Here is a 72,089-nt window from a genome sequence, read left to right on the forward strand (position 1 = left end):
TCTTCTGTTAGAGGTGTGATGAAGAGAAACAAGAAGAAACACCCTTTTAATGGTGGCAAATGCTACCATGGCATGGATGTTGTGCTGTTAAAATCACGAACGGTGGAAAACTTAGATAAATGGTTCTTACTGTGCATGTATTATAAAGTGTGTGTATACTAACCGTTGTGCCTCCACTGTTAATAGAAATCTTGGTTGATGCTCATTCGTTCTTCCCTCCTCTAATCTTGTGTGCAGTAGAAATAAAAAATGAGATGTGACTATTTTATTTAGGTTGATGAACTTAATGATGAATGTAAGGAGAAGGTCATTCTTTATGGGAACTTATTATACCGGCCACAACCATGGAAAGACAATGCAAATATCAATAAAGAGAGGGATAGAGATAACTCCAATGCAAAAGTGATATTGAAATTGATTGCTAGGATGAATTTAAAAATTATTAACCTAAGGAGATTGATAATTGGTTTGTACATTGGTGTGAGAATATTAGTATTGATGAGCTTGTATAACTTGTTAAAGTGATGCATTATGATTCAAGTTATATGTGCTGTTTCTGAATTTGTCGTAATGCAAAAATTGTACTTCTGAACCTGTTATATGCAAAAATTGTGTTTTATTTGTGATTCTTAAGGAACTTGTGTATAAGATTCAGTAGCATTCGGTAACATGTAAATTAAACCAACCAAATACTGATCATTAAAATAGTCAATAAAATAATCAATACCTACTATGAGGTACTTTACTTGTCCTGGAGCTTATGCAAATAGACCGAGAAGGTCAAGTCCTCATTTTGCAAATGGCCAAGGTGAGGTGACACTGATAAGTATCTCTGGAGGTGCTACATGAAAGTTAGCATACTTTTGACAAGGTGGACACTTTTTAACAAATTCGGCTGCTTCCCTTTGCAAGGTCGGCCAAAAGAAGCCAGTTCGGATCTCTTTCTTGGCTAGTGATTGTGCTCCTAAGTGATTTTCACATATGCTATTGTGAACTTCTAAGACCTCAATGTCTTGGAGTTTGGGACGCACTTCAATAGAGGTATGGATATCCTTCTTTTATAGAGAACATTGTGAACTAGGGTGTAGTTTTCCTTGCTTCCTTTTCATCTTTTAGGATGATATCGAATTTAAGGTATTCGACTATGGGATTCATCCATCCTAAGCTTTGGTTGGATATGGCTAGTATGTTCGACTTGTCATCTTCCTTCACTACTGATGGTGTGTGGAGAGTTTCTTGGATCAAACTTCTATTATTACCCCCTGCCTTTGTGCTAGCTAATTTAGAGAGGGTATTAGCTTGAACGTTTGATTCCCGTGCTATGTGTCAAACGTCCCTCTTCGAGAACTGTGCTAACTGTACTCGTGCTTCTTCTAGGAACTTCTTCATGTTGGGGTCCTTAGTTTGATAAGTGTCGTTAACTTGAGAAGTTATTACTTGAGAGTCACTAAATACTATCAATATTTTTGCTCCGACCTCTTTAGCCAGCAAGCAGAGCTTCATATTCTGCTTGATTATTGGAAGTAGGAATCTCGAACTTTAATGATAGTTCAATCCGAGTTCTTTCTTCATTTTTCAGAATAACTCCTGCTCTACTTCTAGCTTTGTTGGACGATCCATCTACATAGAAATTCCAAGTTGATGGATTTCCTTGTGCTTTAGTGTATTCTACTACGAATTCAGCCAAATATTGAGATTTAATTATTATCCGAGTTTCATACCTTAGGCCAAACTCGAACAGTTCTACTGCCCATTGTAGCATTCTTCCTGTAGTGTCCATTTTCTGTAGTACATGCTTCATGGGCTGATTAGTACGAACTTTTATGGTGTGAGCCTTAAAATAAGGTCGAAGCCTTATGGATGTGATGATAAGGGTGTAAGCGAACTTTTCTATATTTTGATAGTTTAGTTCTTCCCCCTGTAAAACTTTGCTCACAAAGTAGATAGGTTGTTGTCCATGGTCATCTTTCCGGACCGATGCTAAGGCTATAGCCAGACTTGCTACTGCTAAGTAGAGAACGAGCTCCTCCCTTAGGACAGGTCGGGTTAGGATTAGGGATTTGCTTAGGAATGTTTTAAATTTTTGGAATGCTAGTTCATATTCCTGAGTACATTCAAATTGGTTTCCTTTTTTGAGAATTGAGAACAATGGTAGAGACTTCAGAGCTGATCCTGCTAGGAACCTAGACAACACTGCCAACCTCCCATTGAATTGTTGGACTTCCTAGACAAGTCAGATTTTTCATTTCTAATATGGCTGTGCATTTGTCTGGATTAGCTTCAATTCCCCTTTGAGTAAGCATGAAGCCTAATAACTTTCCAGCCTCTACTGCGAAAGTGTACTTTGAAGGATTCAATCTCATCTCGTACTTCCTTATTGTGGAAAATAGCTCAGAAAAGTCGGACAAAAGAGCAAGGTCGTCCCTGATTTTGACGAGCATATCGTCCACATATTCCTCCATGAGTTTTCCAAGGTGAGAGGAAAACACCTTATTCATCAATCATTGGTATGTAGCTTCAACGTTCTTCAATCCAAAAGGAATTACTACATAACAATAATTAGCTTTTGGGATAATGAAAGTGGTATTTTCTTAATCCGGTCTATACATCGGAATTTGATTGTATCACGAGTATGCGTCCATGAAAGATAAGTATCTATACCCTGAAGCTGAGTCGACCAGGGCGTTAATGCTGAGGAGAGGGTATGGATCCTTGGGACAAGCTTTATTGAGGTTAGTGTAATCCACACACATTCTCTATTTTCTATTTTGCTTTTTGACAAGAACCACATTAGCCAACCACAAAGGATACTTTGCCTCCCTTATAAACCCAGCTTCTAGTAAAGCTTGTACCTATTCCTCCATGACCCGCCTTCTTTTAGGACTAAGCTTATGGAGTTTTTGCTGAACGGGTTGGGATCCTGGATAGACAGCGAGCTTGTGAGACATGAGGTCGGGATCTATCCCAGGCATGTCGGAAGTTTTCCAGGCAAACAGGTCAAAATTCCTTTGTAAGAGATCAACGAGTTGTACTTTCAGACTTTCTTCTAGGTTGGCTCCTATGCTTGTTGTCTTTTCTGCCTGATCTCCGATTTGTACCTTTTTTATTTTTCCTTCAGGTTGGGGACGTAGCTCTTCCCAAACTTGGATACCTCTGAGCTCACTGGTATTGTCTTTACTATGTGTGCTGCCTCTTAAGTTGAGACTTTCATTGTAGCACTTTCTTGCTAATTTCTAGTCTCCTTTTATCGTGACAATTCCTTCTGTTATTGGGAATTTCATACATAGGTGAGGTGTGGAGACAATAGTAACTAGCTGGTTTAAGGTGGTCTGACCTAACAAGGTGTTGTAAGCAGACATGACGTCGACCACGATGTAGTCGATGTTTAAAGTTCTTGACTTCGTGCCTTTACCAAGAGTGGTATATAATGAGATAAATCCCAAAGGTCGGATCGGCATATCTCCTAACCCGAAAAGGTTATCGGGATAAGCCTTTATATTTTTCTCTTCTAACATGAGCTTATCGAAAGCGGGCTTAAATAGTATGTCGGCTGAACTCTCCTGATCCACCAACGTTCTGTGGAGGTTTGCATTAGCAAGAATCATTATGATTACTACAAGTTCGTCATGACCAGGTGTCACCCCTTGTGTGTATTCTTTGGTGAATGAGATTGTTGGCAAGTCAAGAGTTCTACTATCTTCCCTGACTTGATACACTTCTTTGAGATGTCTTTTTCGTGAGGACTTAGTGACTCCCCCTCCTGCAAATCCTCTATTTATCATGTGTATGTGCCTCTCAGGAGTTTGTGGAGGTCGCTCTTGCTGTCCTCTATCATCACCATCTTTTTTTCTTTTTCTTTTGTCGTCCGACCTATCAGCTAGGTACCTTTCTAGCCGACCTTCTCTGTCCATTTTTTCTATGACATTCTTTAATCCATAACAGTCATTAGTAGAATACCTATATAGCTTGTGGTACTCAAAATATTCTGTCTGACTTCCAGCCTTTTTGTGCTTAATGGGGCGAGGAGGTGGAAGCTTTTCAGTATGACAAATCTCCCTGTAAACATCGACTAGAGAAACTCGGAGTGGGGTGTAATTGTGGTATCTTCGAGGTTTTTCCGAATTGTACTCCTCCTTTTTCTTAGCCTCCATCTCCTTGTCCCAAACTTGGTAGGACGGGTTCGGCCTTGGGGCAGGTTCTCTAAGTCAGAAATTTTTTTCCATGTTGATATATTTCTCTGCCCGCTCTTATACTTCGTACAAGAAAGTCGGGTGTTGCTTGGATATAGATTGGGAAAACGGCCTTTCTCTAAGGCCATTGACCAACTCCATTATCACTACTTCAGGAGGCAAGTTTTGTATCTCTAAGCACACCTTGTTGATTGAATCTTTCCATGTAATCTCGGAGCGTTTCCTCAGCTTCTTGTTTGACGCCCAAGAGACTAGGAGCATGTTTGACTTTATCTTTCTGAATTGAAAATCGGGTGAAAAACTTCCTTGTCAGGTCGTCGAAGCAAGTCACCGACCTGGGAGGCAAGTTGTCGAACCACTTCATTACAGTATTGATTAGTGTTGTCGGGAAGGCCTTGCAGCGAGTCGCATCGGACACGTCGGCTAGGTACATTCAACTTTTAAAGTTGCTTAAGTGGTATCTTAGGTCAATCGTTCCGTCATAGAGATCCATGTCAGGAGTTTTGAAGTTCCTAGGAACCCTAGCCCGCATGATCTCTTAGACGAATGGATCTTTTCTTCCAAAAGAACTTTCTTCTCGATTTGTTCGAGTGCTTCGATTTCGGAGATCGGCTTCTAACTTAGAAAGCTTTTCCTCTAGCTCTCTTCATCGTCGTACTTCTTTTTATAGTTCTCTTTCTGCTTCTCGTTGTTGTTCAACCTCCTGCTCGACCTGCTCCAATCGGCTGTGATGTCCATATACCAACCCTAATATTTCCGTCGGATGTATGTGGAGGTCCTTCGTCCTCGGGTGGGTGGACTTCTGAGTTAATCTGTCGCGGATGGGGGTTTGCTGACGTTCCTTCCCCATGGGGTGGGGTGCAGTTGTTCTTTCCTGTGGTGGAGGCAATGTAAGTGTTAGGTCGTCGTTGTGAGGCTCTGGTTTCGACTCGGATGCTGTATGGCCGTCTTCAAATTGACTGTCCGTCATATGTAGGTGTAGACTTCCAGGTCTCCGACAATGGTACCAATATTTTGAGGGTTACCTGAAACTGGGTTGTATTTGGGCATGAACGTGAGGTCCAGACTCCTTCTGAGGCAGTGTCCGACTTATGCTGGTGTCAAAGTGCCGTCGTCCGAATTCTCGTGAGGAGGTGGGGGTGGTACTTACAAGAGACTCCAATGTTTAAGTTAGAAAAGACTTTAGGCAGGTTTTTAGGAGATTGGGTTTTGAGTATACCTGAGAGTGTCAATGTATTTATAGTAGAGTAGATAATCACTTTTTAGAGTAATTTCACCTTTATTGGTGGGTAATTGTTCCCTTTTTCTAGGGAGTTTGTTGAGATCTTCCTTCTAGATAAGTGGGATATATCTTGGGAGAGTAGTTACTGATTCGGATAAGTATGGTTGAACTGTCTTTGTGGCGCCCGATCTCTATGAGGTTGGGTAGTAGTGGAGGAGGCCACCTTGATTAGGTGGACCTTTACTCTTTTTAGGTCTGATTTTATAATTTTAGGCCGAAATATGAACAATACCTATATATGAAAAATATAATTGAGATATAATACATAAAAATATAATTTTTATATTATTAAATAAATTAAAAATTTTAATATTTTTATTTAAATTAAAAAGATTGATAAATTTTCTTGAATAAACAAAATAAAAATTAATTAAAAGAATTTTCGTAACAGTTACTACATCACTTTCAAGTAGACTGAATTTAGTCTATCAAACTTTCAGCAATTGACAATTAAGGTTTAAAAATTTTTTAGGGATAAAATTGAGGTATAAAATTTTAATTGCTGTGTTAGATAATTGTTAGAGACTCTAGTATAACTCCCTAACATGAGTTAAATTGAATAAATTAAAATTTTAATGATTAAATTAAAGCCCGAATTAAATTTTAGAGATCAATTTAATCTTTAACTCAAGTAGAATATAACAAAAAATACCTAATAGTAATCTTAGCAGCAAGGCAAATTATTCGGTAATTTAATTAGAGACATAATTTTTTTTGGTATCTTTTAAACTGATAAATACTAATTCGTCACGAATTTAAACTAATGAATTGTTAAACTCTAACAATTATTTAATGGGACGAAATAGTTTTTTTAATTTCTTTCCAGGAAACAAAATGGGCCTTTAGACGCAGAGGCGAAGAATCTGAGCCCAACAAAATGAAAAGCTAGAAGGAAAAGAAGAAACCCCAGTACCGACGACGAAGACAAGAAGTGAAGCAGCATCAGTGAGAACAGAGGAAGCAAGCAGAAAGGAAAGAAGAATGGGAAGAAAGAAGGGGTACGTGGAGTTCGATGAGTCGCCGCCGGACGACTTCGACCCGGAGAATCCGTACAAGGATCCGGTGGCTTTCTTGGAGATGAGGGAGCACATTGTCAGAGAGAAGTGGATCCAGATCGAGAAGGCTAAGATCATCAGGGAGAAGCTGCGATGGTGCTACCGCATCGAAGGCGTTAACCACCTTCAGAAATGCCGCCACCTCGTTCAGCAGTACCTTGATTCCACCCGCGGCATTGGTTGGGGCAAGGACGGTCGCCACCCTTCTCTCCACGGTACCCTTTCCCTTCCCCCTTCTACCTTTCTCTTTGTTTAGGTCATTGATTATAGGGTCCTGAATTCAAAATTACGTTAAGACTTGCTCGTTATTAGTGATTTCTCATTATCAATATGCACGGGGTTTTGCCAATTATTGAATGCGATGAACGTAATTTCTGCCGAGGTATCCGGGTTGTTCGTTTGCCAAAGGGTGTATTGGGGGTTTGGGGTCTTGGAATTCGTGCAAGAGAAACTTGCTTTGAGGAATTGGATATTTGACATTCATGGAAGTTAATTTGGGCTTCTCTTGTTTAATACACAAGGGGTTTTGTGAATTGTTAAGTGGTGCGTGTGTAATATATGCCTAGTTGTGCCTTTTTGTTGCTCATTTTTGAGCTTGTGTCTCTTGATTATTTCATTTCTCATGCTTGTTTGATTTTTATATTCGAATTCGGTCCTCTTTTTATTGTTGTTTGTAAAGGTTTCATTTTCATGATGGAGGAAAGATGGGATAGTAAGTGACTGGATTAATTCCAATATTTCTTTGGTTAATGGATAACCAATCCAATTTTATCTGATTCTGCTTATCTGCTGAAATAAATTTGGAAAAGAAAAGGCACTTAACACATTTTTTTCATGGTCAATGGAATAGAGTTATCAAGTAGTGTGTATGCGATTTATCTCAAGTTGTGATTGTTTGTAGCTGATAGATGAAATGGTATGTTTTGGGTATTTTGTATCCCATATTTGATGGATGGTACATAGTATTATATTCTGATAAATATGGAAATGGAAAAGAAATGAATACGCGTATTTTCTTTTTCTTATTTTCGACTAACATAATGTAGAAGAATCAAATTAAAACTCACCCTATAATGTTATAGCTGGAAAGATCTGGAACAATATGCTTTGTGGTTAATCCTTTCAGTTACAATTAATTGTCTTCTACTCTGCCCTATGGTGCTTTTTGTGATGATTCCTTTTGCTTTGTTTTATTTTCTGAACTAGGTCCAAAACCTGAGGCTGTTGAGTCTGAATGACTAGACTGTCCTGTGGATAAATAAAAGGTAATTTCAAACTTCATTTCTGTTTCTCTTATTTACTTGTCTATATATGTAAAAATATTATTAGGCAAATCGTAGAGAAGGAAATAATTGTATCAATGACGGAAAATGCCAATGCTGAGTAGAAATCCCTTTATGTTGTTACTAGTCAGTTATGTTTCCGACTTTTAAAGAATTTGATTTGCTTATTTGAAGTTTGGGATGCTCAATAACAACTTGTGATTGAGCACATCCCAAACTTTGGTTGAGAGAGTAACTACACATCATTTACGATTTGACGTGCACAAGAATATAAAGATCAACTTTCATGAGGGGCTATGGTTTGATCGTTGTCACCAAAGACCTCTCAATTTAGATTCTCTAATTTCTAAAATTTATTTAAGAGAAAATTGATGCAGGTGACTGGTGTGACAGTAGTAAGGTGGATTACTGTTGAGTTAAGTTGTGAGAAATTATATATTTATAGCTTAAAATGAATTGGTGTTGATAGTAAGGAAAACATTATATTGAGCATCCACTAAGTTTGGATTTTTGCCCCACTGCAACTTCATAACTTGATAATGACAAATAATTGGTGTTATTTGGTATATTTGGTGGGGAACGTTTGATTGCTTTAATTTGATGGGTTTTTTAATTAGAAGCACACGTTGTTTTGTTCTTTTGACATATTTTTCAATGTGGTTGAGAAGCCAGAAAGTTGAAACTTCTGCATAATGAAGCCTCTTTGACCAAATAAAGAATCTTATAAACATAGTTCTTTTGGAATTTGTTGCCTTAATTGTATTTATTTCAAAAGGCACTAGTAATATTTGCATGTCCTTTAACTATAGGTTATGAACTCAAATATCATTGTGATCTCATTTCCAAAGAATCTATCATTTTTAACATGATTTTGCGGATGTGAACAAAAATTGATTTTTGGTTCTTTTGCAGGGAGATTGATTACCAAACTGATCATATTGCTGAAATCAAATACAAGGAGAAGTGCCTATGTTGGAGTTCTTGTGTTCTTTTTTCCTTACTCATAATTCCTGTGAACTACAACTCTATTTTGGCCTGGCCTGGCCTATTTTCCCTTGGCTTTAGTAGGCTCTTTGCTTCTTAGCATGCAAAAATGTAAACAAATTTGGTACATCAGATTATAAAATAAATTTCTCTAGTTTCTTCTTGTGTGATCTCAGGGTGCATTAATAATAATACGATTTCTATGTGTTCTATGGTATGGTCCATTACTAATACTCAACAAAGACTTCAATGTGACTTTTTACTCCTTAATTTTTCCCTTGAGTTGTTCCATGCGTATATACATGAATCATGATATTGAACACCATGACATTTTGAATTCTTCAATGATGCTAATGGTGGTGCTGTTGCATGTGAATCCAAAATGTAGAGGAAACTGTTTCTAAGAGGTATATACCAATTATGCACTTTGAATTGAAATCAATGAAAGACTGAATTAAGCCGTTACTCTGAAATTTTGTTATCGACTATTGAGCCAAGTAGAGGAAATAACACTAAAGAAAGATAAAAAAATTTTAGATTCGAAGGAGGTTAAGTTAATGTGAGCCTCGTTCAAGATTACCATTGTATACATATCATAAATAACATTAGAAACGATTGTGAAGGAACTTCTCTTAAATCTGTTCTCACATTGATCATTAAAACTAAATATTACTTTGTTTGTTTCTAATAATTTCAATGGAAACAGCACGAAGATTGACAGTCAAAAAAAGAAAGAAAAAAAGATTAACAGTATCAATGCTGTAAAGAATATAAATAAATTCAACAATACAGCAGCAGCAAATGTTTATTTTCCTCTTGAAATAATACAAGGTTGAGTGAGTGAAGAAGCTAAACAATAAGATGATCATGTCTCTTTCTGAAAGATCTCTTCTCTTGGGTAAGCTGAATGATGTTCTCTTTTCCCTTAATTGGCATAACTCGAAAACCTGAAAACATGCATGATCAAGAAGAAAGTAAGTAGGGCTTGTTTGATATCAAGAATGGAAGAGACAAACTGTGAAACATGCTGCTTTGAAAAAATTCTACGAAAGAAAACATGATCTGCAACTGCAAAGGAAAAAAGGTAACAAAAGAAAAGAAGTGAAAATTGGAGCTCCCTTCAATCCAATGGATGAGCTAAGCAGGCGGATTGAGTTGCTCTCATGTCATGCATCTGGCGAAACTTAACACCTTAAAATAAGAACGTTAAGGGTAGCCGAATGCATGAGATGACAGCTCTTTGCCTCTCCTTGGCCCTTCGTATTGGATTGAAAGGAGCTCCTTCTTCTTAACCGCATTCACTACTAGACGTTTGCTCCTCCTTCTTGATCTTTGAATAGTGAAGCATATCTATATATATATATATATGAAGAGCAAAATGGTCATTCCTTGCTTCTTAAACAATAAACAAATACTCCTATGGATAAAAGGTTCTACTTGTGTGCTGTTACTTGGATTCTCGACATTGGTGCACGCTTCACACTGTTCACTTTTTGCAGCAGAAACTTTGTTCCTTCACGATGCAACAAAAATAACAATACGAGTAAAGTAACAATTAGATCCTTGATCTTTCAAGATGTTGATCTTAGACTAATTAGTCCTTAAAACAAAAAAAGAGTATCAATTAGGTTATCTAAAATAGCAAACGGTGGACATGTGTGTCATTTTAATGAATAATGCGAAACAAAACCAAATTGTGCATATTATTTACAATGGTGCATGTCTCATTATTGTCGTAGAAAAATCATGTAGTTTTGGCCAGTGAAACATTTATTATTTTTTGAGTTTTCATATACACTTTATCAACTGTTATCTATTTATTACAAATTCTATCAAAATAAGTGAAATTTCGTTCCAAAATTGTTATTTACATAACTATCTTTCATAGATAGAGAGTGAGAGTAATTAACAATACATATAAGTATCACCATTAAGTTTTATTTGATGAATTGATAGAAGGATATCGTGTGTCTATCGTTTGCTATCTTAGAAGACCAAATTGATTTTTTTTTTCAGTAATACTAAGGAGACAAAAAAAAAATAGTCAGAACTTGACTTATTTAATATTTATTAATTGCTACAACCATTAATGAAGGCTAAATAAGATAAATTCTAACTGTTTTTGGCTAATATTTGTTGGTTATCAAATATTTCTGTTTTTTTAGAGACTAATTAATCCAAAATCAAAATTTTTAAGGACTTAATTATTATTTTACTCCAATAATATTTTACAAGGTAGTCTATCAGCATAATGGAAGACAAATCCAAAAAAATTTAACAATAAAATCAAAATATATATAACATAAAATAAAATAACATGGTAGAATCAAATTTAATAACACAAAGGAGATAATTATACATAATTTTTATATACTATTTAGAATATTTTTAAATTTTAGCAGGACACTTATCCCTACAATTCTATAAATGTATCTGTCCCTGTGTAATCCTGACTCCTTGCATTGACCAAACCTAAAAGAACTAAGGAGCCGATAGGGAGCCTCATACTCAAACACAAGCACTCATTTGAAAACGTAATTTTAAATAATTTAAACTTAGAAACACTTCATGCATACTATAATATTACTATTAGATTACTTTAATATATTTACTTATTTAGTATATTGTTGTTTTTATTTTATCACCATCACTCTTAGAAGTTAGAATTAAGGCCCATTGAAGAAAAGTATAGGTAACAAACAAGAATTTTAAACAATGTGTAAACAATGTGAATTAATAAGATTAAAAGAATAAATTTAATTAGTAACATTAAATTAGAGTGTAGTGTATTTTCATTTGATTGGTGGTTGTTCATGTTGTTTAAAATTTTCATTGTTCCCTAACATTCCCCTTAAATATATTTATGACACTTAGAATAGGTGAGTATGCATTTATCCTAAATACGCTTTTAAAATTATAAAGGAAAAAAAGTTGCACCCTGTTTGTTCTAGTGATAAATAATTAAAATAAATAATGTTTGGAACATTTTGTGTGTATATATTTCTTATATTTTTTTATAATATAAAAAATAATTAAATATTTAATCAAACATTATATATATATATATATATATATATATATATATATATATATATATATATATATATTACAATGCTTAGAGATAGAAGTAAAATGTCGATATTAAAAATTTTCAAGAATTGATTTAGATAATTATTTATAAGAAAGTCTAGGAGACAGCACTTTTATTGAAATTTGGCCAGCACTTAACTATCAAAAAGAAAATAATTAATTCTATACCATTAGATGGGAGTGGATCCTCTCCAGTGAATAAAAAACTGGATGGTGTGCAGTGTTTAATCTAACCATTCACCACATTCTCTCTCTTATTTATTTCTGGTCCCACTATTAAAATCAAAGGTGAGAGATTGCACTGAATTTTGTCAAGTGTTGAAAAAACTTGAGAGAATCCATTTCCCCATTAGATGCCATCTCACACCATTAAAAATATTGATGATGGCTAATTGATGGCTAAACATCACAAATTCTGTTAGCCCGTAGCACTCCTCATTATTTATATATATATATTAATTCCAAAAACCTAGAGATTGAGCAAGTACCCAAAGGATTCCCACGAGATGGCTGATCCAAAAAGATAAAGAGAGTTGAACAAAACTTTTTCTTTTGCCTCTTTGAACTTGGCAATACAAAATGACAAGCAAACAGTTAAGCAAACATGCTATACCATTTCTCTATTTGACATATATTTATAACTTTGCTTAAATTTGATAGATGAAGGACAAAATCAGCTTCATGCATTCGAACAAGAAAACTTCAATGTCCAAAATTAGTTGTACCTGTTGGACAAGAAAACTCGTTTTGATATAATCCTAAAGTCATGCCTCTTGTGACATGACGATATGTAGTTGAGTTCCAATGAATAGGCTCAGCAGCCTTTGAATTCTTGTATTTGTCCATCACCATTAATATCGGATTCCGAATCGGATTCCCTTTCAGATCAATGTTGTCGCCTTCTTGTTTTTTTCCTACTACTTTACTTCAAATTTCAGTTACATCCTATGATTTACTACCATTCAAGAGAGCCGGTGAAATATGTGATGGATAATCCACATTGATTGAACCAATTAAATAACAACAGATATTAGGAGTAGGAGGTTCTTAAAATTTATTATTTTTTGCTATAATTTAATTATTAATTTAATTTTTTTAGTCTAATAATTTAATAATATATTTTATTCTATATTTTTAAATATTAATGATTAACTCAAAAATAATAAATTCTAATGACTTTTTAATATTTTTTAACAAATTTAATCAAATATTTTTTGTTTAGTGGAAATTTACGTGTAATTTATCTTTATGTGAAATTGATATTTAAGAATTATTAGATAATTTGATAAATTTAATTAAATCATCGTTTAACGATTTTTAAGTATCAACTTTATATGAAGACAATTATATATAAATGTTTGTTTTTTTTTTTTTTTTTGTTAGCGATTTTCGTTAGATTTATTAGATTCAACGCTGATGATGAAATATAATCGTGGTCTAGTTAGATGATATTATATTAGACTATCAATAAAATATATATGATTGGTTTCTACCATAATATATTTAGTTGTTATGAATATAAATTGTGTGCATAAAATATGAGAAATTAGTTTTAGGAAAATGATGTGAACGATATATTTATACATTTGTAATTGATTTAGTTTTCTTAGTTAGATGAGAATATGAGATTATATCAACATATATGGTTGCTTTAGATTATATTTCGTTGTGATATATCAATACAAGTTGTGCGAAAGCAACATAGTAAATATTTTATGAAATGTGAATGATGTGTTATATATTTTTACATGATTTCTAACAAACCCCCTTGTAAATAAGATGTTACTTATTCTTTATGATATATTTAATAGTTATTAAAAAAATTAAATTGAATCATTATAATTAACATTATGTGTTTCCTTAACTTAAGTTTAAAAAATCAAATCATTCAACGATAATAAAATTATTTTTGCAAATTATAAGAGTTTTTAATTAAAACACACCCAATTTTATAATTAACCAATATCATCACATTACTTGCATTAGTGACTTGTAAATCTTGGTCAATTCTATAGTTATGTCTTGATTCAAGGCTTAGACTTCAAAGTCTATTTCCTTAACCATTTTAACCATAAAATTTATATTTGTTATGGTTTCTTGGTTTGTCTTTTGAGAGAATAACCAACTTGGGTTTCTTCATGGTTGATATTTCTATTCAAAGCGACGTTGCACACATGATGCAACAAAACCACGTTGAACACGTTTCCATGATTTTTTTTTTCCCTTTCATTTTGGTTTTTCTTTTCAATTTTTTTAACCTTCCTTTTCAACATTTTTTTTTTTGTTTAGCTAGAACGTATTCAGAAATTGGATGGTTATTCAAAAAATTGGAAAAAATTAGAAAAAATTGTAAAATTGGTCTTCTTTAAAAACCCTTATAATTTTAATGTAGGACATGAATAAAAAATTTATAATTGATAGATATACAATATATAAAATTAATCTTTTTAAATATTTTTTAATATATATATAAGTTATAATTTATTAATATAAAATTATAGATTATGTTCCTATTATTTGAACCAGTTTGTGAGCTCAAACCAGCTCGTGAGTTTTCGTTGAGCTTACGAAATAGGCTCAATTGTTAATGAGTCGAGTCGTGAGCTAAGCTTAATTTTCGTGAGGCGAACTTGAACTTGGTCTAACTCGACTCAACTCGACTCACTTTCAGCCCTACTCTCTGCTATTCTAATGGTAGATGTCTCTGGAGTAAAGTTTCCTAGGATGATTCCTCAGTGGTGTGTTTTTGGTTTTTTGGGCTTTTAGTCCCTTTGTATATCAAAAAAAGTTATTTGTCATCATATTATCTTAACAAAACTAATTCTAACTCAATTGTTGTATTAACTAAATATATTTAATATATGATCTTAGATAGGGGTAACAACATATACCTTATTCGCAGATATCCAACTTAACCCAACTCAGTCAGGTAGAGTTGCCAATCCGACTTGCTGTGGGTAGGATTGAGTGCGGATTGGGTAGAGGTGTGCATTGAGTCTTAACTCTACTCAAGCAACCCGCACCCTATTTATGTATATGTAATGTTATATAAAAATATGTAGTGAGTGTTGAACCAATGACTTTTACTTTCATGTAAAAAAAATTAACTACTGAGCCAAGGTTAGCATTTGGTAATTTGATGCTTTTGTTTATATAAAAGCTAATTGTATTCATTCATACATAAATATCCAATTATAACACAACCCTAATCTCTTTACTCATATCACCCCTATCTAGTAGCTAGCCCTAATCTCTCCTCTCAATCTTTCTGCGTCTCTCCGCTGAAAATTTGTGCTCCCTGCTCCGGTGCTCCCCTCTTCGGCTACTCCCCTTGCCGGTGCTCCCCTCTTCGGCTACTCCCCTTGCCGGTGCTCCATGCTCGTCCTCGCATTCAGCACCATGGTCGCCATGTTTGCGTGCTCCATTCAGTGCCGTGCTAGCCGTGTTCCGTGGTCACTGTGCTCGCATGCTCTATTTAGCGCCATGCTCGCCGTGCTCCGTCGTCGCCAAGGTTTGAAACTGTCATAAAAGCTGCCCTCCCCCCTTTAGTCGAAGTACTCGGCACTACTTTGATTCAATTCAAAGGATAAGCCAAATTCACTCCCAAATGTCCATCAAGCCTTTGAAACTAGTTCAAATAATCGTTAAAGTCTTCATTCCTACTGAATTATGTTGTATTGCTTATTATTATTGTTTGAGTTTCTTTTTGGATTTTTCCTTAATTATTTACCAATACATGAAATTATGTTGTGTTATGATTGTGATTATTATTATTGCTTATGCTGATTGGGTGATTTTTATTTGCACAAAGTGTATTTGAACATGTTACATTATTAATATTTGATGCAACTAATAGCTTTTTAGTGTTTGGTTTGATTTGCATTGATATATGTTTATTATGAGAAAATTCACTTCCAAATGAAAAGTACCAATATGGATGTGGTGGCAAAAGATGTGATTACACAAGAACAAAAGCAAGAAACCCCGGTGAAAGCAATAACTAATTTTGTCCCAGATAAATCCACTTCGATTGAAAATAACAACAAACCTAGCTTGAAGAGTGTTTATTGGTAACACTTTAGTCGATATCAAGAGGGAAAAGAATGGAAGGCAAAATACAACCATTACAAATTTGTTCTTAGAGTAAATCCAAGAAATGAGACTACAAATTTGAAGAATTATGCGCTTCATTACTGTAAGCAGACTAAATTATCAATCTAAGCAATCAACAATTGCTGACTCGTTGTCTAAACATGCAAGGAGTGGTGCAAATACTTTTATATTTAATTCATCTTACACAAGGAAGTGTATTGCCAAGACCATTTGTATGCACGAGTACCCTTTATCATTTGTGGAACATGTTGGAATGAAGAAAGTGTATGTATCAAGGTTGCGAGAACCGAACTGATCATTGAACCGGTCAAGTTACTGGTTCAATGGTCCAACCGTAGTCGAACCAGTTTTGTTAAATATAAAATAAAATTATTAAAAATATAATATAAATCTTTTAAAATTTAAATTCAATCATTCATATAATAATAAAATTTAAAATTTCATAACCTACCCACTAACTAAACTATATCTCATCTCATCATTAAAATTCTACATTCAAATTCAAAAATCACAATTTATAACTAAAAGAAATTATGGCATAAATACTATATCCATATTCAATCAACAATCACCAACAATCAATAATAATATCAATAATTACTTAATTAGACAACTTACTCAATTAATGTCAAATTACTAATTAGAAATAGCTATGAACCAATCTCAACAGCAACAATTTTTCAAGGTGTGTAAAACAAACTATCCCCTGCCCCCTTAAAACCTAACTTCATGTTTCAGCCACTACAGCAATTACAGTAAAATAAAACCTCAGCCATTACAGCAATTGCAGCAAAATTCAGAATTACAGCAATTCAAAATCCAAAATTATATCAATTCTGTTCAGCATTATAAAATTATACCAAAATTCAATTCATCATTCAAAATCCAGGATCTGAAATTATATCAAAATTAGGAGGATTATTAGAAGAATACATTACAGAATATAGAATTCCACAATAAGATCACTAGTTTTCAGCCATTAACAGAAAATAAATTCAAAAGAAAAATTCAAGTTCCTTCATAAACTAAAGAACGAAACAGAAAATAATGTTAGAATTACTTTCAATAGTAAGGGTATGTGCCAAATATTCGGCACATCATGGAGACAGAAGTAATGTTCTAAAAAATAGTTTTGAAATTCTATTCAGCATTCAGTGTTACAGCAATTCTGTAGCAGAATAAACAGAATAAAAAATTAATTGAAAAAATAAAGAACTCTGCAGCAACTCAGTGATTCATATAATTAATAGAATAAAAAATATTAATTGAAAAACTGAAAAACTCTGTAGCAACTCCAGCAAGCCAGCAATTCATATCATTATGAGTTTATCAAATTAAAACACTAAGAAGCTCACTGAGGTAGAGAAAGCAGAGACAACCTAAAGTGGCATAGAGATGCTCGGCAGGACAGAGGCGGCTGACGACAGAAGCTATGCCCCGACCTTCCGACGACAACGGCGACAGAAGCTTCAAACGGACCACCCGACGACAACGATGGTGACAGAAGCTTCGAGTGGTGATGGTGGCAACGACTGGTGGCCACTGCCGGTGCCGATAGTGGTAAGGACGGTGGAGTGGAGGCGTTCCTGCTGGCTTCAACCTTCAGCTCATTGAGGAAATTAGGGTTGGAAGGGGAGAGAGAGGCGTTAGGCTCGAAGGGATTGGATGGGTTATGGGCCTTTCGAACTTTTTTTTTTCAAACGTAAAAAAACGACGCCGTTTTCTATAAGGATGGCAAAACCGGACTTCTGAAAAATCCGTCCGGTTCGTTCGGTTCACCGGTTAACCACCGGTTTGACCGATTCTTCTACCGGTTTTTTGTAGAACGATTTTAAGAGTCATCCGGACCGGCCAGATGACCGGTTCCCAGTTAATCCGATTGAACCAGCCAGTTCGGTCCGATTTTCAGAACATTGGTATGTATCAATGCAACCAATCTTTAAGGTTCCTAGTGAAACACAATTAAGAAGGACATTCTTGAAATGTGTAAGGTGGAGAAGCTAGACATGACTAAGATAATGGACAAAAATGATAGTCGAGTAGCAGTTACTACCAACATGTGGACTTCCAACCAAGAAAAAAGATACATGGTTATTACGGTACACTGCATTGATAGTTCATGGATTTTGCAAATGCGCATATTGTGGTAGTGCTCAAAAATATACTTCTAGTAATTGATATGACTTTTAATATTTGTAATGATAATAATTAATATATTTTTTAACGATTTTAAGTTTTACTTGTGTCCTTGCCCATCATATGACTGAAGTGCTCTCTAATGCATTAATAAAAATTTTGTTGGGTAAAACATAGATAGAAAATTGTCAATTATTACATTGGATAATTATTCTATGAATCCCGCTAAGGAGCCAATGGAGTATTTGTACAATGTGCTATTTATTTGGCCGAATATGAGTTAAAAAATGAACATCCAAGATAAAATACTACTAATTTCTCAAACACAATACACCGATACTATCCAGAATAACCATCTGGGTACCAGGGATAATAAACATCTGATATCCTACTGAATCAAACATCTCTAAACCCCTATTATACACATTGTACAGATATTCCATTGGCTCCCTATACTTCCTCTTATTCTATTAATGATGCTATGGTTGATGAGTTGTTGGGGGAGTTTAGACTCAAAATATTTGTTGTTAGGGAATTCCATGTTGCATATGCGTTGTTGTGCTCATATCTTGAACTTAATTGTGAAAGATGGTTTAAATTTGGTTAAAGAAAGTGTGAAAAAAAATTTGTGGTAGTGTGGTGTATTAGACTTCAACTCGTAAAAGACATGAAATATTTGTGAGTTGGTGTAGTAAGTCAAATGTTCCATTTACGAAAAAATTAGCTCTTAATTGTCTAACTAGATAGAACTCCAGTTATGTGATGTTAGAGACTGCATAATTGTATAGAAATATATTTCCTCGATTAAGACAAAAAATCCTAATAATAAAAGCTTACCAAGTAATGAGGAATGAAAACTTGAGCAAAGAAATTTGTGGTAAATTAAAATTATTTTGTAATATAACGCAAACATTTATTTTAACAAATTATGTGATATAAATGTTGCCTTTAAAAAATGGTCTGCTTCTTTGATTCCACTAATTAGTAATATAGCGTGTAGTATGAGGATAAATTTTGAAAAGTATTGGGAAGAAATTCATGGCATGATAGGTGTTACTGTCATTCTAGATCTTAGGTATAAACTTGCTAGTTTTGAGTATAAATTTTTAATGTTGTATCAAAATCAAGATGAATGCTCAAGTAAGATTGAGAGGATCAAATAGATATGCTATGACTTGCTTCATGAGTACTAACAGAATGCATTTAATTCAAGTAATGCCTTTGAAGATTCTACACAAGAACTACAGATGAATGCAAAGCAAGATGATGATGCTTCTTATCAGTTGTATATCAAACAAAACAGGAGGAAAACGGGTTTATTTGTGCAGACTGAATTTGATCATTATATAGAGGAAGATGTTCATCCTTTGAGTGTCGAATCTGATATTTTAGCTTGGTGAAAAGTGAATGGGGATATGTTTCCAACCCTTCAAAGAATTGCGAGAGATATACTTTTCATCCCTATGAGTATTGCTTCTAAGTCTTCTTTTAGTACAAGTGGTCGGGTAATTGCTCCTCATCGTGGTAGTTTTCATGAAGATACCGTGGGAGCTCTTATGTATAATCAAAACTGGTTGTGATTATCATATCGTCAAAGAGATACCGTGGGAGACTATTTATGGTTCAACTTTTTCATTTGTTTACGTTAATGCTAAATTTATATATAAATTGATTAATAAATAAATTTATTTTTTTATTTTCAGGTAAAAAACCTGATTATCAAACTGCAAATGATGATGATAATGATGAAATCATATACTAGTGATGGTGTTGTTACAGCAAATGGAATGTTCATAGATTTACAATAATTTTATTTGTGTTTGTGTAATTAATTTAAGTAAATATTTTCTTGTAGAATTGAACATTTGATGATTATGTTATTTGTAGGATGATTGTATTGTTTGTGTTGAATTTTTAATTTGCATGCTCATTAGATTATATAATAATATTGCATCTTTTTGCTAACTTGTGGGTAGGATCTGGTATCTGCGAGTTGAGAACAGATAGAGATAGGATTGACATGTTCTCAACTCGTGAGTAGGATTAGAATTGAGTCCAAATCATATTCTATCCTACTCATTGCCACTCCTAACTTAGATAGGCTCGTAATGATAATGCATGATGTGATTGTGGGGTGGATAAGAGATGTTGTGGGTGTTTTTATATCAAGAGGGATCATTTTTCCTTTTATGCATTAATGGTAATATCAATATGTGATTACTGATTAATAAGAAAAACATATGAATATAAGTATCATTAATCAACATTTTGAGAATCGAATTGAATTGACTAGTTTAACTAGGTTACTTGGGAGCTGATTATCAGACTGGTTCAATTCAAATAAAAAATTGGTTGATAATGAATTAGTCAAAAAAAAAATTGGTTAAAGAATTGGTTAACCAGTTTAAAATAATAAAATACAAAAAATTACTTCTTTTAAAAAAATTATATATTTTATTAGAGTAAATAATTATTTTTTCTCATGAAATATTTAGAAGCTGACAAAACCAATCACAAAAAAAAATTAAATTAACGTGATACCCATAAAATATTAATTTTGCTTGACAAAAATATTCTGTTGTTAATTTTTTTTATTTACTCTATTAAAACCATTTTAAATTCCTAAATCACTCATCTATTATCATCAACCTCTTGAAACCCTATTTTTTTAACCAAAACCTAACCTTATGCTGGCAAATCTCATATGCAACCTCTGTCACCTGCCATACCACTGTCAGTGTTGTGACCTCTGTCATCTGCTGTCTCTTTTTCACTCCCTTCTTGCACTGTTGCACATCCAGATCTTTGTCATCTTCTAGATTTGCTCTGCCTTAGTTCGTCTTGCTCGCGTCGTGCCATCACCTTTGTCTTCTCCGCGCTCCTAGGTTGCATATCTTCTAGAAGATTCTCATCCTCAATTGCAATCGCACTGTTCACACATCTCACGAACAACATCAACGTTTCACTACACTCATCAATAGCATAAAGAAGGAGAAGAGCACAAGTGGTAAGAATATTCCTTTTTTATTATTATTATTCTGCATTCCTAGATTCGTTTTTTTTTTTTCTCTCTTTACTTTTTATTTTTCGTTGAAGCCTCCAACTCTCGATGTCGTTAACGTGCACTCGGTGAACTCACGTTCGTCAAATTCACATGGAATTTGAGCTCTCCAGAGATTTAAGCAAACGTTGAAGCACTTCTCCAATCTTTACTAATCTCCTTGTTATTTCCATTTTTTTTAGCTACTAAAAGAGACAAAGATACTGCAGTTAAAAGCCTTCCAACCTTTCAGTGACAAAATTGTTAAGACCTAGTTGCACTTGACGAATCCATGGATTATGGTAACTGCCGATGATTCAAATTGAGTCTCCGATGACGGTGGCCTTTAATTTCTACTATTGTTGTTGCCCAAACTTGATTAAAATATTGATAAACTGATGATGATTATTAGCGTAGAATTTTATTTGATTTTACTTTTTTAAAAAAAGAGTAACCAAAAGGTGAAAAGAAATGGTGGTAGTGATGGTGATGATAGTGGTGGTGATTATTGGCAAATTCTCAAAGAGAAAGATGATAATTATGGTGTTAAAGGTGGTGATAGAAGAAGGTGAAGAGATAGTAGTTTAATTTTCTGAGTTTCAAAGAGTGATGATGATTATAGGGGTAATTTAGGTATTTAATATGTTTTTTAATAGAGTCAACAAAGAAAACGATTGGATACTTTTGTCAGATAGAATTAATCTTTTATGGATATAGCTTCAATTTAGTATTTCTATTGTTAGTTTTGTCGGCACCCAAATTTTTTATGGACGAAAATGTTATGTATTCTATTTTATTATGTCCAATTCAACTTCAGTTAAACTTCTAACTCTATCGCACCACAAGAAAATCGTTGAGTACCGTTGGATTTACTGGCGCCAATAATTTGTTTACCATTGAATTTATCGTCAGAATACATGTGACAGTATAAACGGTGCTGAAAAATATTTACCGGTGGATTATTTCGTCCGACACTAATTACCGGTGAATTTTGCAATTAATACGACAAAAATAAGCGGTTGGTTACTGTTTGATATTTTTCGATGGCATTTTTGGGACCATATTATATTTTGTGGTGCCCATTTACCATCAGGTTATTCGGTCGGTGAATCCAACGGTATGTAATTTTATTTTTTGCACAATTAACCCACAATTAATAGTCAAATTAAATTATTTTTACAAAATTATTGCACAAATTCTAAATACCAAATATCAACTAATGATTTTATTAAATATCAAGGGTCTGAATGTAATAAAAAATTAAAGAAATAAAATACAATGAAATAGATATAAAATAAATTAAATCCCTAAACCCTACGGATCCCGATAATTGTCATCGCGTCTTTTCCTTGCTGAGATAGCAGACTAAGTGCTGATGTCGGTGCCCTGCCAGCAGCGTCGTCGCTGGTACCGACAGCGTCGCTACCTCCATCGCGCATATGCTCGTTGTACTCCGCCATCTGGTCTCGCAAACGCTCTAGCCGTTCCAGCTTCTCCGTCAGCTCCTGCCTAATGGCAACAGTGTCTCCCACGCATGCAAGAAACTCGTACCTCTCCTCAAACTATTGAGCTTGTTGGTGAAGCTCCTGTGTGAGCTCCTGCACCTTCTTCCTCAAATCAACAACTTCCTCGGGATCGGTAGGGCTGGTGGCAGAGGCATAGGCATTGGGTTAAAATACAGTTAAAAGACAGTTAATTCAACAACATTGGATTCTTACCACACACTTCTAAAACCATCACTCTCTGGTCTCAACAGGGATCTTTGTGTAGCTCGGTCATGGGATGTCGTACATGGACTTAATCACATTGGAGATCTTCTGTGTACATGCACTATTGTTTGGTACAAACCTATCAATAAAAAACTTAAGATTAGCAAATACATAAAAACACATAAAACTTAACAAATTCAAAATAGATTGTGGATAAAAGACATAAAAATAGTACTCACGCTTGCATGCCATCAGGCCAAATCCTCACCCATGTGACGGGCGATGGTGGAAGGGCATTTGGCTGGGACGCATTAGAGGAATCATCCATCGCAGTCTCTATCGTTGGAGTTGGAGGGGGCGTAGCAGAAGGAGGCACGTAGTTGGAGTTCAGGACCATGATGAACTACTGGTCCGATGGACCCGCCTGTGACGTCACAGGGGTTGACGAGATAGTCGAGGTAGAGGGCGATGTCTGAGAAGTGTAAATCCCACAAAATTAGCAAATAATTAATCAATAAATTAATTTTTAATAAAAAATTAGAAACGTGAATTTTATAGTTTAATAAGATAGAACTAATTAAAACAAGAATTTTGACACTAATTTTAAAGAATTTGGCCTAAGATTGGGCCGAACGGGCCGAACCGATCGAACTGGGCCCAACCAATTCACTCACTTAAATGAGCATCAGCTCATCTTCCTTCCCACTTCACCATTTGACGCTGGAAACAAGGAAGGGGGGGGGGAGAACACAACTCCAAACCCTTGCTCTTGTTTCAAATCTCAATAACTTTTGATCCAAAGCTCCGATCGCTGCATTGTTTGCGGCCACGTGTCCGCAGTGACGAGCTCTACAAAGCCCAATACGTTATAAGGTAAGGAAACTACATTTTTAGTTTCTATTTCCACCTTCTCAATTCAAAATTTGTATGGTTTGAGTGTTGAGATTTTTGGTTAATTTGATGTTTTAGGATCAAATTGACTTGTGGAGTTAGTGGGCTTTTGTGTAATTGGGGCACATACAAGGTAAGAATCATCAACCCTGGTCAATCTCTTGCTTATATGTATTTGGGTATTAAGTTGTTATATTTGAATGTAGTAATGTGGATTAGGTAGTAAATATATGTAAATTGGAGCTTGATTGTGAATATTAAGACTTGGTGAAACCTTGGGTGGCATTGCTTTGGAGATTTTGGATCCTTGGGGTTGAGTTTTGTGTGCCCTTCAGTGGTGTCTTTGAGTTATACGTGGAGACCAGCAAAGGGTATGGTTTTGGTTTCTCGTATTTAATATATAATGTCTTGTGAAAACTTAAGCTATATGACCATAGGATAGGTTGGAATGATAGAGTTTGTAAATGCTTAGTATTTTTTATGATAATTGTGGATATGGATTGAGTATTTGTTGGTGATTATTTTTTATGATGGAACTAAAATGCTAATTGATGATTGAATGATGATGGACAAGTTAATAATGATGAATATGCGTAGATGATGGATTGTTGATGATCTTGTTGATTAATTGAGGAATTTAGGTGTGAGAGTATGTAATATTGAGGTATGAATATTTGTGCTGGGTTGAGAATGTTTATGTATTGATGGTGATATATGCAATAACATTGAGTATTGATGATTGTAATAAGTATGAATGCAAAATGTTGTGAATGAACCTATTCAAAATGAGATGTGATTAGATGTGGGAGAGTGTGGGGCTGTGTGGTTGTGAAATAGTATGTGTTAGTGCTGGATATGGCTGTGTGAATATGATTAATAAGTTATGTTTTGTGAAAATAGAGGTTTTGAAGATTTTGTGAAAAACTAATTTTTGACCGAATTTCGACGAATCATAATATCGTGCTGGATGGCGAGACGAACAGAGAGGGGGAGAAGAAGTTGCGGCTGACATTGGGTTGCGAAGGAGAGAGAATAAAAGAAGGGGCTGGTTTCGATGAGGGGGAGAGGATGTTGCAGAGGCGTTGCCGGCGGCAAGGAGAGGAGAGGGTTAGAGAGAGTGTGGGAGAAGAGAGGTTAGAGAGAGAGGAAAATTCGAAATAAAGGGGGAGATGGTTCGCGCTTCAAATTTTAAGGCTCGTTACCGTCGGATTTACTAGCGGATAAATTCGACGGTAACGCATTGCGAGTCACCAAAACGTAGCATTCTACTAATTGGGTTTACCAGCAGCAAAATCCGTCGATAAATTTTACGCTACATTTTGCGCCTATTTTTTTCGTTTTTTATTCAATTATTACTAGCAAATTTACCGTTAGAAACGAAAATTCGTTGGTAATGATTTGACCTAACGAATTTGACACCTAAATCATCAATAAATCTGTTGATAAAATCGATGCTAATGTGTGACACTAAATCTAACGAGAGATTCATCGGTATTCATCGTTTTTTTTAGTGTCGATTTAATGATTAATTAGTTCGATTTTCAGATTTTGTGAACCTTGACATTAATAAGCTAATGGCACGCATAGATGGTAACGTAATATTAATTGGCACCCTAATTATACATTTTCTCGACTCAAATGTTTTACACTTTCATCAATATAATGCCCCAAAAATAAAATCATGGCGATATAAATACTAGCCCCGACATTGGTATGTGATGTAGAAGCAGGAAAAAGAAAAGAAAAAGAAAAAAGATATAACATGCTTTCAAAGTTTCAGTATACACCACACATGGAGAATGGAGAAGTTTATGTCATCAGAAAGCAAAGGTAACAAATTATCAAAGCTAAAATTACATTTTAAACGACGACACTAAAATACAAGTAACATAATGTATAGGACCCATCAACACATCAAACGTGGTGTTGCTCGTAGCCACATATACATCTATACTACGTACCAAAGTTGTTAATTTCAGAATTTTAAATAATATATAAAATTTAATTTTGATGCAACGCAAATATAAAGTTTTAATTTATCCGTACATTTATTTACGTAATGTCGCATCGATAAAAATAATTATTTTTTATATTAACAGCAAGAATAGTCGTCTAAAAGAATAAATGGAATTATACAACTATGTAAAATATTTTACACATATTATCAATATATCAATATTAAACTTTTTTTGTTCGAATTATTGGGATTAATTAGGTTGCAAGTGAAAATTAGTATTACAATGAGCCTACTCATTTGGATGGGTGGGATTATAACAGAGGTCCTATTATTATATTGTAATATGTCAGTATTAGCGATTTATCCTTTTGGTTCATATGAAAAATTTCCGTGGTTTTATGATGCCAAATATAAGTAATATTTGTTTTATCATATTTTTCATATAGAAAAATTTTGCATCTCTAAATATAGTTTAAGATAAATATTAGATAAATAATATTTTTTTTTTTAAATTTAACCAAAATTTTTGTTTTATACGTATTTTCTTATTTCTTTAATTAATTTTATTATGTCAATAAATTATCAGACAAATTTAGTTAAACATCATTACTAAAATTATTCAGATACTTAGCATCACCGATAATTTAATTATTTCTAGCTTTGAACCATTCATAATTTCATATAGGGAAATAGGGTGGTTCCCCTATATATAGGGAAATTTGAACCGAAACATAAACGACAAAATTGAGAGGACCCACCAATCAAAACAACATAAAGTTTACCTAACATAAGTTTGTTGCGCTCTTCAATTGTGTTAGCAATATAATCTTTACAATTTAATTAGGTATGTTTTAAAAGTTGTACAAGTCGTACAATATTCAGTCTTTTATTATAATAATTTAAAAAAATAAAATAAACACATCTAAAAATTTTAAATAGATTTAATATTTTTTTAAAATTAAATACATATTTAAAATAAAAATTAAATAAAATTAAAATTTAAAATTTTAATTTTAATTTTAAATTTAAATTTCTATTTTAAATTTAATATATTTAATTATTAATATATTATAATTTAAATACACATCCAAAAATCAAATTAGTTAGAATTCAAAATTTTGAATTTAAAATTTTAAAATAAATCTTAAACCATCTTAAATCACTAGTAAAATCTTCGCTCCGTAAAGATCCAGAGCTGCATCGCCTCTCCCTCCTCATTTGTGGCCGTTTTCATCTTCTCCCGCGTTGGGCACTCCTCTACAACGATCTCCTCCTTCGGCGACGCTTCCTCCCCGCGACGCGCACTTCCCCTGCGTACACCCCCGCCTCCTCCATCGATGGGCTCCTCTCCGTCCCTAGTCTCCTCCCTCGCGCCACGCACAACCGCCCCCTTCTCACGCGCCTCCCCTTGTCTCTTCCCCACGTCGCACTCTTTCTGTCTCTGGTATTTCTGCTTGCAAAATTCTAAAAAAAAAATTGGTTGAATTTCGCTTAATAAAAAGTTCTATTTTTTTTAATTTATGTATAATATTGGAAGTGTTCTGTGTTTTTTGTTAAATGTATTTGTGATTATAATTTTTTTTTTTTGCACTCATATGTTTGATTTGGGAGTTGTAATGTTAACCTAATTTAGATATGTCAATACTTAATTTTGGATGTGTTTATGTTATTCATTATGTTCTTATGTACATATATAAGTTTTTTTTACATGAGTTTTGGATGTGTTGATAAAATATTTAGAGTGCATTCTTATCATTTTAGATGTGTATTTGAATTTAATTTTTCTGTGTTCAATATGTAATTTAGAACTACAATGAGAATAATTTAAATGTGTTAATACATAATTTTAAATGTATTTTGTTGTTTATTTAATTTTAGATGTGTTTTTGACATGAGTTTTGAATGTTTTAAATAAAAAAAATAATTGAAGTGAGTTTCATTGATTTTGAAAATTTCACTGATTTTTTAAAAATTAGTACACGAAAAATTGTTACGAATTTTATGGTTTAGTTTGTAAAAAATTAATGTATTGCAAATGGTTATAAAAGTGGTTCCTTAAAAATAGGAAATATGATTAATTAAAAAATTAAAATAATAAAATATTAAATTTAAAAGTTAAATAAAGGCTGAATTTTGTTGTACAAGTAGCATTCTCCTAATATTTACTATTTCTTATAGTGTGTTAATTCTGGAATTACCAATTAAAAAGTAAGAAACTCTTGATCGTTGTTGGAAATTCTTCTCCACCGTGATTTCACGTAAAGCTTAATATATCTTAACCCAGACCATGAATAACCTTTCTTTTTAGTAAACTGGATTATTAAATAAACCCTAAAATAAGCTATATGTGTATGTAACTATGCATGTGAATTATATGGTGCATAATTTTCTTTTTTTCAGAATGGCTCTAACTACAATAATACCTAAACTCTAAGTTTTAATTTTATCTTTAAATTCTCCCTAGCATCCTTGATATTATATGCATGCCTTCATTGTTTCACCCTCCGATCCCATGCAATTCAGTTCCCAGACAATTCTTAGAAATTAAAATTGAGATTCTTGAATTATTAGTTCAAAATTGTGATGCATTTATACATACACCAGATTTTTTTCTAAGTTTTCCCCTTTTTATTATATTCCTGTGCATATAGAAATCATAACCTAAATTCCATCAGATAATGTAACTATGATGCCTTGAGAATAAACACATGATATATATCAATTATCAAGCATTATATATTGTTATTTCATACATTTTTTTTACTTTTATATATATATATATCCTCATAAAAAATAATATTGTTCTTATTAATATGTTAATGTATTTTAGCGAAAAAAATCTAATACATATATCAAGTTTAATCACCCAATATTCTAATGAGCATAAATTAACGCACAAAATAAAGTCATTTATATGTCATAGTATATCTAGTTTTAGAAATAGCAAAACTAAAGATAATTTTAGTTATTGTCTTTCTAGCATTAATGTTAAGTTATTTTTTTTCTTTTTTAATTTCTTAAAATATTTTATTAACAAAACATGTGTATTATAACTTTTGATATTTATTAGTATTTTAACTACAACTTAATTAATCTTTTTTTTATAGTAGTATCTTGCGTGGGAGTACGTACTTCTCATCTAGCGTCCGACGCTCTGCTAGGGTTTCACTGCGCCACCTCCATGGTTACATTTTTCTTTGTCTTTTCTTCGTCAAACTCTTTTCCATCTTCTTCTACTTTCTTTTCTTAATTTCTTTTCCACTTAACTCCCTAATTTTCGTTTTCTCTCCCAATTCATTCCTCTTTTAATTTATTCCATTTTCTAAATCACTCATTCTACATATCTTATTTCTCTTTGGAATCATTGAATACCAATGCTGATTTTCTCTACACCATGAGCAACAAATCAGAGATTCAGAACCCTCATATAATTGCTATGACGGTGGAGGGTGTCAGCCTTCAAGTGGCACCCAAAGAGATATGAAACTGCTCTCGTGGAATTGTCGGGGTTTGGGGAGACCCCTGACAATCCACAATCTTAAAGGGATTTGCAAATCCTACTCCCCCGAGGTTGGTTTTATCTATGAAACAAAAAATCAATCTCGACAAGTTGAAGGAAAACTAAGATCTTGTGGTTTCAAGGAATGGTTTATTGTGGATCCGGATGGATTATCAGGGGGTTTGGCAATGGCATGGAGGGATGGTTGCACTGTTCAGATTTTACAGCATGGTAGATTTTTCATTGCGGCATCAGTTCTGACAGCTGGTTCTAATGATCCCTATGGTGTTCTAGGTGTTTATCTCAGTTCAAATGATCAACATAGAATGGCTCAATTTGCTGAATTAACTTCAGTCACCCAACAGTTCGATGGTAAGGTTGTGTTAATGGGAGATTTTAATGCCATTTCTAATCAATTGGAGAAAGAAGGTGGGGTGCTAAATCTCCTTCTTCTATTGAAACCTTTAATAGTTTTATTGATGATAATTCCCTGATTGATATTGATATGGTCGGAAGACCATTCACTTGGTCAAATAGACGGAGGGGTGATGAGTTGATACAGGAAATACTGGACCGATTCCTGGTAGGAGTTGATTGGCAGCAACTCTATCCCAATGCAATGGTTCTTAGACTGTCAGAATCAGGCTCGGATCACGCCCCTCTTCTCTTAGACTCTAATTCGAGAACTGAGATATCTAAACGCCGATTCAAATTCCAAAAAAGATGGTGTTCCAATGATGAAATAAGGCAGATTGTTAGAGAGGTTTGGCATGAACAGATTGATGGTTTAGCCATGTATATCCTAGCTCAAAAAATAAAGCGTTGTTGGCATAAGATTGTCAGATGGCAGCAAGAACACAGATCTAATTCGAAGGTGGAGATTGATTTACTACAGTCGGAATTAGAGGAACTTCGTTTAGCAGGAATTCATGGAGGCGACATCATTTCAGAAATAGAGGACAAACTTGAAAAAGCATTGCAAAATGAGGAATCTTATTGGAAAGATAAGTCTAGAGTCAAATGGCTCAAATCTGGTAATCAGAATACAGCTTTCTTCCATCAGAAATTTAGAAATCGAACCCGAAGGAATAGAATTTGGCAACTAACTGGCAGTGATGGTGAAGTGGCTACTTCAAATGCTGGTATTGCTTCTGTGGCTGAATCTTATTTCAAAGACATCTTTTCCTCCACTTGTCATGAGAACCCTGAACCTCTGTTTATTGATTTTGAACCTAAGGTTACAGCTCACATGAACCGTAGGCTTCAAAGACCAGTGACTATGGAGGAAGTGAAACGCGCAACATTTAGCATTCATCCTCAAAGTGCTCCAGGAGATGATGGTATGACAGCAAAATTTTTTCAAAGCTTCTGGAACATACTTAGTGGTGATGTGTTTTGAGCAGTTAAGAGCTTCTTTTCTGGGGGCAGAATCTTGAAAGGTTTTAACCACACTCAGATCTGTCTTATTCTCAAGATTTCTGATGCTAAAGATATGACTCAGGTAAGACCAATAAGCCTATCCTCAGTCTTTTACAAGATTATCTCCAAAGTATTTGTACATAGGCTTCAGGGTATGATGAATAGACTAATTAGCCTACGCAGAGTGCTTTTATTAAAGGCAGATTAATCTCTGATAATATCCTAATTGCTCACGAGTGTATGCATTACTTGAAGAACAAAAAAAGGGGTCTCGAAAATGAAATGGCGCTAAAATTAGATATGAGTAAGGCATATGATAGGGTGGAATGACACTTTCTTTGGTTTATATTAGAGAAGTTTGGTTTTGACTCCCGGTGGATCATGTGGATTCGAGAATTAGTGACAACTGTTTCTTATTCTGTTATTGTGGAAGGACAACCTTATGGTTTCTTCAAACCAAATAGAGGTATTCGACAAGGAGATCCTCTATCCCCCTATCTTTTTCTTTTCTGTGCAGAAGGTCTCTCATTTTTGCTACACAAGACAGAACAAAACAGACTAATTCAGGGTCTTCAGATACATATAGGTGATGTCCCAAGGTCAACCACCTCCTATTTGCTGATGATTCCATCTTATTCTGTAAGGCTAATCCTGAAGCATGTTCAAATATCTTGCATTTATTGAATTCTTATGAAAGCGTCAGTGGCCAGAGGGTAAATCTTAATAAATCTGCTGTATTCTTTAGCCACAACACTCCCTCCACTACTCGTACACTACTGGCTAACTCTATGAATATTAATCATATTGGGGCTCAGGATAAATACCTTGGTTTGCCTTCTACAGTCTCTAAATCGAAAAAGGATTCTTTTAGTATGATCAAAGAAAAGGTTCGGAAAAGAATCCAAGGGCGGAAGCGCAATCTTCTTTCGTCAGGTGGTAGACACGTATTGCTTAACGCAGTGGGAGAAGCTATTCCTATTTATACATTGTCTTGCTTCAAGTTGCCTGATGGTTTAATTTCGAAAATTCACTCTCTACTTTCTCAGTTCTGGTAGGGACAAAAAGGTTCTGAAAGGCGGATGGCTTGGATTAACTGGGACACTATGACTCGCCCACGAAAAGAAGGAGGCCTTGGATTTAAAGATCTCAGAATCCAAAATCTGGCGCTTTTAGGCAAACAGTTTTAGCGACTTGTAACACAGCCTACTTCCTTATTATCCAAAATCCTAAGAGGTAAATACTTTAGCAATGGTAATGCTATAACGGCAGAAATTGGAGTCTTACCTTCTTGGGGATGGAGGAGCATACTGGAAGGCCGAAAGATTGTTGAAAAAGGTCTTAATTGGGCTGTGGATACTGGTGAGAATATCCGAACCATTGAGGATCCTTGGCTGCCTCCTCCGTATCCTTTAATGATTTCTGACATGCCAAATAGACAGGCTATTTCTGAGTTGGTTCCAAGAGTTAAAGATCTAATTACTGAAGATAGGAATTGGAATCAGAATCTCATTCAAGAATTATTTTCCCAAGACGTTGCAGACAGGATTTTGTCAATTAAAATTCAGCAGAGTAGGGACAAATTGCAATGGGAATTGAACAAATCCAAGCAATATGATACAGATTCAGGTTACAAAATTGGCTATTTATTTTACCATCCGCCTCTGGAGCTTTGCCCTAATTATATGCAGCAGAAAAAGCCGTGGATTGATCTATGGAAGTTGAACTTGCCTCACAAAATTAAGCTATTTATCTGGAAAGCTCTCCATGGCCGACTTCCGGTGCTTGCTCAGATTCATCACCGCATCCCATCTATATCACCAATATGCCCCTGCTGTCATGAAGCAACGGAAACAGTCACTCATTGTTTGATCGATTGCTCTAGAATTAAAGACGTATGGTCTCAGAGTTATCTTCGTGACTGTCTTCCCCCTCAGATTTCTAACGACTTTTGGACATGGTGGACTACATCAACAGAGATACTTAACCCGTTGAAGAATGTTGACCGTAATCCTCAATTGCTTGCCATCATTTGCTGGAACTGCTGGAAAGCTCGTAACCAGTTGATTTTTGAAGGTTCTACTTCTATGCCGTCTGCCATTCTAGCAAGCTCTGTCAAGTTGCTCCGTGAAATCCAAAGAACTCCCAGTTTAGGTCGTCATCTCCATGAGGCAAGCTCTTAGTTGCATTCAATTGGATTTATCATTCTTTCTTCTTTAAAATTTTTCTTCGTTTTTCGACCACGCACCATTAGATGAATACCTTCAGTGTAGTGTTTTTGGGAAATCCCCACCTTTTATTATGCTGTCCTGCTTTTGGACATCTTTGTATTTCATTTTTTAATAATTAATGAAATATAATCTATTATCTTTGGAAAAAAAACTACAACTTAATTAAATTAGAAAATATTGCTAGGTATGACTAGCTCCGTCCCCTCCTCCTCTTTAGGTGTTCATGGATCGATTTCAATTCGCATATCCGTGATATTTATTTGAATTCGATCCGAAAATTGCAGATATAGATTCAATCTGCAAGGTTATTGGATCCGCTCCGCATACTAATAGTATTGGATTGCAAATTTTATGTAGGTATTTATATATTCGATATGCATATTTGCAGATCTACAAAAATATATAAGTAAATAAGTAAATATTCTTTTTATGTTTTATTTCAACTAATGATTGTTATAATATATTGTATTATTTTAATTTTATTATTAAAAAAATATGTCTAATATTATTTTAAGAGTAGACATATTTAAAAGAGTAGAAAAAAAGATTGTATTGATATTTTTTTAATAAAAATAAATTTTTAAAAATATTTTTATATTTTGTGAATATTTCCGATATCCAATCCGCAAATATACAAATTAGATAGTGTCCAAACTTAAAAACTGCAGATATTAAATATGCTCCGATAATTTTAATGCAAATCGGATTAAAATTTTGGCTATATCCAATCTAATCTCATCTGCTTTTACTCCTATCCCTCTCCTCCTCTTCTCTAAAAAACAAATAAAAGGCATTCCTTTGAAGGTCATTGCTGTCACCTCTCCTAATATATTTTCACTTTCTTTCTCACTTTTTTTTGTCTTTCTTCTTTTTATTTTTTCCTCTTTCTCTTTTCTCTAATCTTTCTCTTCTTCCTATCCTTTCTTGGTTTCTTCTTTTTCTTTTATTTTTTTTCTTTTTTTTTCCTCTCTTAATGTCTGTGGCCTAGTTTTATAATTGGATTTCAGTTTTTAATAATCCGATCCTTTTATGGTGTGTATCTTTTTTTTTGTGGTGTTTTTTATTTTTTATAGTAGTTTATAGTATGTTGGAGCAGACTTCTCTAGATATGGGAGAGAAAGACGCTTTGAAAAAAAAAATTTATTCATAAAAATATTTTTAAATTTAAAAAATATACAAATCTATTCGAAAAAACTATAAAGAATTATTCTACAGAATTACAACACATCTATATAGATTTAGCAATAAAATAGATTTTATTTTATTTTCGATTTCACTTATTAATAAGATGTCTCCTGTTAATTTGTAGTTTAATATAAGGTTGTTTATCTTCTTTTTTAAATTTAGAACTATTATTTTTTATACTATCTATAAGTGTTGTTTGGTTATATATATTTATAAATGAAAATGTTTGTTCTGTCAAAAAAATTTACAACTTAATTTTTTTCAAATATTTAATATCTATGCATTTCAAAAATTATATTCTAAATCTCTAATTGAATCGTTTTTAAAATATTATATTTGTGTGTTTGATTTTAATTTAAATATTATTGTATATTTTTATATTAAATTCCTGCCTTTTCAGCTCTGTGACCGATTTCATACACTATGATTATATTTGTTTGAAGAAAAAATAGAAAAAAAAGAAAAGAAGGAAAAGAAATGAAAAAGAAAATAATTATTTTTTATTGTTTGGTTGAAAAGAGAAATTAAAAAAAAAAATAAAAAAATAAAATTATTTTTTTATAACATTTGTTTTTCTTATTTTTCTTTCATTCAAACACATCTAAAAAAAAATAAAAATTCACTCAATTTCTTTCTTTTCTTTTCTTTCCTTTTTATTTTTTTTCTTTCTATTTCTTTCCTTCCAACCAAACATAATCTATATTAATTATTAACATATATTTTCCACCTTAAAATAGAAAATGAATTCGCAGTTTATCCAACGTTTAGTATATATATATATATATATATATATATATATATAAAGAAACATATAAAACACTTCTTCTGCCCCTAAATTTAACGTGATTAACAAATTAAAGTCCTCAAACTATTCATAAATCATAATGGCTACCATTAGTACTAGACCTGCATGAGAAATTTTTGGTGACTCGACCTGCATGAGAAATTAAAAAGAAAAAAAAAATCTCCCAAGCAAGAGAAATAATTTAGCCCGACCCTAGAATAACCAAATTCAAATTAGAGTACGACTACTCAGATGAATATGTGTTTATATAAAAATAATAGTTAATAAAAATCGTTAAATAATTTAAAATATTTGTTAATATCTTAATTATGAGAAAGTTTAGGGACCAGCACTTTTTTTTAAATTTGATAAATACTTAACTAGTAAAAGAATAATGAGTAATTTTTTATTATTGGATGAAATCTCACATCATTTAAAATTCTAATAATGATAACTACAAATCATAAAATTTAGTGGCTCTCTAACACTCCTCCTTAATTATTATGTTTAAGTAGTAGTAATGGCTCCTTCAACAAAGGATGATGATGATGAAGATGTCCTCTTCACAAAACGACCCTTCATTCTTGGTCTCTTCTCAGCATTGAGCTTCCTCACTTCATACCTTATCTTCTTTGCAAACAAACGCGTTCTTCTCTTTTCTCGGTACCTTGATACTCTTGCTTCTCTCCCCCCATCATCAACTCCCCCTATTTGATGCCATCTCATGTTTCTTACTTCCTCCCCATGACACCATTCAACATTATTATCCACGCCACCACTTGAACCCTGAAAATTTCACAAAATCAACAATCATATACTATTGATCATGCTTCTTCATGAATTCAACAAAACCTTAGTCATCGTGTATAGAGTTATTTCTAAATATCAAAATATGTAATTTGATGACCACAAAAAATCATTTATTCCAAAAATTCGAGCCAGTAAAAAATTAGCGTAAATTATTATTGTAAATAAGTATACGATGTTGTTTATTCCCGTAAAAACATTTTCACATAAAAATGATATTCTAAAGTATTAGATAATTCAATTAAACATATTCGATTAAATAGTCACCAAAAAACATATTCGATTAAACATGTAAAATTATCTGACATGTCACGGTATTATTTTCACATGAAAATAACCAGCATATATGATATCTAATTATAAATTTATTTATTTCAAAAATTTAAATTATTATATACCTAATAACTACTAATTACTAATGCAACTATATACATAAGTTATTAATTAGCGAGTTGAAGAAGATTAAAGATATGGAATGAGGAGGGAAAAGAAATGAATTACCATGTAATGGGGCCAACAATCATCAAAGTTGAACTTAGGTGGATTTCCTGTAGTCCATGGAGATCCTTGACTTGCCCAAGCAGAAATAACCTCTTCATAATTTAGCCTCAAAAACTTCTCTTTCTTTATTATTTCCACTTTATTAATATTTTCCTCCTCTTCTTGATCATGTTCTACTACTGCCATCATCATTGATTGATCTGATGTGTCAATATTCCAATCAAGAATGGACTCCAGATTACAATCATCATCATCATTAGTAACTTGTTGTAATTCATCCTTAACCTTAATCATGGTTGAATCATCCTCAATATGGAGCAAGTTTTCTACATCAGCAAGATCAGAGAAATTCTCCAATCCAAACGTGCACGGTACTTCACCTTCTCCTTCTTCACCATCATCATTGTTCATCTTCTTCATCTTCTTCTTTTTCTTCTTCATCATTTCATCCTCCACTACTTCATTATTGTGCACACTACAAAGCACAGAATCATCATCAAACGGGTGAAACACCGGCACGCGGCACAGAATCTGCTCCTCACTCTCATAAATATCTTCGCTTCCAAGATCTGGCACAACAGGATCTAGAAACACGGAACCGTGGTAGTTATTGAAAACCGCTTCTTCTTCTTTCTCAGCATCTTGTTGCTGCTGCATCAAGAAAGTGCTCTTGTTGTGATGACGCGGGGTTCTTGCCTTGCGCGTGAAGCCACTATGCCATGCAGTTGTTATTATCTTGGCGGAGGAAGATGAAGTTTGGAGCCTAACCCTTTCATGGCGGCTGGCTAACTGGTTGGCCGAGTGAACCAAGTTATCGCAGCCATGGCAGAGGAAAGCATCATCTGCCGCACAGAACCACCTTGCTCTTACTCTTAGGCAGCTATCACACGCTCTTGCTGTTTTTGCTCCCAATGCACCACTACTTGAACCTTTCATTTTTTTCACTGTATCCTCCAACTTGATAAGTCAAGTACTAATTCTTCCCGAATCAAACTTCATTATTACTTCACACACTATTCTAATGAGCAAGTTTTTCTTTTAAAAGAAAGAGCTCACCACCACACTAATGAAGCTTATTACAACAATGAATAAAAAAACATTCAATAGGGAAGTAGCATTCTTAGGCATACTAGTATACTACTTCTTGGGAGAATTAAGTTTCTTTGAGTACATTAAAAAAAAAAGAAATTAATTTTAGGGAAAAGTGAAAAGGATGCCCAAATGATTCAATTAAAGTTTTGAATGTGTACTACATGTAGTGGGGTTAGTATTTTCTTGTGCGTAGTGACTATATATATTGTTGTTCTTTTTATATGCAAGCTAAGGGTTGGCTATGTAATTTCCTGATGGGTCATTTGTTGCACAATAGCGTTTAGGGGTGTACATGGTCCGGCCCGACCCGAAGACTCGACCCGACTCCAAACACTTTAGAAGCTAATTTAGTGTGATTTTATCAGGTTTAGGGTTGGGTAAGGGTCTCAAAAATAGACCTAATCATTATTTTGGGTCGGGTTCAGGTCATAGCTCGCGTCACCCGAACTCGACCCGGTGGCCCGGTCTCATACATAATTAATATTTTGTGTTATTAGTGATGGATGATGGCTATTCTTATGTGGAATTTAAATATTGTAAACCTTAATATTTTGTGTTATTAGTCATTATAAGATTATAAGTTAATGTTTTATGTTTAAAATGCATAAGACTTTAGACTAATGAATAATATTGTGTTATTTGTATTGATTTAAATATTTGGTGTTATTAGACAATATTAGTATTTATTATGGTCATGCTTTAATTTTAGAGAAGAGTTGGTTCTTGTTATATTTTTTAAGTGAATTTTACTATGTAAATTGTGAAATAATGATTGGAGATTAGGTGATTTTTACATGTTAAATACCCTATTTTTATCCGATTTTTACCCGGTTTTCACCCGGTCCGAAGATGCGTAGGTTTTATCGGATCTAGGATCGGGTTATGGTCTAAAAATTAGGCCCGCTCTATATTTCGGGTCGAATTTGAGTTAAGTCAAACCCGGTGTAGCCCGGCCCATATACACCCCTTATAGCGTTAGTGCAAAAAAAAAGTGCGTTTAAGTTCTTTGAACGTTAGTTATCTTTTTTGTGTTTGGTAATTTTTCATCTTAAACGGGCCTTCACCTAAAGTTAAAAAATAAAAAATAAAAAATGTGTTTTGATTTTTTTGTTCTAATAGTTTTTTTTCATAAAAATTTTTAGATTTGTTTCAGTTTCTTTTTTAAACTTTAGTACTTTTTTCATATTTTGATTTTTTTTTTATTGAATTTCTTATTGTTAGGTGGAGTTTTGGGACCTACTAATTTTTTCCATGAAGGTGCTGATTGGCTAAGATTTGATGTTAATCTTAATATCTGAATTCTCATTGGTTAACTCCTTTGTTATGGGATTTCAAATGGATCCCACATATATACAGTGACTAATAGTGTGAGAAAGACTCTTTTGTTTTGTTGTCAATGTGATTCAATAATTCTTGGTAGAGCTTTATTTAAAGAAGAAGGTGAAATTTCATTGCGGTCCTCCCCTGAGGTTTCTTTCACTTATTCTCATGTGGTTGCATTCAATTCTACTCTTTCTCTCAGCTTCTCTTTTGTCATATTGCATTTCCTACCATAAGATGCAGGCCAGTGCTTGAATAATGTATGATTCTGGTTGACTAATAATTTAATTTTGGCTCACAGCTCAGAATTTTTTATATAACTATTAAATAGTTCATTTAATAATATAGTTTGATAAATATTTGATTAATTCAATAAAAAAAAAGTTATAATTGTTATTTTAAACATTTTTTCCCAACATTAAATTCAAATTTAATCTGAGACTATTGAAAAGATGACGATAAATTTTACTATTTTATAATCGATCAACTTCGGTGAATAATAATTAAAGGTATATACTCTAACGAAGATGTTAAAAATATTTTTTATAAAGATATTTATATTAAAAGTATGATTTATTTGTTTAACTACATTTTAAATAAAAATATAATATATTTATAACATATTAAAATTAAACTGTACTATTCACTATTTAAAAGTAAAAAAATATTTTTTATATAAAAAGATAATTATCAAATTTTCATTGAAGTATCCATCTTATAAATTAAACCATGACTATGGTTTTTATCATTTTGAGCTTGTGAAATTTGGTAATGTTTCGTATGTTCAGAAATTCACCTTGTTTTGTCTACTTATTATTTTTTTAATGTTACATTTTTTTAGTTTTTTAATGGTATTTTTCAGGCAGATTAAAGATTAATTAATTGTGAATTAAAATTTTTTTTAAAAATTTATTGTTGACTAATAAATTATTATATATATAAAAAATAATTTAATTTTTTGACATTTATTTAAACAGACTAATTAATAAGGACTTTGTTAAGTAGACAATAATTTTTGTGAACAATGGGTTCTAAAATTAGTTCAATAAAGTAAAAACATACTATACCCAAATTATCCACCTAAATCTTAATATTAAGATAATCATTCACACACTTAGTGAATTGAACATCTGATATATCTTTTGTTCACATTGTTTAGTATTTTCTTTGTTTACCTATACTTTTTCAATAAATGAACTACTTGGTTAATACAAATTGGTTGTTTTTAATGTTTCATTATCTGTTTAATTTTTTTTTATAATAATTACTTTCGCTATTTGAAATTTCTTTCATTACGTTAATGATTTAGGAAGTACGGAAGCAGAAGGCCGAGAAGCAAGAAAGAGATGGAGGCTAGGAGCAATGAAGCTAAACAGACCACGAGTTTTCTTTTTTCTTTTTTAGTCCAAATGATGCTGTTTTGGTTCAAAATGGGTAAAAATCAAATTTACAAACTCTGGAGTAAATTTGCGCGAGTTTATCTTAAAATAAATTTGAGGTCAAGTCAATTTGAATCTACTACCTAAAATCATAAATTCAAAAGATTATGAGTTAACCGAAGAGTTTGACAACTAGTTAAAGTTAAAAACTGTAGTTTTTGCAAAAAAGAAAAAAATAATAATTATACTTTGTTGTTAATTTTGGCCTCTAGTGTTAGAATTCTAATTATATCAGTGTGTATAAGAAACATTTATAATCTTCCTGGATTTGATTTTCTATTATAGTTATTTTCGAATTACTTTTAAAAGTTTGTATAGATGCGATTCACCATCTTAATCAAAGTGAATTTAATAACTAACGTAATATTAAATATGTATGGCGCAGTTGAATCGACCAAATCGGACCAAATTTAATTTAGAATTTAGGGTTAAATATTTATGATTTAAAATATAAAATTTAAGATAAATAAAATAATTAAAAAAAATTTATTGACATTGACCGAAAAAATTAATTATCTAACGTTACTTATTCAATAATCATAGCAATAGTAATATATAAACATAGATATGAAAAGTAATAAATATTTATCTATGGTGGATGACTGGATGGAATAAAGCTCTAGATTAAAAAAAAAATACATAATTAAGTCTAATCAAGTTGTTATAAACTTATTTTTTTTTGTTTTTTTCTTTTTTTTCTTTTCGTCTTTTCTTCTTCTTCTTCTTTTTCTTTTTCTTCTTTTTTATCATCATCACCAATAATATTAACATTTTGCGAACATTTTTATTAGTTCTGATTTTTTTACTGTCATCATTAAGTATTTTTGGTTCATTTTTTAATTTATTTCAATTTATTTGTGTGTTAATTGAGGTTCATTTAATGCTGCTGATAAGTATTGACTAAATTTTTTATTTCTTTAAGTAATTTTGATGTATTTTTGTTAATGATTGAGTCTTTTTTTAATAAAAAAGAATGAAATTATTTATTATCACTTTATTCAATTGTATTAGATTTCATTGCATTCCATTCAAGTTGTCTTAAAAGCCATTCCAACCATTGGGATAAATTATTCATCGACAATACACCTGGATTGCAAATAAACCGAAAATATTATTAAAGCGAAACCATTGTATAATACTAAATAAACCGAATATTTATCCATTATATAAATTTGAATTTAGAAACACCTGCGTCTAGAATGAACCGAAAATATTATCAAAGCGAAATCACTGTATAATACTAAATAAACCGAACATTGTCCATTATATAAATTCAAATTCAATTCAAAATGTTAGTGTTGTTGGTGAATACGATAACGAAAGAAGAAGAAGAAGAAGAAAAATCAAACAAAAAAGAAGAAACAAGAAGAAAAAATTCCTCAAAACTTCTCATCATATTCTTCTTTTCTTTTCTTGTTCACTAATCAAATAAAGAAGAAGAAATACATAATGCTGCAAAATCACTTAATGGATTTGGATGTGTTTTTATTCATGATTTAATTTTGTTTGTACTTGTTTTGAAACGAGTTTACATTTTGAATTTAATTTTTGGTTTATTTTAAATATAATTTCGGTTCATTTCCATTCTGTACAATTTAAAATTCTTCCTCCTCACCTTCTACTCACTAGGGAGAGAAGGAAGAAAAGAAAAAAAAATATAGCAGCAACAACAATAAAAGAATGACGATAATTAAGGAGAAAACACACGAAGAAGAAGAAACGCAAAAAAAGAAGGAGGAAAAACGCGAAAAAGAAGGCGAAAAAGAAGAAAAAAACGCTCTGTACGTAAACGAGAGTGAAGAGGAGGAGGAGGAGGAGGAAAAAATACTTGAATGTGTAGTAACCCGTTGTAGATGTATAGATGAGTTCAACAACGGTTTATCACAAATTTTTCTTCGATTTTTTTCGGTCCTATAGATTTTCTAATTATCAAAACCACAAATTGAATTGATGGCCACAGAATAGACTATAGATGATTCCAAAAAAGGTTGCTGCTACCTGAGTTTGTGTTTTTCGCAAAACATAGCCTCTTTCAGCTCAATTCCACAACTCACCTTTCAATAGATTCTATGTTATCCTCTCATGGACTCATGTAAATTAATAGTGGCTCTGAGCAAAACGGGAGACGCACGCTCACATAATACACAACAAAATTTGTATTCTACTTTATACATTAACTCATATAATCATTTAGCTAAAATTAAAATATTGAGGTATCTTAGTAGAGTTGTTACATAGTACTATATTACGAAAACCTACAAAAGTAACACTTTGCAATTTATATAACGTAAACCTTCACAATTAAGTTTGAAGTATAGGTTTAAAAAAGTAAACATGACTTTTACTTAATCAATCTATCCCTTTCTATTTACGTTTCACAAAAAAATAAACATAAATATAATTTAAGAATTTTAATAATTATTTGAACAAATAATAATGTTATCCCTCTTTAGTTTGATCGTAAAAATTGGCATACAATTATTTTTTTATAAAATTAATAACTGAAATAAATAATAATTTAAAATATATCAAATCATCTAATAGTTTTTAATTATCAAAATAATTATATGCGAGTTTCTGACCCTTATTAAGCACAAGAAAACTTGGTTTAGTAGTTGAATCTCCCACCTATACATATGTGCTTGTAGGAGTGCTCAAGATTCGGTCTGGTGCAAAAATTTGGCTCGGGTTCGATCATTTTAGGATTAATTTGGTCCAATTTCATTGTGATTCGGTCAAACCCGAAATTTCAATAATTGGCCCAGCTAATTTATTAAATTAGATTCGGACCAAGATTTAGGTTACCCGACCCGATCCGTTAGATCCATATAAACAAAAATGCAATTTATAACAAGATTGTTAATAGTACCTCCACTTTATAATGTCTTTATTATTTCTTCTTTATTAATTAATGTAATTCATATAATAATCTTGAGAGATTAATTTTTACATATTTTGCAGATGTTACTAACGTATCTACACAACAAGGATCAAGTTCACAACCTTAAGAGTAAGTTATGAATCAAATGAATTTAGTTTTGTAGTTGTTTACTACTTAATAGTTAATATTTTATTGTTATTAGTTGGTATCACACTATAAATTATTATTATTATATTAATCTTGTGTTGGTTGTTAGCTCTGTTTTAATTGTCCTGTGAAATTTAAATGTTTAGTGTGTAAGTGACTGATTATTATTATGGGACTTTAAAATATCGTTATTAGATTCTAAATTATTATTATTATTATGTGAATGTTGTAATGTTGTGGAGTAATTGTTTTAAAAAATTTAGAGATTCAAAAGATGGAGGATTTAAACTTTGGTGATATTGTGATGTACTATAAAAAGGTATATATGTCTTTTAAATTAATTTTATTATTATATTATATTGATTATAAGGTTGTTATTTTATTTTTAATCAAACTTGTTGAATTAAAAAATAGACTAAAGAACCATAAAATTAAAATTTATGGGCAAATTCAATTTCAAGTATAGATAATTAGATATCAATTTTTCGACAACTAAGTAATTTTTTTTCTTTATAAAGAAGTGTCATCATAAATTTTTAGTATAAAATTTATCAAGATCCGACTTTATCCAGTTTAAATTCGGTTTAAGTGTGGTCCAAAAATAGTGTGATTTTATCGGATTTAAAATTGAATAAAGATTTTAAAAATAAACACAATCATTATTTAAAATCGGATCCAAAGCAAAGTAAATCCACCTTCACCTGGTCCCACCTACACCCCTGTGTGCTTGTGCTGAGTTAAGAAATTAACTAATTATAATTGATGATGACAAACATTATTTTATTGGATTAATCATTCAATTAGTTTTTAATTATGTTTGATAAAGTGATGCAGGCCAAAATTAAAATAAACAGCAGCCCAAATGCAAGAAATCAAAATCATTGCTGGTGGGTCTTTCTAACCAATGAAGCCCATACAAAATAATGCAATGAAAACAGTTGGGCTAAATAAAACAAATCAAACCCAAGCCCATGAAGACTCCATTCAAGTTGAAGCCTTCCAATGCACCTCACAAGTTTGCTTCGGTCAGAACTTCGGAGAAAAAGAGAGAGAAAGTTTCGTTCTTCTTTTTGCTCATTTCATCAAAAAAGAAAGAAAGAGAAAGCTTAATCAAAGAAAGCAAAGGTCTAATCACCCAAATCAAATCTATTTAAGCTAAGTCAGAAGATAAAGGTGATTTATTTCCCTTTGCATGCATGTTAATTTCTTCACTCCTTCTCCAATTTTCTGCGATACCATTTTTGGTTAAATAAAGAAAGAAGTCATAGATCTCTGCTGCTGTAAATCAATGGCTCACAAAGTTTTTTGGAGCTAAAACACATTATTAATGGTTCAGATTCGGGTTTACCACTGAACAACTTTTTCTTTACTACTCTGATGTCTTTGGTCAAGCAAAAAGGACTAGCTCTAATATCCCTAATTTGGGGTTAATTGAATAAAGTGAAATGACAAGCTTGGGAAGCACACAGCTTAAAGAGTTGACTCAGAAGCAACCAAGACAGCAATTTTGAAAGAGGTACAAATAAGAAAAATTTTATTTTTCTGAGACAATGAGAGAGAACCAGAATCTAAGTTTCATAGAGAGCTTCCTGAGAAGGTTCAACGTTTTGGATAGTGCTTTCTAGAGAAAGAAGCATTCCGCCAAGATGAAAAACTTGATTAGTGTTTGCTCAACCCGGTTCAACTCATAGCAACAGAGGTTGTTGAAGCATCAATCTCCTTTATGTTTTACAGATTATAATGTTATTTTCAATGTATATCTTTTTGTAATTTCTTGAGAGGTAAAAGGCTGAAAGAGAGAGTTTAAGAAAAAGCCATAAGAGTGATAAAAGGCTGAGTGATACGCTTGAGTGAAAAGCCTAGAGTGATTTTAGATTTCTTTAGGTTGTTTCTATTATCTTGTGTCTTGTACCGGTGAGGTACCCCTTTCTTAGTTAGGTTAGCACTAAGAGTGAATAGTTAGGTGTTATCATAACCAAGTCAAGTTATGTTAGAACTTGAGAGGGAAAGGATTGTGTCAATCCTTTGGAATTGGTGTATGTAATACTTTAACTATAGTAGAAATTTCACCATTATTGTGGTGGAGACTGGATGTAGGTTGCATGGCACAAGGCAACTGAACCAGGATACATGATGGTGTCAGCTCCTCTCTTCCCTTCTTTGTTCTATTTTCTGAAATTCATGAGATAAAACCAAATTGTCTCATAAATGTTTCGCTGCTTAGTTCAAACAGATTCAGATTTAAAGTTTGAAATTAAAGGGTTATTTCATTAAAGTAAAAGAAGGCCATAGATTCAACCCCCCTTCTCTAAGCCTTCTACAACCTTCAATTGGTATCTAGAGCCAATGTCTTAAGAATCAAGCTTCACCGCTTAGAGTAAAGGTCTAATGGCGAACAACTTGGGCACAACCACAGTTGCCTACACTCTAACAGAAGGCCAGTTAAACAACAGGCCTCCCTTCTTCAACGGGAAAAACTATGCCTACTGGAAAGAGAGGATGCAGATCTTCATCCAATCCATTGATTACAACATACGGAAGATTGTTGTAAGCGGCCCCAAAATTCCAACAAAAATAAGTGCTGATGGAGTGGTGACTCCAAAAGAAGAAACTGAATGGAATGAAGATGACAAGAAGAAAGTAGAGCTGAACGCTAAAGCCATCAACATTTTACACTGTGCTATCAGCTTTGAGGAGTATCGAAAGGTGTCAAGATGCAAGACAGCCAAAGAAATCTGTGAGAAACTCCAGGTTACACACGAAGGCACCAAGCAAGTCAAAGAAACGAGGATTGATATGCTGCGAAAAGAATACGAGATGTTTAACATGAAGGATGGAGAAAGTATTGATGAAATGTTTGAGAGATTCTCAATCATAATCAACAACCTCGATGCTATGGGTACAACCTACTCGGAACAAACTCTAGTGAGAAAAATCCTTAGAAGCCTCACAAAGGAATGGGAAACAAAGGCCACTGTCCTAGCCGAGAGTAATAACCTAAGTCCCATAACCTATAATGAGTTGAAAGGGAAACTCCTTACCTATGAAACCATAAACACAAACCAAGACTCAAATAAAAAGGGAATAGCCCTTAAGTCAAGAGTTGAATCAAAAGAAAGTGAGTCCAGTGACAGTTTTTCAGATGATGAACTTGTATTTTTTACTAGGAGACTTAGAAGGCTAATGAGGAACAAAGGCAAGTACAAGGGTTCAAGCTCAAAGGAGTACAAGAAAGACATGAGTAAAGTGATTTGCGACCATTGCAAGGAGGCTGGGCATCTCAAGTACAACTGTCTGAAACTCAAAAGGGAGGATAAAGGAAAGAAAGAAAGGAAGAGAGTGCTCATGGCATCTTGTGAGGATATTGAGAACGATTCGGATGAAGAAGAAGACTCCGAATGTGAAGCTCAAATATGTTACATGGCTGGTGAACATCAACTTGATGAGGTAAATTACTATGACTTGTCCATAGATGATTTACATGTTATAATTGATGATCTCGCACTTAATTCTGCAAAACTGCTGGAAAAATACAATAAATGTAAATCTGAAAAAGAGATGTTGAAACCTGAAAATGAATTTTTGAAAGAAAAGGTGAAAGAATCCGAATGTGCTTTGAATATTATTGAAGAAAACAGATTTCTAAAATCTGAGCTTGAAAAATAAAAAGGAAAGCACATTGTGGATTCGTCTCAAGAGCTTATTGCTGAAAATGAAAGATTAAATAAAACGATTAAAAGATTGAATGGTGACTTAGCAAAATTTGCTCAAAGTTCTAGCAACTTGGACAAATTACTTGCAAGTCAAAGACCATTATTTGAAAAATCTAGTTTAGGATATGTGACAAAAGATAATGCTGTTTTTGATAGTTCCTCTACAAAGTTTTTGGCCTCTTCATCGAAAACAAAGTCCAACTTCAACAAATATGTATAGGGACATGTTCCCATCTATGAAGATAAATCTGGAAATTTGTTTTCTAATGAAAATGCATTGTCTTCAAGAACCGAACCTGTATGTAACAAATCGGGTCTGGCTATACTTCAACCCATGAGGTTGCGTTCAAAAAACCATCTTTTTACAATAGCACCTCATCTTCAAAAAGCCCAAATACTTTCAAAAATTCTGGTTCGAATGCTTTTACAAAAAGGAACAATAACAACAAAAATCATTTTGTCAAAAGAAATGCACATCTTCCAAAAACCAGAAATACTCAAGTCTTTAATCATTTCCAGCATTGAAATATAAATTCATTTCAGCAACATGCCTCAAGAAATCATTGCTTTAACTATAAGAAAACTGGTCACTCTTACTCACAATGTTTCATGGAAAAAAAGAAAAGTAGGGAACCAAATTTACAATGTTGTTTGTGATTTCAATGCATTTGGGCAACTAAGGTGGATTAACTTTAAAGGATCCAAATTAATTTAGATACCTAAGGTTACTTGAGATTTCATGTAGATTTGCCTAGCATCCAAGAACAAGAAAGATATGTGGTATATGGACAGTGGATGCTCAAGGCACATGACGGGAAGGTCAACTTTTTTCATCAAACTCAACAAGTATGATGGAGATTTTGTGACCTTTGGAGATGATGGAAAAAGTAAAATTGTTGCAGTTGGAAAAGTAGGTAATGATCATTCTACTTTCATTGATGATGTCTTTTTGGTAAATGGTCTGAGGCATAATCTTTTGAGTCTAAGTCAATTATGTAATTTGGGTTATTTAGTGACTGTCAAAAGATTGGAATGCTGTATTGTGAATGAAAAGACAAATAAAGTACTATTTATTGCTAAGCATTGTGATAATATGTATGGACTTACCCTTGATGAAATGTTTAGCTTGTTTTCACTTTAAAGAATCTGAAAAGTGGCTATGGCACAAGAGATTGGGATATGCAAGCATGTTTCAAATAAACAAGCTTGTCAAGAAAGGATTAGTGAGAGGTCTTCCTTTGATAAAATTTGACAAGAATATCACTTGTGAGGCTTGTCAAATGGGAAAACAAACTAAGAACTCATTTAAATCAAAGGAAGCATCTCTACCAAAAGACCACTTGAATTGCTACATATTGATTTATTTGGTCCAACAAGAACTCAAAACTTAGGGGGTAAACATTATGGTTTAGTAATTGTGGATGACTACTCTAGATTTGGTTGGGTTTTATTTCTTGCACAAAAAAATGAAGCATTTTCAGCTTTTGAGATTTTTAGTAAGAAAGTTCAAAATGAAAAGGATTTAAAGATCACATCAATAAGAAGTGATCATGGAACCGAATTTGAAAACCAATTGTTTGAATCTTTTTGTGAGGAATTTGGAATATCACACAACTTCTCTTGTCCTAGAACACCACAACAAAATGGTGTTGTGGAAAGAAGAAATAGAAATATTCAAGAGATGACAAGAGCTATGCTTTGTGAAAGTAATGTTCCAAAATTTCTTTGGGCTGAAGCGATTAACATAGCTTACCACATTTTGAATAGAACCATCATAAGGAAATTTTTTAAGAAAACTCCTTATGAACTTTGGAAAGGTCACCCACCAAACTTAAATTACTTGCATATCTTTGGATGCAAATGTTTTGTTCTAAATAACAAAGATAATTTAGAAAAATTTGATCCAAAGACATATGAGTGTTTATTTGTAGGATATTCCACAACTAGTAAAGCATATAGAGTTTATCATCAAGATGCTAGAATAATTGAGGAGTCCATACATGTTACATTTTGTGATACTAACTTGGTTCAAAGTATTTTGGAAGATTGTGATGCAGGTAACCAAGTTCAAAAGGATGATGAAAAATATCAAAATCATGAGAGTGAAAATTCTTAACAAAATGAATCTGAAACTGCAGTTGCGGAAAATCCTGTAGGAGACAATTCTATTTTGTCTCATGAATCTGGTGATCATCCTGAAACTAATAGTTCATTAAATCCCTCAGTAACCGAATCTGTTACTAAGTCCACAAGACCTCATGAATGGAGATTTCTCAAGAACTATCCTCAGGAGTTTGTCATTGGGGATGTCTCACAAGGTGTCAAAACTTGTTCTTCCACTAGAAAAGCAAAGGAAGAAATAAACATTGCTTTTCTCTCTCAAATGGAGCTTCAAAACATCAAGGAAGCTCTTGATGACCCATCCTGGGTAAAAGCAATGGAAGAAGAGTCTCATGAGCTTGAAAAAAAAACCAAGTTTGGACATTAGTTCCAAAGCCAAGTGACAAGAAAGTGACATGCACCAAGTAGATATTCAAGAACAAGTTGGGTGAAGATGGAAGCATTGCTAGAAATAAAGCAAGATTGGTGGCACAAGGATACGACCAAGAAGAGGGAATAGATTTTGATGAATCCTTTGTCCCTGTTGCCCGAATGGAAGCCATAAGACTTCTTCTTGCTTATGATGCTTATTGTGGTTTCAAATTGTATCAAATGGTTGTGAAATGTGCATTCTTGAATGGTGTGATAGATAGAGAAGTATATGTGGCACAGCCACCTGGTTTTGAAAATAACGAATTTCCTAACCATGTTTTCAAACTTTCTAAAGCTCTCTATGGATTAAGACAAGCTCCTAGGGCTTGGTAAGAGAGACTTAGTTCTTTTCTTTTGAAAAATGATTTTCAAAGAGGCACCACAGACACTACTCTATTTATTAAGAATTCTAATGATTCTTTCATTCTAGTCCAAATTTATGTTGATGACATTATTTTTGGATCAGCAAATGAATCCCTTTGTACTGAATTTGAAAAACTCATGACAAGTGAATTTGACATTAGTATGATGGGTGAACTTAATTTTTTCCTTGGGCTTCAAATTAAGCAAACAGAAAATGGTATTTTCATTCATCAAGAGAAGTATGCCAAGAAACTAGTTAAGAAATTTGGTATGGAAAATGCCAAATCCATGGAAACTCCCATGCACCGTAATTCAAAATTAGAAAAGGGTGAAATTGAGAAAGATGTAGATGAGATTAGGTATAGAGGAATGATTGGCTCTCTTATGTACTTAACTTCCTCTAGACCTGACATTGTGCAAAGTGTTGGAATGTGTTTGGTGCGCGAAAATCGTGACGGTTCCTTTCCTTGGTAACGGTGCTAAAAACTCAAGACGCAAGTTCATGATCTTAGTTCTTTGTCACAACTTTGCACAACTAACCAGCAAGTGCACTGGGTCGTCCAAGTAATAAACCTTACGTGAGTAAGGGTCGATCCCACGGAGATTGTCAGCTTGAAGCAAGCTATGGTCACCTTGTAAATCTCAGTCAGGCAGATTCAATTGATTATAGAGATTTAATAATTAAAAGATAAATAAAATGTAAAATAAAGATAGTGATACTTATGTAATTCATTGGTGAGAATTTCAGATAAGCGTATAGAGATGCATTCGTTCCTCCTGAACCTCTGCTTTCCTATTGTCTTCATCCAATCATTCATACTCCTTTCTATGGCAAGCTATATGTTAGGCATCACCGTTGTCAATGGCTACATCCTGTCCTCTCAGTGAAAATGGTCCAATGCGTTGTCACTGCATGGCTAATCATCTGTCGGTTCTCGATCATACTGGAATAGGATCCATTGATCCTTTTGCGTCTGTCACTACGCCCATCACTCGTGAATTTGAAGCTCGTCGCAGCCATCCCTTCCCAGATCCTACTCGGAATACCACAGACAAGGTTTAGACTTTCCGGATCTCAAGAATGGCCGTCCATGGATTCTAACTTATACCACGAAGATTCTGATTTAGGAATCCTAGAGATACTCAAACAATCTAAGGTAGAACGGAAGTGGTTGTCAGGCACGCGTTCATAGTTGGGAATGATGATGACTGTCACGATCATCACATTCATATTGAGGTGCGAATGAATATCTTAGAATCGGAATAAGCTTGAATTGAATAGAAAAATAATAGTACTTTGTATTAATTCATGAGGAACAGCAGAGCTCCACACCTTAATCTATGGTGTGTAGAAACTTTACCGTTGAAAATACATAAGAACAAGGTCCAGGCATGGCCGAGTGGCCAGCCTCCCAAGGAGGGTTCAATCATAAAAACATGATCAAAAGATGTAAATACAATAGTAAAAAGTCCTATTTATGCTAAACTAGTTACTAGGGTTTATAGAAATGAGTAAATGATGCAGAAATCCACTTCTGGGGCCCACTTGGTGTGTGCTTGGGCTGAACATTAAGCTTTACACGTGTAGAGGCTTCTCTTGGAGTTGAACGCCAGTTTGTAACCTGTTTCTGGCGTTTAACTCCACTTTGCAACCTGTTTCTGGCGTTTAACTCCATAATGCAGCATGGAACTGACGTTGAATGCCAGTTTACATCATATAAACTCGGGAAAAGTATGGACTATTATATATTTCTGGAAAGCTCTGGATGTCTACTTTCCAACGCAATTAAGAACGCGCCATTTGGAGTTCTGTAGCTCCAGAAAATCCACTTTGAGTGCAGAGAGGTCAGAATCCAACAGCATCTGCAGTCCTTCTTCAACCTCTGAATCTGATTTTTGCTCAAGTCCCTCAATTTCAGCCAGAAAATACCTGAAATCACAAAAAAACACACAAACTCATAGTAAAGTCCAGAAATGTGATTATTATTTAAAAACTAATAAAAATATACTAAAAACTAACTAAATCGTACTGAAAACTATGTAAAAATAATGCCAAAAAGCGTATAAATTATCCGCTCATCACAACACCAAACTTAAATTGTTGCTTGTCCCCAAGCAACTGAAAATCAAATAGGATAAAAAGAAGAGAATATACTATAAATTCCAAAATATCAATGAAACTTAGCTCCAATCAGATGAGCGGGGACTTGTAGCTTTTTGCCTCTTAAATAGTTTTGGCATATCACTTTATCCATTGAAGTTCAGAATGATTGGCATCTATAGGAACTTAGAATTCAGATAGTGTTATTGATTCTCCTAGGTCAATATGTTGATTCTTGAACACAGCTACTTTATGAGTCTTGGCCGTGGCCCTAAGCACTTTGTTTTCCAGTATTACCACCGGATACATAAATGCCATAGACACATAACTGGGTGAACCTTTTCAGATTGTGACTCAGCTTTGGTAAAGTCCCTAATTAGAGGTGTCCAGGATTCTTAAGCACACTCTTCTTTTGCTTTGGACCTCGACTTTAACCGCTCAGTCTCAAGTTTTCACTTGACACCTTCACGCCACAAGCACATGGTTAGGGACAGCTTAGTTTAGCCGCTTAGGCCAGGATTTTATTCCTTTAGGCCCACCTATCCACTGATGCTCAAAGCCTTGGATCCTTTTTATTACCCTTGCCTTTTGGTTTTAAGGGCTATTGGCTTTTTGCTCTTGCCTTTTGGTTTAAAGAGCTTTTGGCTTTTTCTGCTTGCTTTTTCTTTTTCTTTTTCTTTCCTTTTTTTTTCGCTATTTTTTTTCTTTTTTTTTCTGCAAGCTTTTGTATTCACTGCTTTTTCTTGCTTAAAGAATCATTTTTATGATTTTTCAGATTATCAAATAACATTTCTCCTTTTCATCATTCTTTCAAGAGCCAACATATTTAACATTCATAAACATCAAATTCAAAAGACATATGCACTGTTCAAGCATTCATTCAGAAAACAAAAAGTATTGTCACCACATCAAATTAATTAAACTAGTTTCAAGGATGAATTCGCAACCCTGTACTTCTTGTTCTTTTGTTTTTAAAACAGTTTTCATTTAAGAGAGGTGATGTATTTATATTCATAACTTTAAGGCATAGACACTTAGACACTAGTGATCATATAGTAAAGACACAAACATAATTAAACATGAAGCATGGAAACCGAAAACAGAAAATAAATAGACAAGGAGATTAAGGAATGAGTCCACCTTAGTGAGGGTGGCGTCTTCCTCTTCTTGAAGAACCAATGGTGCTTTTGAGCTCCTCTATGTCTCTTCCTTGTCTTTGTTGCTCCTCCCTCATAGCTCTTTGATCTTCTCTAATTTCATGGAGGATGATGGAATGCTCTTGGTGCTCCATCCTTAGTTGTCCCATGTTGGAGCTTAATTCTCCTAGGGAAGTGTTGATTTGCTCCCAATAGTTTTGTGGAGGAAAGTGCATCCCCTGAGGCATCTCAAGGATTTCATGGTGGAGAATTTTCTCATGCTCTTGTTGAGGTCCATGATCTCTTATTTGTTCCATCCTTTTCTTAGTGATGGGCTTGTCCTCTTCAATGAGGATGTCTCCCTCTATGTCAATTCCAGCCGAATTGCAGAGGTGGCATATGAGGTGAGGAAAGGCTAACCTTGCCCAATTAGAGGACTTGTCAGCCACCTTGTAAATTTCTTGAGGTATAATCTCATGAACTTCCATCTCCTCTCCAATCATGATACTATGGATCATGATGACCCGGTCTATAGTAACTTCAGACCGGTTACTAGTAGGAATGATTGAGCGTTGAATGAACTCTAGCCATCCCCTAGCCACTGGTTTGAGGTCATGCCTTCTTAATTGAACCGGCTTGCCTCTTGAGTCAATTTTCCATTGAGCTCCTTCCTCACATATGTCTATGAGGACTTGGTCCAACCTTTGATCAAAGTTGACCCTTCTTATATAGGGGCGTGCGTTCTCTTCCATCATTGGCAAGTTGAACGCCAGCCTTACATTTTCCGGACTGAAGTCTAAGTATTTCCTCCGAACCATGGTAAGCCAATGCTTTGGATTCGTGTTCACACTTTGATCATGGTTCCTAGTGATCCATGCATTTGCATAGAACTCTTGAACCATTAGGATCCCGACTTGTTGAATGGGGTTGGTGAGAACTTCCCAACCTCTTCTTTGGATCTCAAGTCGGATCTCCAGATACTCATTCTTTTTTAGCTTGAAAGGAACCTCAGGAATTACTTTCTTCTTGGCCACAACTTCATAGAAGTGGTCTTGATGGACCTTTGAGATGAATCTCTCCATCTCCCATGACTCAGAGGTGGAAGCAATTGCCTTCCCTTTTCTCTTTCTAGAGGTTTCTCTGGCCTTAGGTGCCATAAATGGTTATGGAAAAATAAAAAGCTATGCTTTTACCACACCAAAATTAAAATGTTTGCTTGTCTCTGAGCAAAAGAAGATAGAAAGTAGTAGAAGAAGAAGAAAATGGAGGAGATGGGGGAAGAAGAGGTATTCGGCCAAGGAGAAGAAGAGTGGGTTGTGTGGTGTGAAAATGAAGAAGGAGTGAGGGGTTTATATAGGAGTGAGGGAGGGTGTAGGGTTCGGCCATTAGGGTTGGGTTTGGGAGGGAAATTATTTTGAATTTTGAAGGTAGGTGGGGTTTATGGGGAAGAGAGGATGGATGTGAGTGGTGAAGAGGTGATGGGAAAGAGTGATTGAGGTGATTGGTGAAGGGTATTTGGGGAAGAGAGTTATGAAAAGGTGTGAAGAGGAGAGAAGAAAAAGTGGGGATCCTGTGGGGTCAAGGACTTAACATCCCTGCTCCAATTAGGCGTGTAAAACGCCCTTGCTGTGCAATCCTGGCGTTTAACGCCAGACTGCTACCTGTTTCTGGCGTTAAACGCCCAAATGTAGCTTGTTTCTGGCGTTTAACGCCAGGCAGATGCTTGTTTCTGGCGTTAAATGCCAGCTTGGTGCCTGTTTCTGGCGTTAAAAGCCAGACAGATGCTTGTTTCTGGCGTTTAAACGCCAGACTGCTCTCCTCCAGGGTGTGCTATTTTCAATGCTATTTTTCATTCTGTTTTTGATTTTTCAGTAGTTTTTGTGACTTCACATGATTATCAACCTAATAAAACACGAAATAAAAAGAAAATAAAATAGATATGATTAAATAACATTGGGTTGTCTCCCAACAAGCGCTTCTTTAATGTCAATAGCTTGACAGTGAGCTCTTATGGAGCCTTATAGATAATCAGAGCAAGGTTGGAACCTCCCAACACCAAACTTAGAGTTTGAATGTGGGGGTTCAACACCAAACTTAGAGTTTGGTTGTGGCCTCCCAACACCAAACTTAGAGTTTGACTGTGGGGGCTTTAGTTGACTCTGCAGTGAGAGAAGCTTTTCATGCTTCCTCTCCATAGTTACAGAAGGAGATCCTTGAGTTTTAAATACAAGGTTGTCCTCATTCAGTTGAAGGACTAACTCTCTTCTGTCCACATCAATCACAGCTCTTGTTGTGGCTAGGAAGGGTCTTCCAAGGATGATGGATTCATCCTCTTCCTTCCAGTGTCTAGGATTATGAAATCAGCAGGGATGTAAAGGCCTTCAACCTTTACTAACACGTCCTCTACTTGTCCATAAGCCTGTTTTCTTGAGTTGTCTGCCATCTCTAATAAGATTCTGGCAGCTTGCACCTCAAAGATCCCAAGTTTCTCCATTATAGAGAGTGGCATTAAGTTTATCATGACCCCAGGTCACACAGAGCCTTCTCAAAGGTCATGGTGCCTATGGTACAGGGTATTAAGAATTTGCTAGGATCCTGTTTCTTTTGAGGTAATTTCTGCCTATCCAATGCATTCTGTTCATTGGTGAGCAAGGGAGGTTCATCTTCCCAAGTCTCATTACCAAATAATTTGGCATTCAGCTTCATGATTGCACCAAGGTATTTAGCAACGTGCTCTTCAGTAATTTCTTCATCTTTTTCAGAGGAAGAATACTCATCAGAGCTCATGAAGGAAAGAAGGAGGTTCAATGGAATCTCTATGGTCTCTAGATGAGCCTCATATTCTTTTGGATCCTCAAAGGGGAACTCCTTATTGGTCACTAGATGTCCCAGGAGGTCTTCCTCACTGGGATTCACGTTCTCCTCCTCCTCTTTGGGTTCGGCCACATCATGTAAGGCTATGGCCTTGCACTCTCTTTTTGGATTTTTTTTTGTATTGCTTGAGAGAGTACTTGGAGGGATTTCAGTGACTCTTTTACTCAGCTGGCCCACTTGTGCCTCCAAATTCCTAATAAAGGACCTTGTTTCATTCATGAAACTCACAGTGGCCTTAGATAGATCAGAGACTATATTTGCTAAGCTAGATGGGTTCTGCTCAGAATTCTCTGTCTATTGCTGAGTGGATGATGGAAAAGGTTTGCTATTGCTAAACCTGTTTCTTCCACCATTATTAAAGCCTTGTTAAGGCTTTTGTTGATTCTTCCATGAGAAATTTGGATGATTTCTCCATGAGGGATTATAGGTGTTTCCATAGGGTTCACCCATGTAATTCACCTCTGCTATTGCAGGGTTCTCAGGATCATAAGCTTCTTCTTCAGAAGATGCCTCTTTAGTACTGTTGGATGATTCCTTCAATCCATTCAGACTCTGAGAGATCATATTGACTTGCTGAGTCAATATTTTATTCTGAGCCAATATGGTATTCAGAGTATCAATTTCAAGAACTCCCTTCCTTTAAGGCGTCCCATTACTTACAGGATTCCTCTCAGAAGTGTACATGAACTGGTTATTAGCAACCATGTCAATGAGTTCTTGAGCTTCTGCAGGCATTTTCTTTAGGTGAATAGATCCACCTGCAGAATGGTCCAATGACATCTTTGATAACCCAAACAGAGCATCATAGAATATATCCAGGATGGTCCATTCTGAAAGCATGTTAGAAGGACACTTTTTGGTCAGTTCCTTGTATCTCTCCCAAGCTTCATAGAGGGATTCACCTTCTTTTTGTCTGAAGGTTTGAACATCCACTCTAAGCTTGCTAAGCTTTTGAAGAGGAAAGAACTTGGCTAAGAAAGCCGTGACCAGCTTATCCCAAGAGTTCAGGCTATCCTTAGGTTGAGAGTCCAACCATATTCTAGCTCTGTCTCTTACAGCAAACGGGAAAAGCATAAGCCTGTAGACCTCAGGATCAACCCCATTGGTCTTAATAGTATCACAGATCTGCAAGAATTCAGTTAAGAACTGAAAAGGATCTTCGGATGGAAGTTCATAAAACTTGCAATTCTGTTGCATCAGAGAAACTAATTGAGGTTTCAACTCAAAATTGTTTGCTCCAATGGCAGTGATTGAGATGCTTCTTCCATGTAAATTGGAATTAGGTGCAGTAAAGTCACCAAGCATCTTCCTTGCATTATTGTTATTTTCGGCCATGTCTCCTTCTTTTTCAAAAATTTCTGTCAGATTTTCTCCAGAGAGTTGTGCTTTAGCTTCCCTTAGCTTCCTCTTTAGAGTTCTTTCAGGTTCTAGATCAGCTTCAACAAGAATGTTCTTGTCCTTGTTCCTGCTCATATGAAAAAGAAGAGAACAGAAAATATGGAATCCTCTATGTCACAGTATAGAGATTTCTTTATGTGAGTGGGAGAAGATATGAATAGAAGAAGGAGAATCCAAACACAAGGGTGAAGAATAGGTTCGAATTCTTGGATGAAGAGGAGTGTTAGTAAATGAATAAATAAATAGAAGGAGGTGAGGAGAAGAGAAATTCAAAAATTAAATAAATTAAAATAAAAGTATTTTTGTTTTTAAATTAGAATTAAAATTAAAAATTCGAAAATTAAGAAAGGAGAAATTAAATCAAATTAAATTAGATTTAAAACAATTAGTTAATTTAAAAAGGAATTTTGAAAAAGAGGGAAGGGATTTTTGAAAATTAGAGAGAGAGAGAGAGAGAGAGAGTTAGTTAGGTAGTTTTGAAAAAGATAAGAATCAAACAAAAAGTTAAGTGGTTAATTGAAAAAGATTTGAAAATCAAATTTTGTAAAGATAAGAAAATAGAAAAGATTTTGAATTTAAATTTTGAAAAAGATGTGATTGAAACTTAAATTGAAAAAGATTTGAAAAAGAAATTTAAAAAGATTTGATTTTGAAAATTAAAGTTGATTACTTGACTAACAAGAAACTAAAAAAATATGAGTCTAGAGTTTAAAGATTGAACCTTTCTTACTAGGCAAGTAACAAACTTAAAAATTTTGAATCAATCACATTAATTGTTAGCATTAATTTCGAAAATATGAAATAAAAATAAGAAAGAGATTTTGAAAATCAATTTGAAATTTTCGAAATTATGAAAGAAAAAAAATGAAAAAGATTTGATTTTTGAAAAATATTTGAAAAAGATAGAATTTTTAAATTGAAAATTTGATTTGACTCATAAGAAACAACTAATTTTTAAAAAATTTTGAAAAAGTCAACTCAAATTTTCGAAAATTTATGAGTGAAAAAGGGAAAGATATTTTTTTTATTTTTGAGTTTTTAATGATGAAAGAGAAAAATACCAAAAAGACTAAATGCATGAAAATTTTGGATCAAAATAAAGGAAACATGCAAGAACACTTTGAATGCAAAGATGAACACCAAGAACACTTTGAAGATCATGATGAACATCAAGTATGTATTTTTGAAAAATTTTTAATAAAAGAAAACATGCAAGATACCAAAGTTAGAAATTTTTAATATTTAGACACTAAGAATTCAAGAATGCATATAAAAAACAAGAAAAGACACAAAACAAGAAATTTTAAAGATCAAACAAGAAGACTTACCAAGAACAACTTGAAGATCATGAAGAACACCATGCATGAGTTTTCAAAAATTTTAAGAAAAATTAAAAAGATGCAATTGACACCAAACTTACAAATTGACACTAGACTCAAACAAGAAACATAAAATTTTCTGTTTTTATGATTTTATAAGAATTTTTTTTTTGGTTTTTTTCGAAAATTATTTTGGAAAAAACGAAAAAGAAGAAAAAATAAGAAATAAAAAGCTTAAAAATAAAATAAAATTACCTAATCTGAGCAACAAGATGAACCGTCAGTTGTCCAAACTCGAACAATCCCCGGTAACAGCGCCAAAAACTTGGTACGCGGAAATCGTGACGGTTCCTTTCCTTAGTAACGGCGCTAAAAACTCAAGACGCACGTTCATGATCTTAGTTCTTTGTCACAACTTCGCACAACTAACTAGCAAGTGCACTGGGTCGTCCAAGTAATAAACCTTACGTGAGTAAGGGTTGATCCCACGGAGATTGTCGGCTTGAAGCAAGCTATGGTCACCTTGTAAATCTCAGTCAGGCGGATTCAATTGATTATAGAGATTTAATAATTAAAAGATAAATAAAATGTAAAATAAAGATAGTGATACTTATGTAATTCATTGGTGAGAATTTCAGATAAGCGTATAGAGATGCATTCGTTCCTCCTGAACCTCTGCTTTCCTATTGTCTTCATCCAATCATTCATACTCCTTTCTATGGCAAGCTGTATGTTAGGCATCACCGTTGTCAATGGCTACATCCTGTCCTCTCAGTGAAAATGGTCCAATGCGCTGTCACTGCATGGCTAATCATCTGTCGGTTCTCGATCATACTGGAATAGGATCCATTGATCCTTTTGCGTCTGTCACTACGCCCAGCACTCGCGAGTTTGAAACTCATCGCAGCCATCCCTTCCCAAATCCTACTCGGAATACCACAGACAAGGTTTAGACTTTCCGGATCTCAAGAATGGCCGTCCATGGATTCTAACTTATACCACGAAGATTCTGATTAAGGAATCCCAGAGATACTCATTCAATCTAAGGTAGAACGGAAGTGGTTGTCAGGCACGCGTTCATAGTTGGGATGATGATGACTGTCACGATCATCACATTCATATTGACGTGCGAATGAATATCTTAGAATCGGAATAAGCTTGAATTGAATAGAAAAACAATAGTACTTTGTATTAATTCATGAGGAACAGCAGAGCTCCACACCTTAATCTATGGTGTGTAGAAACTCTACCGTTGAAAATACATAAGAACAAGGTCCAGGCATGGCCGAATGGCCAGCCTCCCAAGGAGGGTTCAATCATCAAAACATGATCAAAAGATGTAAATACAATAGTAAAAAGTCCTATTTATGCTAAACTAGTTACTAGGGTTTACAGAAATGAGTAAATAATGCAGAAATCCACTTATGGGGCCCACTTGGTGTGTGCTTGGGCTGAGCATTGAGCTTTACACGTGTAGAGGCTTTTCTTGGAGTTGAACGCCAGTTTGTAACCTGTTTCTGGTGTTTAACTCCACTTTGCAACCTGTTTCTGGCGTTTAACTCCAGAATGCAGCATAGAACTGGCGTTGAACACCAGTTTGCGTCATCTAAACTCGGGAAAAATATAGACTATTATATTTTGCTGGAAAGCCCTTGATGTCTACTTTCCAACGCAATTAAGAGCGCACCATTTGGAGTTTTGTAGCTCCAGAAAATCCACTTTGAGTGCAGAGAGGTCAGAATCCAACAGCATCTGCAGTCCTTCTTCAACCTCTGAATCTGATTTTTGCTCAAGTCCCTCAATTTCAGCCAGAAAATACCTGAAATCACAAAAAAATACACAAACTCATAGTAAAGTCCAGAAATATGATTTTTATTTAAAAACTAATAAAAATATACTAAAAACTAACTAAATCGTACTAAAAACTATGTAAAAATAATGCCAAAAAGCGTATAAATTATCCGCTCGTCAGTGTTCTAGATTCCAATCTAAACCTAAAGAGTCACATCTTTCAGCAGTTAAGAGGATTATTAGATATGTTCATGGCACATCCAATTTTGGTCTATGGTATCCTAAGATTGATGATTTTTCTGCAGTTGAGGTTATTGTGATGCAGATTTTGCTGGAGATAGAGTGGATAGAAGGAGTACATCAGGCATATGCTATTTTCTTAGGAAGTCCCTAAATCTTTGGTCAAGTAAGAAGCAGTCCACAGTACCCTTATCCACTATAGAAGCTGAGTATATTGTTGCTTCTTCCTATTGTTCTCAGCTTATTTGGTTGAAAACTCAACTCTCTTATTATAAATTAAATGCTAAAATATTCTCTTGCTATGTGACAATATAAGTGCCATCAACATTTCCAAAAATCCAATTTTGCACTCTAGAACTAAACATATTGAGGTGATATTTCACTCAATAAGAGAACACATTCAAAGAGGGAATATTAGAATTCAATTTGTTAAATCAGAAGATCAAGTAGCAGACATTTTTACCAAACCTCTAGCTGAAGACAGATTTTACAAACTTAGGACAAATCTAGGAATTTTAAGTCATGATTCATTTTTTGCGCATTGTTGATGTGTTTGTTGAAGTTTTTTGTCTCACAGGTTGGGATGAGACAATTCTGGGCAAGTGAAGAATTATCTCTCTGAACTTAAATTTCTGGGCTCTAATACACGTGATGAATCATCTGGGCCAACCCTAAAGTTCAGACTCTGAGTGGGTCAATATGTTTCCTTAAACACAACCATCTCTGGGCCCAATGAATGTTACATGTGATGGTCCAATGTATTTCCTTAAATTCTTGTGATTTTGTGTATTTTGCCTTTAGTGAAAAAGTTTTACTTAAATCAGTTTTTATTCTTTTAAAATATTTATTTTTCTCAAATCAAATCACTTTTTCATGATGACAAGTCTTTTCATATGTCTAGTCAAAGTGACGTAGTTGCATGGGTACAAGAAACCTCTTTTTTTTTGCAGTTACTGAACCTCTCTCTTCATAAAGCCTTTCACTAACCCTTCGGTTTCCTCCTCCACTACCATAAGTGCTTTTCTTCTATCAAAACCAGGGTTAAACCTAATGAGGAAGAAAGTCATTCATCAAAAACCTCTTCATGAAAAGTTTCTCAAGCTTCCAGCAAAATCGAAACCCACCACTCATTCACAAGACCAGACCTTCACTCCTTCTCCCTCTCCTCCTACCTCTCCTCCATGCACTGACCCTATGGCGCGGACCAAGACCACACCTAGATACCCTTCATCTGCCAAATTGATGCCACCACCAAAGGATCCTCCTTCCAAGCCTAGTACATCGAAGGAGAAGCATCCTGCTACTCAGGAACCTGCGCCTAAGCCATCTCAGCTTAAGACTAGGTCTGTTCCCACTCGTCCTCAGAGAGGTAAACCTCGTATCCCTCTTAAATCGGTTAGGAAACCTGATATTGATCCCTTTGCACACAAATCACACTTCATGACCTCCCATTCAAACTATAACCCTCACCATTTTAGATCTGTCATGAATAATGATTTCTATGAAGGGGTTATTGCTCAACGCACCTTGTGTCCCAATTTTCTTGTTGATTTACCTAATCTGAAAAAGAAAGGTTTTTCTTTTGTTGAAAATTTAGAATTTCTGGACTATAACCATCTTTTTAAAATAAAAAAGCCAGTGTACCCACTTTTAGTCAAGAAATTTTATGCAAACATGACTTACCATGAGGGGAGTATTCATTCCTATGTAAAAGGCCATGACATAATTCTGAATAATGAAACCATCAGTGATTCTCTGAAATACACTGATGTTGGTGCATGTGCCTATACATCTGATAAGTAGGATGAAGGGGTAGGTCTCTCTTTTAATGATGCTCTGGCCTATATATGTGAACATATTTCTTTGATTGATGGCATCACTCCAACTCACAAAGACCTGGGTTACACTCGTGCTCAGTTGCACCACATAGTGAACCATATCATCCTTCCTTAGAGTGGCTCATATCAAAGGATGTCTTACACTGATACTCTAGTTTTATATGTTATTCTCACAAAAACAAAAATCTCTTTTGCATATTTAATGGTAAGATATATGTTTGACTGTGTTAAAAGTGAGAAGAAGGATAAAGCTCTTCCTTATGGCATGTTCTTAACCTGTATTTTTGAACATTTTGGTGTTGATCTGTCAAATGAGTCATATGAAAATATACACTCATATCTAAAAGGAGGTGGTTCAATAAAACAGCAGAAAAAAGGGACCCACTCGTTCTGAAAGGGTGGTTCTTGATGATGATGATGAGGACTATGAACCAGAAGACACTACTCCTCCTTCTACCACGAGTACTTCAGCCTCCATTGGATACAAATCTGTCCTATATGGAGTGGTTAAGGATGTGGTGCAAGAGTTTATCTCTCAGTCAAACCATCTTATTGCTATGAGTAAGGAGCAAAGGAAACTAGCCACCAAGCATGAGAACTTCCTCAGAAAATTCAGAGATAGAGTGGTAGTTTTCTTGAAATTTATTGATAATCTCCAAGAGGATGACAATGCTACCACTGATCCTGAAGAAGAAGCTGGTTCTGAAGAGGATAGTTCCGATGTCTGAAGTTGTCTCATGTTGCTGCAGCCTTTTGTTCACTTTTGTCTCTGACGTCAAAATTTTTGCCAGTAAAGAATGTCATAAAAACAATCGCGTTGTAGATATAGTCTCTAAACCGACAAAAATCCCTTCGTACAAACGATTTGGTTGTCACAAGTAACAAACCCCTTTTTAAATTGATAACCGAGTATTAAACCTCGGGTCGTCTTCTCAAGGAATTGCAGCGAAGTATGTTCTTATTATTGGTTATGAAGATTGTAAATTGGGGGTTTTGGAAGTTTGGGCAATGCGCACAGGTATATTTTCGAGCAATAAAAATAAATAAATAACTATAAAATAAACTCTTGGCAAGGTATGAGAACCAGAAATCCTGTCCTTGTTATCCTTATCAGATGTGATGAGAATTGGATTTTAATCCCACTTAGTTAAGTCAAGTGGACTAATTAGCTTGATTCTCAAGTCCTAGTCAACTCCTGTGGAGAGACTAGTGTTAGAGCAATCCTAACTAAAGCAAAATCTACCAATTTCAACCACTCCTGAGTTTGACAACTCAAGTGTTACCAATTACCTAACCAAAGCCAAAAGGAAGAAAATATCTAAATTAAATTAAAAGCATCAATATAAGCAAAGCAATCTTAAATCTGAAAATACCTCGAATTGCATTAACAAAAGAAATTAAATATGGCATAGATGTTCATAAATTAAATTGAGAAAATAAATAAAAATAAAGAACCTGGGATTGAGAGTCACTCCTAAAACTAAGAGAAATCCTAAATCCTAATCCTAAGAGAGAGAAGAGAACCTCTCTCTCTAAAAACTACATCTACTCCTAAAATTGTGAATATGAGAGCCTCCTTATGAATGGATGCAGTTTCCTACTTTATAGCATCTAATCTATGTTTTCTGGGCCGCAAACTGGGTCAAAAACAGTCCAGAATTCGCTGGTTTCGAATTTTGCCACGCTGGATTTCCGTCACTGCGACACGGCCGCATGGATCACGCAGTCGCATCGCCTAGCCTCAGGGGAACTATAGCATATTATATATCAAATCGAAGCCCCGGATGTTAGCTTTCCAACGCAACTAGAACCGCATCATTTGGACCTCTGTAGCAAAAGTTATAGCCGTTTGAGTGCGAAGAGGTCAGGCTGGACAGCTTAGCAATTTCTCCAAGTTCTTGTATTCCTTCCACTTTTGCATGCTTCCTTTCCATCCTCTGAGTCATTCCTACCCTGTAATCTCTGAAATCACTTAACACACATATCAAGGCATCTAATGGTAATAAAAAAGGATTAATAATAAGCAAATATAAGATCAAAGAAGCATGTTTTCAATCATAGCACAAAATCAGGAAGGAAATATAAAACCATGCAAATATTATGAATAAGTGGGTAAAGAGTTGATAAAATCCACTCAATTGAGCACAAGATAAACCATGAAATAGTGGTTTATCAGTCTCATAGAACTGTTGTTGTTTACTTTTGAACTACTTTATGTCTATTTTGGATGACTGTAATACTTTTAACAATTGTTGCACTTAATTTTAGTTACTTACTTATTTTGGACTTTGAACTAACATTTTGTTGCAGGTTTTTCGTTCATTTTTGTTCCACCCTTGATGACAATAGGGAGAGTTGTAGCATATGAAAAATTTGAAATTTTGCTGTGATTTTGAAATTTTGCTGCTGCTGTGTTTTGTTTGGCATGTGAATGTGAGTTTGTCTTACGTGATCTGTTGATGTTTTGCCATTATTAGTCTTGATGCTCTATTTTGTTTAAGGTTGAGTAGTTTTGAATTGAATATTAGTTGTTATTGCTGATATGGTTTGTTCAGTTATAGGATGCACATTTGGGTGTTTGCATACTCCCTTGATTCAGCTTCATTAGATGATAAACTGTTGGAAAACCTTGCCAATTGCTTCATCCATGGATAACATATTGTATGTAGTCCATTATTGTGTTTCCTATGAGAATATGCAAACAGGAAAGAAGAGAAGAGCATAAATCTAGGGGGAGCAACTCTTGAAAAAGAAAGAGGGAGCAACACAAAAGCAAATGACATCACTTAAAAGGGAAGTTCCTTAACCTTATTCAAATTCAATCCCTTTGATCATTGTTACAATTATGTTTGTCATCAAGGGAGAGATTGTTGAGTTAAGAAATTAACTAATTATAATTGATGATGACAAATATTATTTTATTGGGGTAATCATCCAATTAGTTTTTAATTATGTTTGATAAAGTGATGCAGGCCAAAATTAAAACAAATAGCAGCCCAAATGCAAGAAATCAAAATCATTACTAGTGGGTCTTTCTAACCAACGAAGCCCATAGAAAATAATGCAATGAAAATAGCTGGGCTAAATAAAACAAATCCAACCCAAGCCCATGAAGACTCCATTCAAGCTGAAGCCTTCCAATGCACCTCACAAGTTTGCTTCAGTCAGAACCTCAGAGAAAAAGAGAGAGAAAGCTTCGTTCTTCTTCTTGCTCATTTCATCAAAGAAGAAGGAAAGAGAAAGCTTAATCAAAGAAAGCAAAGGTCTAATCACCCAAATCAAATCCATTTAAGCTAAGTCAGAAGATAAAGGTAATTTATTTCTATTTGCATGCATGTTAATTTCTTCACTCATTCTCCAACTTTCTGCGATACCATTTTTGGTTAAATGAAGAAAGAAGTCTTAGATCTCTACTGCTATAAATCAATGGCTCACAAAATTTCTTGGAGCCAAAGCACATTATTAATGGTTCGGATTTGGGTTTACCACTGAACAACTTTCTCTTTGCTACTCTGATGTCTTCGGTCAAGCAAAAAGGACCAGTTCTAATATCCCTAATTTGGGGGGTTAATTGAAGTGAAATGACAAGCTTGGGAAGCACACAGCTCAAGGAGTTGACTCAGAAGTAACCAAGACAGAAATTTTGAAAGAGGTACAAATAAGAAAAATTTTATTTTTCTGAGACAAGAAGAGAAAACCAGAATCTGAGTTTCATAGAGAGCTTCCTGAGAAGGTTCAACATTTTGGACAGTGCTTTCTAGAGAAAGAAGCATTCTGCCAAGATGAAGAACTTGATTAGTATTTGCTCAACCCGGTTCAACTCATAGCAACAGAGGCTGTTAAAGCATCAATCTCCTTCATATTTTACATATTGTAATACTATTTTCAATGTATATCTATTTGTAATTTCTTGAGAGGTAAAAGGCTGAAAGAGAGAGTTTAAGAAAAAAGCCATAAGAGTGATAAAAGGCTGAGTGATACACTTGAGTGAAAAGCTTAGAGTGATTTCAGATTTCTTTAGGTTGTTTCTATTGTCTTGTGTCTTGTACCGATGAGGTACCCCTTTCTTAGTTGGGTTAGCACTAAAAGTGAAGAGTTAGGTATTAGCATAATCAAGTCAAGTTAGGTTAGAACTTGAGAGGAAAAGGATTGTGTCAATCCTTTAGAATTGGTGTATGTAATAACTTAACTATAGTGGAAATTCCACTACTGTTGTGGTGGAGACTGGATGTAGGTTGCATGGCACAAGGCAACTAAACCAGGATACATGTGGTGCAGCTCCTCTCTTCCCTTCTCTGTTCTGTTTTCTGAAATTCATGAGATAAAACCAAATTGTCTCATAAATGTTCTGCTGCTTAATTCAAATAGATTCAGATTAAAAGTTTGAAATTAAAGGATTATTTCATTAAAGTAAAAGAAGGCCATAGATTCAACCCCCTTCTCTAAGCCTTCTACAACCTTCAGCTTGTATGTTGAAGATCGTAAGTTGCCGTGACTTAGTAGTGTTTGGATAGTGTCTTTCAGACACAAAGATAGAAACACAAATACACAAACATAGACACAAAATACACAATTATTTTTACTATGTTTGATGATGATGTACAAGACAAATTGATGTAAACCAAATGTCATATTTAACCCTGTGTTGTATTCACTGCAACACCACTACCAACATTGCTTTCCAACATCATTGCCATTAATTTTTCAACATCAATCCAAAAAACTATGAACTATCATCGAAATCTTTTATCCAATAATCAAATCAATAAATTTTTTTATATATAAAAAAATTTGAAACAGAATTCAGACTAGAAAAAAAGAAACTTGAACATAATATATCTGGTGAAAAAGAATAATGGGCACAAAAAAAAAGAAGCAAGCACAATCTGAAAAACAGATATGGCGGCAGCGAAGACAGATCTATATGTAGGGAGAGGCGATGGAGGCATCGATGCCGGCACGAGCCAAGGAGAAAGAGAAGCGGATGAAGATATATCTAAAGGCAAGGTGAGGCAACAGAGGCATTGATGAATAAAATTTTTGATGGTTTAGAATTCACAAATGAATTCTCGTTGCAAGTATAGTTTCTAAACCAAGCAATAATCCTTTCATACAAAAGATTGTTTGTCACTAAAACAAACCCCTAAATTTATAAACTGAAGTATTGGAACCTCGGGTCGTTCTTCCTAGGAATTGCGATAAAGTGTCTTGTTATTGGTTATGAGGTATGTTTTGGGGTTTTTGAGATAGGAGACAAGAAATGTAAAATGCAATGAAAATAAACTAACAACTATGAAAGCTCTTGGCAAGGTTATGAGAATTGGAAGTCCTATCCTCATTATCCTCCTCAATTGTGATGAGAATTGTCCGTTACTACCACTTAGTTAACCTCTAACCATGGAGGAAAGTCAAGTGGATGAATCAACTTGATTCCACAAGTCATAGCCAACTCCCAAGGGAAAGACTAGCTTTAGTGGTATCCAAATCAATTAGCAACTTCTAATTGTCAATCAACAAAGGAATTAGATAATTCAAGAGTCACTAATTACTCTACCTAGGCCAAGAGGAACAAAATCTAACTCATATCTAGAAGAGGCATTTCAACAAACACATAGAAGGCAATAAAGGCAAACATTATTAATTGCAAGAATTAAAGGAATTTACAACTACAAAAGCAAGAGATTAACAAGAAAGGCAAAACAATTATGAAACAACAAAGAACTTACCAATTGCATTGAAGAATAAATGTAGATCTACAAAAGAGAGTTCATAGGCTACAACTAATAATACAAAGGAATTACAAGAGAAGTAGAATGCTACAACTACAAGAGAATAATTAAGGATGAAAGAGGAAAATTAAGAGAGAAGAAGAAGAAATAGATCTAGATCTAAACCTAATCCTAATTCTAGAGAGAAGAGAGAGCTTCTCTCTCTAGAAACTAACTTTCCATCCAAAACTTAAACTAAAACTAACTAATGTCTAAAGTGTGTCATCCCTCTTCAATCCTTCGGTTAAATAGCATCAGAAATGAGTTGGATTGGGCCCACAAGGCTTCTAAAATCGCTGACCACAAGTTGCATTAAATAAATCACGTGCAGCATCGGTGCATACGCGTATAGTGCACATGCGCGCCCCTAAACGTGATGCAACTATGACAAATATTATACCATTTTGAAGCCCCAGATGTTATCTTTCCAACGCAACTGGAACCGCATCATTTGGACCTCTGTAGCTCAAGCTATGGTCGATTAAGTGCGAAGAGGTCGGCTTCACAGCTTTTGCGATTCCTTCATTTCTTCATGAGTTCTCCATTTCTACATGCTTTTCTTCATTCCCTCAATCCAATCTTTGCCTCCTAAATCTGAAATCACTTAACAAACATATCAAGGCATCTAATGGAATTAAGGTGAATTAAATTTAGTTATTTTAAGATCTAAAAAGCATGTTTTCACTCTTAAGCACAATTAAAGGAGAAGTTATAAAACCATGCTATTTTATTGAATAAATGTGGGAAAAGATGATAAAACCTTCTAAATTCAACACAAGATAAACCCTAAAAATGGGGTTTATTAGGCATCGGCACGAGCAATGGAGAAGAGAGGCGGGTCAAGGCAGATCTGAAGGCGGCACGACAACAGGGATGACGACAGTAATGGCAGAGGGCGAGAGGGAGCCGGCATGACGATGGTGACAACAACAACATTGAGAGCGAGATGGGGTGGCGACAGTAGAGGAAGGGAGAGAGAAGGCAGAAGATAGGAGGAGAGGCGGTCAAAAGAGGGAGGCAGTGGCGACGCCGGTAGTGGCGGCGGCGACAATGATGAAAGGATAAGGTAGAGATCGAATGGAGGTAGGAAGGTGGAATGACTGAAGAGGGAAAGTTATGAGGGTTAGGATAAAGGATAAAATTGAAATTTAAAAAAATAATCAGTGATAAAATTGAAAAAATCCGTGTCTTATGGATTGTGTTTCAGTGCCACAGCTTAAAGGAGATACACTAAATACATGTTTTTTATGTATATTTATATGTAATCGTGTCTATTGAAATTTTGTGTCTCAATAAACAAACGATATACACGTACCACTGTATCCATATCTCTAAGGTTTCGTTTGGTTAGTGGGTAGAGATAAATAAGACACAGACACAAAGGCACAAAATGACACAGACACAATGAGACATAAAATTTGAGAACTTGTTTGGTACTCAAGGACATAACACTACTTGCAATTTATCATTCTAATAAAATGACAATGTTATCCCTGCCACAAACCATTAACACCACCTCTTTACCATTATTTCAGTTCAAATTACACCATTAAAACCACCCTAACCACCATTTTAATATAAATTACAACTATTAATAATAACAAACACATAATAAATTAAAAATTTAGATCTAATCCAATTTAATATATAACCACAATTTTCAATCAACATCTAAATAAAAAATAAATAAATAATATATGAAATAAAAAAATAAAACAGAGAACTAGATAGATCTGGCAACAAGAAAGAGAGGCGAAGAAATTGTAGAAGAAAAGCGGAGTCGAAACTGGAAGAGGCAGAGAGATGGAGGTAGATCTATGAGGCAGATTGAGAGAGGGAGAGGGAGGCGCGACAGAGGCGGCGGCGGTGGATTTGGCAAAGACAGATGCAAAGCAGAGGCGGCGACGAATTTAAGCGGAATAAGGCTCAACGATGAGGGAGCCAGGGAGGGAGAGAAGAGTTGATGCAGTGGAGATAAGGAAGATGAGGAGAGGCAGTGAAGGAGGAGGAGGAGAAAGAGAAAAAAGAGAAAGAAGAGGAGGATGAGGAGGAGAGGCGGCAAAAAAGGACAAATGAATGGAGGTGGTGGAAAGGGACAGAGAAGGTGAGGCTACGGTTGGGGTGGGAAGCATGGAGGAAGAAAGGAGGCAGTGAAAAAGAAGGTAGGAAAGAAGAGAAAAAGAAGTGAATTAGGGTTAAAAGGAGAAAGGTATAAATGAAAATAAAGAGAGATAATGAGGATAAAAGTGAAAATAAAAAACTGTGTTTGTGTCTCAAATGTGTGTCACAGATTAAAGATGAGACACTAAAAATATGCTGTATTTTGTGTTCATATGTGTGTCACCATGTCTATGATAATTTTGTATCCCATTAAACAAATAATATACATGTGTCACCGTACCTATATCTCTAATGGATATAAATACCAACCAAACAGATCGTAATAAACACAGATATGAACCAAAACGGAACCTAGCTTTTTATATTTGGCTTTAATATTTTTTATACTATAATAAATTAATAACTCCTACTAGTGCCTGTAGCTCCTAATAACTAATTGGCACCTTTTTTATACTCAATTATTGGTCATTTTATTATTATATGTCAATATCCGAGATCCACCAGTTTCACTTTATGAATTTCTAAAATAAAAGTCTACTCATTTAAGAGAAGTTTATTAGATTAAAATGAACTAATCTATGTATTTTTTATTTAAATAAATAATTTTAATTAAAAAATAAAAAATTGAAGTAAAATTATCAACTATGGCCAAAATTTTAGCCTAAATTTGAGAATTGATATATTTGGATTACAAATTGATATATTTAAGTGGATTATTAAAAAATTATTAAAAACAATTTAAAATTTTAAAAAAAAGAGAAAATTTAAATGGGCAAAATGTGCAACTCGTTTATTTGTTAGGCCAACCAAAAAATTCACACGTTAATCGAGCAAACTTGTTAAACGTATTAAGGTGATTAAACAGTCACAAAAAAAAAAAAACAGTCTGATTTAATGAATTCATTAGTTTTAATAGTCCAATATATTAAATAACAAATGTAAGGAGTATAATGAATTAACCTCATATTGAAAAAAAAATATAAAATGAAAGATACATTAATATGATACCTTAAAATTTTTAGAGTAAAAAATAAATAGGTCTTTGAGCTTTTTAAACGTAGACATTTTCATTCCTCAAGATTTAAAAATACATTTAAATTTCTCGCCTTATAAAACGCGTGACAATTAGACCCCTCCGTCCAGTTGGGGTTCAAAACAGCAACGAAACATACTAACCTAGAAGGGTAGAGTGCCAGGTGTCCGTTTTGGTTGCTGATGTGAATGGAGAACAAATTTTTAATGGACAAATTAGTCCTTGCGGCCATCATACGTTCTCTCTCTCCGTCACAACTCACCTTGGTCCGACTCCGTCACCGCTCTCATCAACTCTGCCACCGGCCGCCACCTCTCCTACGCTGATTTCATCCGCCGTTTAGAAACCCTAGCTGCCAACCTTACATCCCTCTTCACACTCTCCAAAAACGACACCGCTTTGGTCCTCTCTCCAAACCTCTCTCCACGTTCCTATCCTCCACTTCGCGCTCCTCTCCCCCGGCGTCGTTGTTTCGCCGGCAAATCCACTTGCCACGCGCTCCGATCTCACGCGCATCATCCGTCTTAGCAAACCTACCATCGCATTCGCCACGTCATTAGCGGCTAACAACCTTCCCGATGAGTTCCGTCACGAAACCGTCCTTATCGACTCGCCCGAGTTCGAATCGCTCATGACAGTGAGTCGACTCGGCGCCAAACTCGAACAAGTGGAGGTGAGTCAGTCTGACGTGGTAGCTATTCTTTACTCTTCAGGAACCACAGGGAAGGTGAAGGGAGTGATGCTAACTCACATGAACCTGATTGCAGAGGCCTGGATTGTGAAGATGGGTAACCAAGTCAGTTCCAATCTCAAGCACGCCCTTCTTCTAG

At 34.3% G+C, this 72,089-nt stretch overlaps 4 protein-coding genes and 1 non-coding gene across 7 annotated transcripts in view; 2 read left to right on the forward strand and 3 right to left on the reverse strand.

Moving 5' to 3' along the window:
- The window catches only part of LOC112751129 (uncharacterized), a 3,547-nt gene extending 3,037 nt beyond the window's left edge, over positions 1–510 (reverse strand). Inside the window, exons 1-2 of one of the 3 annotated variants that reach the window (XM_025800182.2) lie at positions 164–510; positions 1–84 (exon numbers count right to left, since the gene is read on the reverse strand). The exon at positions 1–84 is cut by the window's left edge and continues 111 nt beyond it. The gene's annotated coding sequence lies outside the window, so the exon portion shown is untranslated. The other 2 variants (XM_072217142.1, XM_025800181.2) reach the window with 2 other exon arrangements.
- A 2,723-nt stretch (positions 511–3,233) lies between these two features.
- Positions 3,234–4,151, reverse strand: LOC112749184 (uncharacterized). Its single transcript, XM_025797443.1, has one exon. The coding sequence runs from the start codon at positions 4,149–4,151 to the stop codon at positions 3,234–3,236; it is 918 nt and encodes a 305-aa protein (XP_025653228.1).
- Positions 4,152–6,170: 2,019 nt separating this feature from the next.
- Positions 6,171–8,964, forward strand: LOC112751130 (NADH dehydrogenase [ubiquinone] 1 beta subcomplex subunit 10-B). The gene is made up of 3 exons (XM_025800183.2): positions 6,171–6,742; positions 7,734–7,792; positions 8,723–8,964. The coding sequence occupies exons 1-2, from the start codon at positions 6,454–6,456 to the stop codon at positions 7,763–7,765; spliced, it is 321 nt and encodes a 106-aa protein (XP_025655968.1). The 5' UTR covers positions 6,171–6,453; the 3' UTR covers positions 7,766–7,792; positions 8,723–8,964.
- A 26,265-nt stretch (positions 8,965–35,229) lies between these two features.
- Positions 35,230–38,687, reverse strand: LOC112751131 (zinc finger protein CONSTANS-LIKE 6). The gene is made up of 2 exons (XM_025800184.2): positions 36,154–38,687; positions 35,230–35,631 (listed from the first exon to the last, which is right to left on the reverse strand). Exons 1-2 carry the CDS (start codon positions 37,087–37,089, stop codon positions 35,353–35,355), a joined length of 1,215 nt encoding a protein of 404 aa, XP_025655969.1. The 5' UTR covers positions 37,090–38,687; the 3' UTR covers positions 35,230–35,352.
- A 17,898-nt stretch (positions 38,688–56,585) lies between these two features.
- LOC112753693 (small nucleolar RNA R71) lies at positions 56,586–56,693 on the forward strand. Its single transcript, XR_003178066.1, has one exon. It is a non-coding gene; the product is annotated as a small nucleolar RNA R71 (small nucleolar RNA).
- The last annotated feature ends 15,396 nt before the right edge of the window (positions 56,694–72,089 follow it).

Source organism: Arachis hypogaea, chromosome 15, assembly GCF_003086295.3.
Source record: "Arachis hypogaea cultivar Tifrunner chromosome 15, arahy.Tifrunner.gnm2.J5K5, whole genome shotgun sequence".
Taxonomy (NCBI): Eukaryota; Viridiplantae; Streptophyta; class Magnoliopsida; order Fabales; family Fabaceae; genus Arachis; species Arachis hypogaea.

Excerpts from the sequence above, each read along its gene's own strand:
- LOC112749184 (XM_025797443.1), bottom strand. The coding sequence starts at position 4,151 with ATGGAGGCTAAGAAAAAGGAGGAGTACAATTCGGAAAAACCTCGAAGA.
- LOC112751130 (XM_025800183.2), top strand. The coding sequence starts at position 6,454 with ATGGGAAGAAAGAAGGGGTACGTGGAGTTCGATGAGTCGCCGCCGGAC. Across the intron at positions 6,743-7,733 it reads TCGCCACCCTTCTCTCCACG|GTCCAAAACCTGAGGCTGTT; the intron begins GTACCCTTTCCC and ends TTTCTGAACTAG.
- LOC112751131 (XM_025800184.2), bottom strand. The coding sequence starts at position 37,089 with ATGAAAGGTTCAAGTAGTGGTGCATTGGGAGCAAAAACAGCAAGAGCG. Across the intron at positions 35,632-36,153 it reads ATTGTTGGCCCCATTACATG|GGTTCAAGTGGTGGCGTGGA; the intron begins GTAATTCATTTC and ends TGAAATTTTCAG.